The sequence below is a fragment of the Ranitomeya imitator genome, chromosome 9 (genome assembly GCF_032444005.1).
Source record: "Ranitomeya imitator isolate aRanImi1 chromosome 9, aRanImi1.pri, whole genome shotgun sequence".
In the NCBI taxonomy this organism is placed as follows: domain Eukaryota; kingdom Metazoa; phylum Chordata; class Amphibia; order Anura; family Dendrobatidae; genus Ranitomeya; species Ranitomeya imitator.
The window spans coordinates 79,113,015-79,185,103 of NC_091290.1; positions in this window are offsets into that span (position 1 = coordinate 79,113,015).

Below are 72,089 nucleotides of genomic sequence, written 5' to 3' on the forward strand. Positions count from 1 at the left end.
CTAGTTGTGTGAGATGGGCGGGACAAACTAGCCACACATCCACACTCCCACCCAGGGGTGTGGTTTCAGGGTATATAATGTGACCAGGGTGTGGGTCACATGTGTGGTCTGAAGGTCCTAAAGTATGTGTTGGATTTCCTGGGAGGAGGAATCCTGAATAGCACATGGTGGGACTTTGCTACTGGTGGCCTGGGTATTGGACGGTCCCAGCTGGGGATGGACGTCCTGAATAGTACCCAGACTGGCCACCTGTGTGATCCTGTGTAACCTGGGTGTTGGGAGGTCCTGGGAGTAGGACCGGATCCCTGAATAGCACGAGGTGAGGACCGGGATCTGCAGAGCCAGTGACAGCTACTGTGTGGGGAAGCTACAGTCCTTCGGTGGGTCTGGACTGACTAATGTGTGCCGGCCAGGCAAGTTGGTGATCCCTGTGAGGCAGCTTAACCAGAGGAGTGGACTGACAAGGAGTCAGCAGGTGGAGCAGGAGCTCCCATCAGGTACTATACAGACTGTTGGTGCTTGTGATGTTCTATGAACTGTGTAACACAATGGACTCTACGTTATGTGGTTTATGATGTGTAATAAACCAAATAAGACTGATATGTGTGAGATATCGTGCCTGAAGTGTTTATCCTGCTGCCAAGCGAGTGTTCCCCAACACACTCAGGTAGCGTAATCTTACAAGGCCCAAAGAATAAAGTGGGCTAAATTTAGTTCAAAATTGGTAACAGGACTAACCAGGGGGCATTGCTTTGTTCAGTGGAGGACAACTGTAATGAGAGGCTGACACAGTGAGTAGGCCCAAATCAGTAAGTAGGCTAAATGCAGTTCAAAATTGGAAACAGAAGTAAACAGGCGGCACTGGTTTGTTCAGTGGAGAACAGCAAGGAGCGGCAGACACCGTTAGTAGGGCCAACAAAACAAGTAGGCCAAATGCATTGTTATATTACAAAATTTAACGAGAGCCTCAAAATTGAAGCTAAAAAAAGGCAACCTGGAGAACACCTTGGAGGGGCAGACACCGTTTCTAGAACCCAACCAAACAAGTAGGCCCACTGCAGTTTTTAAATTAAAAAACTCTTCAACGAGAGCCTGAAAATTGAAGCTCAGGAAATGCTACCAGGAGAACACCTTGGAGCGGCAGACACCGTTAGTAGGCCCTACCGAAGTAGTAGCCCCAATGCAATTTTCTAATTCCTATAGGCTGAAAACCAGACAATTGACGCTCAGCTTTTTTCAGAGGAGGACAGCTGTATTGAGTGGCGCAGACAGACACAGGTAGTAGGCCTTAAACAAAAAATTTGGCTCAATGCAGTTTAAAAAAGGTTACAGGGGTACACAGGCAGCATTGGTGTAGTCAGTGGAGGACAATTTGAATTAGGGACTGCAGGCAGACTTAGTAGGCTGTCCCCTGTGGACCATGCATCCACCACATTAACCCAGTGCGCTGTAATGGACACGTAACCTTCCGTGGACATGCCTAATGGTCCATGCGTCTGTTGTCAGGTGCACCTTTCTACTCTTAGATTGCTTGAGTGCATGGACAATGCGGACTTTTTCATGCTGGTGGAGGGCTGGGATGGCTTTTCTCGCAAAAGAAGTGTCGACTGGGTAGCTCGTACCGTGGTACAGCGTAGTTCATCTGGGCTTTATAAATATAAAATAAAGAAAAAAAGTAGGCTCTATGCACTTTCAACTATGTTCCAGGGGTACACGGCCAGCATTGGTCTGGTCAGTGGAGGACTATTGGAAGGAGGGACCGCAGACAGGCTTAGTACACCTACAATTAAAAAAAGGATGCTCTATGCAATTTAAAATAGGTTCCAGGGGTACACAGCCAGCATTGGTCTGGTCAGTGGAGCTCTATTGGAAGGAGGGACCGCAGACAGGCTTAGTAGGCCTAACATAAGAAAAGTAGGCTGTAGGCACTTTAAAATAGGTTCCAGGGGTACACGGGCAGCAGTGGTGTGGTCAGTGAAGGACAATTTCTATTATGGACCGCAGACAGACTTAGTACGCCTACAATTAAAAAAAGGATGCTCTATGCAATTTAAAATAGGTTCCAGGGGTACACGGCCAACATTGGTCTGGTCAGTGGAGGACTATTGGAAGGAGGGACCGCAGACAGGCTTAGTAGGCCTAACATAAGAAAAGTAGGCTGTAGGCACTTTAAAATAGGTTCCAGGGGTACACGGGCAGCAGTGGTGTGGTCAGTGAAGGACAATTTCTATCATGGACCGCAGACAGACTTAGTAGGCCTAACATAACAAAAGTAGGCTCTATGCACTTGGAATTATCTTGCAGGGGTACACAGGCAGCATTGGTGTTGTCAGCGGAGGCCGATTGTAAGGAGTGTCTGACAGTTAGTACTCCCAAAAAATAAATAGATGTTAATGACTTGCAATACAAAAAAACCAAAAAACAAAAGGGTGGCATACTTAGGTACAGGGGTGGGCTCCTCTGCTGAGTTTCAGACCTAGTAATTTGGCGCTAAGTATCTACAGGTGTAAATATAGCACACTGCCCCTGACTATTTTAAGTAGCATCATACATGTCAACACATTGGTATTGTCAGTGCCAGGCATTGAAGGATGTCAGCGCATAGACTAAACATTGGTGGAGCTGTGAGAGATAATTTTGAAAATCGAAGAGCACTGTTTGAGCTGGGGGGGAACTGTCTTGTGGCCAGCAGTACAGGCCCAGGGCCCCTCATGTTACAACGGTGTGTCTGACGTTGGTTGCGCGCCACCACCACCAGAGACACTATATTGTACTATGAGGGACCCAGTGGCAGTGCCGTCAACCAAAAGCGTGCACACCCACCTCTTCAGACAAACGGCACTCTCACGGGTGCTTGCGCCAAGTGGCGAGACCACGGCCCCGTGGGGGGAGTTTGCCCATTTAGGGAGGTGTAAACATGTCGTATGCTGGACAAACAGCTGCTGCAAATTACGAGATTGGAAAACTCAGTCAGACCAGTCCACAAGCAAGGCCTTTTCATAGGAAAGCTAGGTGTCAGCCGGGAAAGGTGGGGCAAAATAATTCAAAATCCAGGAGTGGTTCATTTTAATGAAGGTTAGATCATCAACATTTTGGGTAGCCAGACGAGTCTTTCGGTTAATATTGAACCAGCAGCACTGAATACTCTTTCGATTGCACACTAGCTGCTGGGCAAGCAAGCTCCTGCAATGCATATTCTGCCAATTCTGGCCAGGTGTCTAATTTGGATGCCCAGTAATCAAATGGGAATGACGGTTGAGGGAAAACATCGATAAGGGATGAAAAATAGTTAGTAACCATACTGGACAAATGTTGTCTCCTGTCACTTTGAATTGATGCTGCAGTACCTGTCCTGTCTGCGGTCATAGCAAAATCACTCCACAACCTGGTCAGAAAACCCCTCTGTCCAACGCCACTTCTGATTTATGCACCTCTAACACCTCTGGTCTGCTGCCACCTGCAGCTCGTGTGAGAACGATCAACGGCGCTGTGTGCTGGGAATGCCTGAATCAAACGGTCAACAAGAGTTGATTGTTTGGTTGCTAATATTTGTTCCAGGTTCTCATGTGGCATTATATTTTGCAATTTGCCTTTATAGCGAGGATCAAGGAGGCAGGCCAACCAGTAATCGTCATCGGTCATCATTTTAATAATGCGTGGGTCCCTTTTGAGGATACGTAAGGCATAATCCGCCATGTGGGCCAAAGTTCCAGTTGTCAAATCTGCGGTTGTGCTGGGTTGAGGGGCAGTTACAGGCAAATCTACGTCACTTGTGTCCCTCAAAAAAACAGAACCCGGCCTTGCCACGCCACCAATTTCCATTGGCCCCGGAGGAGCTTCCTCATTAAAAAAATACTCATCCCCATCATCATCCTCGTCCTCCTCCTCCTGTTCGCCCGCTACCTCGTCCTGTACACTGCCCTGACCAGACAATGGCTGACTGTCATCAAGGCTTTCCTCTTCCTCTGCTGCAGACGCCTGCTCCTTTGGTGCATCAAACTTTGCATCAGCAGACGCATTAGGGGGATGCTCATGCTTATTATGGCATTGTCTGCACTAACCAGCCATGTGCATTCCTCAAAACACTGAAGGACTTGACACATGTCTTGTACCTTCGACCACTGCACACCTGACAACTCCATGTCTGCCATCCAACTGCCTGCCCGTGTATGTGTATCCTCCCACAAATACATAACAGCACGCCTCTGTTCGCACAGTCTCTGAAGCATGTGCAGTGTTGAGTTCCACCTTGTTGCAACATCGATGATTAGGCGATGCTGGGGAAGGTTCAAAGACCGCTGATAGTTCTGCATACGGCTGGAGTGTACGGGCGAACGGCGGATATGCGAGCAAAGTCTGCGCACTTTGAGGAGCAGGTCGGATAACCCCGGATAATTTTTCAGGAAGCACTGCACCACCAGGTTTAAGGTGTGAGCCAGGCAAGGAATGTGTTTCAGTTGGGAAAGGGCTATGGCAGCCATGAAATTCCTTCCGTTATCACTCACTACCTTGCCTGCCTCAAGATGTACAGTGCCCAGCCATGACTGCCTTTCTTTCTGCAAGAACTCGGACAGAACTTCCACTGTTATGATACGGTAGTTTAGGAGCAACATGGAATGAGCTCTGAAGGAAGTGGAAAGTGTACTGACCGCAGTCCCTAAGCTCAACACAACACTAGAAGTAGCCGTGGAATGCTCCTAACTCTCCCTAGGCATCTCGTCACAGCCTAAGAGCTAACTACCCCTAAAGAAAGAAGCAGGAAAGCTATCTTGCCTCAGAGAAAATCCCCAAAGGATAGATAAGCCCCCCCACAAATAATGACTGTGAGTGGAGAGGGAAAAGACATACACAGAATGAAACCAGGATGAGCACAGGAGGCCAGTCTAGCTAAATAGATAGGACAGGATGGAATACTGTGCGGTCAGTATAAAACACTACAAAAATCCACGCAGAGTTTACAAAAAATCTCCACACCTGACTAAAGGTGTGGAGGGCAAATCTGCCTCCCAGAGCTTCCAGCAAGACAGAATAATTCACACTGATAAGCTGGACAAACATAGAAAGCACAGAATGGATAAGTCCACAAACTATGGACAGAAAACAGCAAGCAAAAACTTAGCTTAGCTGAACTGGTCAGGATAACAGGGAACTCCAAAGAGATGTGAATCCAACCAGGAACCAATTACAAGGGGCACTGGTTGAAGGACAGAGCAGGCAAAAATAGCCGATAAGAAAAGACGATTAGTGGAAGCAGCTGAAGACAGCTAACTCCAAGGAGCAGCCATACCACTTGAAACCACAAGAGGGAGCCCAAGAGCAGAACTCACAAAAGTGCCACTTGCAACCACCGGAGGGAGCCCTAGAGCGGAATTCACAACATTCCACGGTGTGTCTGTTGTCGCCCAAACAATTCATTGCCAATACAGCCTGCTGACGCTTGCCAGTAGCTGCCCCATAATGGGACACCTGGTGTGCAACAGTGGCAGCTGCGGATGGAGTGGTTGTGCGACTGCGGTCTGTGGACAAGCTCTCGCTTCTTCAGGAGGACGAGGAGGAGGAGGAGGGGGGGCGAACAGCTACAGCCAATTGTTTCCTAGACCGTGGGCTAGGCAGAACTGTCCCAATAATGCTGTCCCCTGTGGACCCTGCATCTACCACATTCACCCAGTGTGCCATGATGGACACGTACCGTCCCTGCCCATGCCTACTGGTCCATGCATCTGTTGTCAGGTGCACCTTTGTACTCACAGATTGCCTGAGTGCATGGACGATGTGCTCTTTAACATGCTGTTGGAGGGCTGGGATGGCTTTTCTCGAAAAGAAGTGTCGACTGGGTAGCTCGTAGCGTGGTACAGCGTAGTCCATCAGGGCTTTGAAAGCTTCGCTTTCAACTAACCGGTAGGGCATCATCTCTAACGAGATTAGTCTAGCAATGTGGGCGTTCAAACCCTGTGTACGCGGATGCGAGGATGAGTACTTCCTTTTTCTAACGAGAGTCTCATGTAGGGTGAGCTGGACTGGAGAGCTGGAGATCGTGGAACTAGCGTGGGTGCCGGTGGACATGGCAGACTGAGAGACGGTTGGAGACGGTATTCTTGCCGGTGCCCTACATGCAGTGTTTCCTACTATGAAACTGGTGATTCCCTGACCCTGACTGCTTTGGCCTGGCAACGAAACCTGCACAGATACTGCAGGTGGTGCGGGAAATGGTGGCCTTACAGTGACGGAAGGGATGTAGCATTGCTGACTAGCTTCATTGGCCGAGGGTGCTACAACCTTAAGGCCCCTTCACATTAAGCGACGCTGCAGCGATACCGACAACGATCTGGATCGCTGCAGCGTCGCTGTTTGGTCGCTGGAGAGCTGTCACACAGACAGCTCTCCAGCGACCAACGATGCCGGTAACCAGGGTAAACATCGGGTTACTAAGTGCGGCCCTGCGCTTAGTTACCATCCTAAAAGTAAAAAAAACAAACAGTACATACTTACCTAACGCTGTCTGTCCTCCAGCGCTGTGCTCTGCACTCCTCCTGTACTGGCTGTGAGCACAGCGGCCGGAAAGCAGAGCGGTGACGTCACCGCTCTGCTTTCTGGCTGACCGACGCTCACAGCCAGAGCAGGAGGAGTGCAGAGCACAGCGCTGGAGGACAGACAGCATTAGATAAGTATGTACTGTTTGTTTTTTTTACTTTTAGGATGGTAACCAGGGTAAACTTCGGGTTACTAAGCGCGGCCCTGCGCTTAGTTACCCGATGTTTACCCTGGTTACCAGTGAAGACATCGCTGGATCGGTGTCACACACGCCGATCCAGCGATGTCCACAGGAGATCCAGCGACGAAATAAAGTTCTGGACTTTCTTCAGCGACCAACGATCTCCCAGCAGGGGCCTGATCATTGGTCGCTGTCACACATAACGATTTTATTAACGATATCGTTGCTACGTCACAAAAAGCAACGATATCGTTAACAATATCGTTATGTGTGAAGGTACCTTTAACCCCTTTCTGACCTTGGACGGGATAGTACGTCCAAGGTCAGATCCCCTGCTTTGATGCAGGGCTCCGCGGTGAGCCCGCACCAAAGCCGGGACATGTCAGCTGTTTTGAACAGCTGACATGTGCCCGTAATAGGCGCGGGCAGAATCGCGATCTGCCCGCACCTATTAACTAGTTAAATGCCGCTGTCAAACGCAGACAGCGGCATTTAACTACCGCTTCCGGCCGGGCGGCCGGAAATGACGTCATCGCCGACCCCCGTCACATGATCGGGGGTCGGCGATGCGTCTCCATTGTAACCATAGAGGTCCTTGAGACCTCTATGGTTGCTGATCGCTGGTGGCTGTGAGCGCCACCTTGTGGTCGGTGCTCACAGCACACCTGCATTTCTGCTACATAGCAGCGATCAGCAGATCGCTGCTATGTAGCAGAGGCGATCGAGTTGTGCCTGCTTATAGCTATTAGGCTATTGAAGCATGGCAAAAGTAAAAAAAAAAGTAAAAAAAAATGTTAAAAAAATAAAAAAATAGAAAAGTTTAAATCACCCCCCTTTCGCCCCAATCAAAATAAATCAATAAAAAAAATATCAAATCTACACATATTTGGTGTCGCCGCACTCAGAATCTCCCAATCTATCAACTAAGAAAGAGCATTAACCTGATCGCTAAACAGCGTAGCGGGAAAAAAATTTGAAACATCAGAATTACGTTTTTTTTGTCACCGCGACATTGCATTAAAATGCAATAACGGGCGATCAAAAGAACATATCTGCACCGAAATGCTATCATTAAAAACGTCATCTCGGAACGCAAAAAATAAGCCCTCAACTGACCCCAGATCACGAAAAATGGAGACGCTACGAGTATCGGAAAATGGCGCAATTTTTTTTTTTTTTTTTTAGCAAAGTTTGGAATTTTTTTTTCACCACGTAGATAAAAAATAACCTATTCATGTTAGGTGTCTACGAACTCATACTGACCTGGAGAATCATAAGTCAGTTTTAGCATTTAGTGAACCTAGCAAAAAAGCCAAACAAAAAACAAGTGTGGGACTGCACTTTTTTTGCAATTTCACCGCACTTGGAATTTTTTTCCCGTTTTCTAGTACACGACATGCTAAAACCAATGACGTCGTTCAAAAGTACAACTCGTCCCGCAAAAAATAAGCCCTCACATGGCCAAATTGACAGAAAAATAAAAAAGTTATGGCTCTGGGAAGGAGGGGAGTGAAAAACGAACACGGAAAAACGAAAAATCCCACGGTCATGAAGGGGTTAAGGGACGTTTGGTAGTTAGTCCAGGCTTGCAAATGCATGATGGTTAAATGTCTATGCATGCAACTTGTATTTAGACTTTTCAGATTCTGACCTCTGCTTAAGGTAGTTGAACATTTTTGACAGATGACTTTGCGTTGATCATTTGGATGTTGTTTAAAAAAAATGCCAGACTGCACTCTTTCTACCATCGGATACCTTTTCAGGTATTGCAGACTGAGCTTCTTTAACTGGATCGCCACGCTGTCCTCCAACTGGTTTTGGCTTTGCCACACGTTTTGGGCCAGATACGGGCCCTGCAGATGGAACCTGTTGCGATGTTGATGCCTGCTGCGGCCCCTCCTCCTCCGCTTCAGAACTACTGCCGCCTACACAATGTTTCCCCAATGGCTGCCAATCGGGGTCATCAACTGGGTCATCTATGACCTCCTCTTCTATCTCGTGTGCAACTTCGTCTGTGTCACCGTGTAAGCCGGTGGTATAGCGTTCGTGACGGGGCACCATAGTCTCATCAGGGTCTGATTCTGGATCAGTACACTGCGAGGGCAATGTTGTGGTCTGAGTCAAAGGAACAGCATAGTAATCTGGCTGTGGCTGTGCATCTGTGCACTCCATGTCCGATTCAACTTGTAATGGGCATGGCCTGTTAACTGTTTCACTTTCTAACCCAGGAACGATATGTGTAAAGAGCTTCATGGAGTAACCCGTTGTGCCGCCTGACGCATCCTTCTCTGTTGTTGTTTTTGCTGAAGAGGACAAGGAAGCGACTTGTCCCCGACCGTGAACATCCACTAACGACGCGCTGCTTTTACATTTACCAGTTTCAGAAGAGGAGGCAAAAGAGCTAGAGGCTGAGTCAGCAATGAAAAGCCAAAACTTGCTCTTGCTGCTCCGGCTTTAAAAGCGGTTTTCCTACTCCCAGAAAAGGGAGCGTTCGAGGCCTTGTGTAGCCAGACGACGAACCTGGCTCCACAACTCGAGACTTAGGTGCTATATTGCTTTTCCCACGACCACCTGATGCTCCACCACCACTACCATCATTACCAGCTGGCAATGACCGCCCACGGCCACGACCTCTTCCACCAGACTTCCTCATTGTTTGCAAAACGTAACCAAAGTAACGGTATTTGTTACTGTAAAACAACTTACAAGGTGAACTCTAACTTCTGTAGGATTTAGATATCCCTTTATAGGTGGGTGAGACTGCAAGGAAAATCAGGCACAATGTTACACACTAGGTTTTCTGTGGCACAAAATGAGAGAGATGCCACACACGCAGGACTGTCACTCAAGCACAAATGCCAATATTAATCTCCCACTATTTTTTTTTTCAGGGAGAATTAAAAAAAAACAAAAAAAAAAACAGTATTATAGACACTAGGCTTTCTGTGCCCCACAATTTGAGAGAGATGGCACACACGACTGGCACTCAAGCACAAATGCCAATATTAATCTCCCACTATTTATTTTTTTTCAGGGAAAATTAAAAAAAAAAAAAAAACAGTATTAGACACTAGGCTTTCTGTGCCCCACAATTTGAGAGAGATGGCACACACGACTGGCACTCAAGCACAAATGCCAATATTAATCTCGCACTATTTATTTTATTTCAGGGAGAATTAAAAAACAAACAAAAAAAAACAGTATTATAGACACTAGGCTTTCTGTGCCCCACAATTTGAGAGAGATGGCACACACGTCTGGCACTCAAGCACAAATGCCAATATTAATCTTCCACTATTTATTTTTTTTCAGGGAGAATTTAAAAAAAAAACAAAAAAAAAACAGTATTATACACTAGGCTTTCTGTGCCCCACAATTTGAGAGAGATGGCACACACGACTGGCACTCAAGCACAAATGCCAATATTAATCTTGCACTATTTATTTTATTTAAGGGAGAATTAAAAAACAAACAAAAAAAAAAACAGTATTATAGACACTAGGCTTTCTGTGCCCCACAATTTGAGAGAGATGGCACACACGTCTGGCACTCAAGCACAAATGCCAATATTAATCTCCCACTATTTATTTTTTTTCAGGGAGAATTTAAAAAAAAAAAAAAAAAAAAACAGTATTAGACACTAGGCTTTCTGTGCCCCAAAATTTGAGAGATGGCACACACGACTGGCACTCAAGCACAAATGCCAATATTAATCTCCCACTATTTTTTTTTTAAAGGGAGAATTAAAAAACAAAAAAAAACAGTATTATAGACACTAGGCTTTCTGTTCCCCACAATTTGAGAGAGATGGCACACACAGGACTGGCACTCAAGCAGAAATGCCAATCTTAATCTCCCACTATTTTTTTTTTTATTTCTGGGAGAATTGGCAAGAAATCAAGCCCACTGTTAGACTGTATGTTTTCTGTGCCAGAAAATGAGACACAGATGCCACACACAGGACTGCCACTGATGCAGATTTGCCAATTTTAATCTGCACCCTTTTTTTTTATTCAGGGAGACTAGTGAATAAATGTGGGCCACTGTATTAGAGTATATTTTCTGTGGCAGAAAGTGGCTTGAAGAGATGTAACGAAAAAAAAAAAAGGGACTGTCCTACAATTACTGTCTCCCTGCAGTAATCTCAGCAAGGTATGGCAGACAGCAATAACAAGGAGTGGACTGCTGCACAAATTAAATCAAAAGTGTGGACAAACAAACAAGATAGCTGTGCAGAAAGGAAGGAGCAACAGGATTTGTGCTTTGAAAAAAGCAGTTGGTTTGCACAGCGGTGTACACACAGCAATGCAGCTATCAGGGAGCCTTCTAGGGCAGCCCAATGAGCTACAGCGCTGAGGAAAAAAAAATGTTGCTTCCACTGTCCCTGCAAACAAAAGGTGGTGTTGGACAGTGGAAATCGCTACAGCACAAGCGGTTTCGGGGTTAATGTACCCTGCCTAACGCTATCCCTGCTTCTGACGAAGCGGCAGCAACCTCTCCCTATGCTCAGATCAGCAGCAGTAAGATGGCGGTCAGCGGGAACGCCCTTTTATAGCCCCTGTGACGCCGCAGACAGCAAGCCAATCACTACAATGCCCTTCTCTAAGATGGTGGGGACTGAGACCTATGTCATCACGCTGCCCACACTCTGCGTCCACCTTCATTGGCTGAGAAATGGCGCTTTTCGCGTCATTGAAACGCGACTTTGGCGCGAAAGTCACGTACCGCATGGTCGACCCCACACAGGGATCGGGTCGGGTTTCATGAAACCCGAATTTGCCAAAAGTCGGCGACTTATGAAAATGAACGATCCGTTTCGCTCAACCCTACTTAAAACCACATTCAAAAAGTTTACTAACCCTTCAGGAGCTTCATAGGAATGAATGGAATGTGGAAGGATAAAAATGTAACTTTTTTCACAAAAATTTTCCTTTAGACCCAAATTTGTTTACTTTCATAAGGGTAACAGGAGAAAATGGACCACACAATTTGTTGTGCAATTTCTACTGAGTATGCTGACACCCCATATGTGGTGGAAATTCACTGTTTCGGCATATGTCATGGCTCAGAAGAGAAGGAGCGCCATTTAACTTTTTGAATGTAAAATTTGCTGCCAGAATTAGGGATGCCATTTCGTGTGTTGAGAGCCCCTGATATGCACGTTAATGACCGGGCCAATTTTTAAAATTCTGACCACTGTCCCTTTATGAGGTTTGAACTCCCAAGTGTTTCACTACAGTTTATAACGCAGAGCCGTGAAAATAAAAATTCTTTTTTTTTTCACAAAAATGATATTTTAGCCCCCAGTTTTGTATTTTAACAAGGGTAAAAGGATAAATTGGACCCCAAAAGTTGTTGTACAATTTGTCCTGAGTATGCTGATACCCCATATGTGGGGGGAATCACTGTTTGGGCGCATGGCAGAGCTCGGAGAGGAAGGAACGCCATTTGGAATGCAGACTTAGATGGATTGGTCTGCAGGCGTCACGTTGCACTTGCAGAGCCCAAACAGTAGAAACCCCCCACAAGTGACCCCATATTTGAAACTAGACCTCCCAAGGAACTTATCTAGATGTGTTGTGAGAACTTTGAACCCCCAAGTGTTTCACTACAGTTTACAACGCAGAGCCGTGAAAATAAAAAATCTTTTTTTTCCACAAAAATTATTTTTAGCCCCCCAAATTTATATTTTCCCAAGGGTAACAAGAGCACTTGGACCACAAAAGTTGTTGTCCAATTTGTCCCGAGTACGCTAACACCCTATATGTTGGAGTAAACCCCTGTTTGGGCGCACGGGAGAGCTCGGAAGGGAAGGAGCACTGTTTTACTTTTTCAACGCAGAATTAGCTGGAATTGAGATTGGACGCCATGTTGAGTTTGGAGAGCCCCTTATGTGCATAAACAGTGGAAACCCTCAATTCTAACTGAAACCCTAATCCAAACATACCCCTAACCCTAATCCCAACAGTATCCCTAACCACACCCCTAACCCTGACACACCCCTAACTCTAATCCAAACCCTAATCTGTAAATGTAATCCAAACCCTAACTTTAGCCCCAACCCTAACCCTAACTTTAGCCCCAACCCTAACCCTAACTTTAGCCCCAACCCTAACCCTGACTTTAGCTCCAACCGTAGCTCTAACCCTAACCCTAACCCTAGCCCTAACCCTAGCCCTAACCCTAGCCCTAACCCTAGCCCTAGCCCTAACCCTAGCCCTAACCATAACCCTAACGGGAAAATGGAAATAAATACATTTTTTTTATTTTATTATTTTTCCCTAACTAAGGGGGTGATGAAGGGGGGTTTGATTTACTTTTGTAGCATTTTTTATAGCAGATTTTTATGATTGGCAGCTGTCACACACTAAAAGACGCTTTTTATAGCAAAAAAAGTTTTTACGTCTCCACATTTTGAGACCTATAATTTTTCCATATTTTGGTCCACAGAGTCATGTGAGGTCTTGTTTTTTGCGGGACGAGTTGACGTTTTTATTGGTAACATTTTCTGACACGTGACAGTTTTTGATCGCTTTTTATTCTGATTTTTGTGAGGCAGAATGACCAAAAACCAGCTATTCATGAATTTCTTTTGGGGGAGGCGTTTATACCGTTCCGCATTTGGTAAAATGGATAAAGCAGTTTTATTCTTCGGGTCAGTATGATTACAGCGATACCTCATTTATATCATTTTTTTATGTTTTGGCGCTTTTATACGATAACAACTTTTTTACAGAAAAAATAATTATTTTGGCATCGCTTTATTCTAAGGACTATAACTTTTTTATTTTGTTGCTGATGATGCTGTTTGGTGGCTCATTTTTTGCGGGTCAAGATGACATTTTCGGCGGTAACATGGTTATTTATATCTGTCTTTTTGATCGCGTGTTATTCCACTTTTTGTTCGGTGGTATGAAAATAAAGCGTTGTTTTTTGCCTCCTTTTTTTCTTTTTTTTTTTCTTATGGTGTTTACTGAAGGGGTTAACTAGTGGGACAGTTTTATTGGTTAGGTCGTTACAGACGCGGCGATACTAAATATGTGTACTTTTATTGTTTGTTTGTTTTTATTTAGATAAAGAAATGTATTTATGGGAATAATATATATTTTTTTCTTTATTTAGGAATTTTTTTTTTTTTTTTTTTTTTACACGTGTGGAATTTTTTTTTTTTTACTTTTTTACTTTGTCCCAGGGGGGGACATCACAGATCGCTGATCTGACAGTTTGCACAGCACTCTGTCAGATCACTGATCTGACTTACAGGGCTGCAGGCTTACCAAGCGCCTGCTCTGAGCATGCACTAGGTAAGCCACCTCCCTCCCTGCAGGACCCGGATGCCGCGGCCATTTTGGATCCGGGCCTTGCTGCAGGGAGGAAGGTAAGAGACCCTCGCAGCAAGAAGATTACATCGCGTTGCTGCGGGGGTCTCAGGGAAGTCTGCAGGGAGCCCCCTCCCTGCGAGATGCTACCCTGCACCGCTGGCACACCGCGATCATGTTTGATCGCGGTGTGCCGGGGGTTAATGAGCCGGGAGTGGTCTGTGACCACTCCTGGCACATAGTGCCGGATGTCAGCTGCGATAGGCAGCTGACACCTGGCCGCGATCGGCTGCGCTCCCCCCGTGAGCGTGGCCGATCGCATATAACGTATTATCCCGTCACTGGGAATTAAGTCCCAGGTCACCTTGACGGGATAGTACATCATATGGGATCAAGGGGTTAAACAGTGGAAACCCCCCATAATTGAAACTAGACCCCTCATGGAACTTATCTAGATTTGTATTGAGCACTTTGAAATCCCAGGTGCTTCACAGAAGTTTATAATGTTGAGCCATGAAAATAAAAATATAACATTTTTCCCACAAAAACTTTCTTAAGCTCCAAATTTTATATTTTCATAAGGAAGAAATTGAACCATACAGATAGTTGTGCAGTTTCTCCTGAGTAAGCCGATACCCACTATATGGAGGAAACTACTGTTTTGGTGCACAGCAGGGTTTGGAAGGGAAGGAGCACCATTTGAGTTTTTGAATGCAAAATTTACGGACGTCATGTTGCATTTAGAGAGCCCCCAATGTGCCTAAACAGTAGAAACCTCCCACACGTGGCACAATTTTGGAAACTAGACCTTTCAGTGAACTTAGGCTGGTTTCACAGTTGCGGTTGTGTCCGCAGCGTTTCTACCGCATATATCCGCATGCGTTGTGTATTCCTATATTTAACATTAGGGACGCATGCGTTTTTGATTGTTCGCGTTTTGCCGCGTTTGACGTCTAGTGTTGAGCATTCCGATACCGCAAGTATCGGGTATCGGCCGATACTTGCGGTATCGGAATTCCGATACCGAGATCCGATACTTTTGTGGTATCGGGTATCGGTATCGGATCAATAGGGATGTGTAAAATAAAGAATTAAAATAAAAAAATATTGATATGCTCACCTCTCCGGCGGCCCCTGGACATCACGCTGGTAACCGGCCGGCTTCTTTGTTTAAAATGAGCACGTTTAGGACCTGCGAATGACGTCGCGGCTTCTGATTGGTCGCGTGCCGCTCATGTGACCGCCACGCGACCAATCAGAAGCCGCGACGTCATTCTCATTCACTAAACTCCTAATTCTAGGAATTAAGGACCTGCGAATGACGTCACGGCTTCTGATTGGTCGCGTGGCGGTCACATGAGCGGCACGCGACCAATCAGAAGCCGCGACGTCATTCGCAGGTCCTAAACACGCTCATTTTAAACAAAGAAGCCGGCCGGTTACCAGCGTGATGTCCAGGGGCCGCCGGAGAGGTGAGCATATCAATATTTTTTATTTTAATTCTTTATTTTACACCTCACTATGGATCCCAGGGCCTGAAGGAGAGTTTCCTCTCGTTCAGACCCTGGGAACCATCAGGATACATTACGATACTTGATGTCCCATTGACTTGTATTGGTATCGGATATCGGTATCGGCGATATCCGATATTTTTCGGGTATCGGCCGATACTATCCGATACCGATACTTTCAAGTATCGGACGGTATCGCTCAACACTATTGACGACGCATGCGTCGTTTTGTCATTTGCAGCTTGGCGCAGAAATGCAACATGTAGTCTTTTTTAGAGGCGTCAATTTGCTGCCTGGAAACGCATGCGGTCGATTGCGCAAGGATTGCGACACAAAAACGCATTGCTGTCTATATGAACGCATGCGTTCACAAGCACATGCGTGTGCTTACGTTCGTGAACGCATGCGTTTTAAAAGAGAAAAACATGTCTAGACACTGATAAGCCACCCCCCAACTACTAGGTGATAAAGGGAGGTAGTGGACATTTGCAGGTCACTACTCAGCAGACACTGAAGCAGACGAGACACAGGCTACATCTTGGAGGAAAACAAGACACTGAACAATGTGAGTATATCCTAGCCAATGCCTTTATTTTCTATTTTCTGTCTCTACATGTCCTAATTTCTTGCATTTCTTTCTTTCTACATGCATCAGAATGTCTTCTTCTTCTTCTTCTTCTCATGAGGAGTTTCTTCCTACCTTGTCAGATTGGTAAGTATTCACTGTCACATCTACACATGTGACAATTTGAATTTTTCATTTTTTTAGAGCTCTTCTTCAACTGCGGCAGGGACTGGGCAGGAGCAGCGGACTGAAGGTCGGGTGGAAAGAAGGCAGCAGGTACGTATACAAGGCTGACTGTTTACTGTATCCTCAGTGTAATATTCTTGAATCTTCCTTTCTTTCCATTCCTATTTCTTTACTTTTTTCTTCTGGAATTCTTTTGTATGTTGACTTTCCTATTCATGCAATTTCTCAGCATCTTTTTTCTTTCTTTTCCTTATGTTAATTGACTAAACTTTAATGACTTTATTTAATTTTTAGGTTCCACAACGGGAGGATGACCTGATTGAAAATGACCTCCTCATCTCCCTGTTCCAGGAGCGAGTCCCATTGTGGACCCCCGGGATCTACTGCACTCAAACAATGTCACGATGCGGCGCTTATGGAATGAGGTGGCCAAAGAGATGTGGGATGGCTGGGACAACGCTCCGACTCGGGTCCGAAATGCATTTGGTAAGTATTGCACTGCAGTGTGAAGCAGCAGAGACCTTGGCTGTGCTCACTCAACTGTGTGTGATGAAAGAAACTCTCAGGAGTTTCTTTCATCACACACAGTTGTGTGTGCACGGCCAAAAGTCATTTTTCTGACCCTAATGGGTTTTTTTTAACAGTGGCCAAAGTCAAAACACATTGGCGTTCGATGAAGGACCGCTTCAACAAGGACCTGCGTCAAGAGAGCCGTGTTCCCAGTGGTTCAGGAGCAAGGATCCGAAGATATAAATACCATCGTGTTCTGGCATTTTTAAGACCGGTCCTTGCCCAGAGAACGTAAGTATTTATCACGTGCATTAGGTTGTATTTTATTGCCATAATCTGTATTTTTCTATTCCACAGGATTTTGCCTCTGGTTAATTTTTTGTATTAATTTTCTTTTTCCTTTTTTCACAGCACATGGAGCACTACTGTTTGCCCAGGTTCTGGAGCAGTCCTTCATCCGACAGCAACGGACCCGTCCCAGCCATCCAGCAGCGCAGCAGCAAGTGGGCCTTCCACACTAACTGGAGACCAGGGAGCTGGTCCATCAGGTCTTCCCCTTTCACATTCCTCTTCCACTGCCCATGTTTTGGGGGGCTCCTCCCAGCAGCACGAGGGCTTCGGACAGGTCACTCATGCCCAAGTTTTTGCACTTGAGCTCGGTTTTACACAAAGCAATCAAGGCTTTGGGTGACCGAATGGATGTTTCACATAGCCTCTTGAATGCACGTATCCTGGAGGTCACCAAAAGCCTTGACCAAGTGAAAGCTGACCTCCAGAGGCCAGCACATCATTTTTTTAACCAAATTGAGCAGGGCATGTCAGAACACCTTACTCCTGATCTCCATCTGAGTGTCATGCAGGCCTGCAATGCTGCTTACGTGCAGGCTATGCAGCAGAGTCGGTATTTCCAGCAGACAGTGTCGGTATATCCACCTGTGCCTTCACTGTCATGATTAACCTCAATGCCGACCTCTGCTGCACGGTCACCTCAATTCCTAGCACTTCCAGACACCACTACAGCACCACCATCATGCCGAGTGCAGTTGGACATCCCACCACCACCACCACCATGACAACCGCTGCTCCTGCTTGGACCTCCTCCACTGACACCACGATGCAGCAGGACCCTGGCATGGCCTTCCGTACCGCCTCCACCACGATGCAGCAGGACCCTGGCATGGCCTTACGCTCTACAAGCGCTATGGACTCTGGCATAGCTGCACGTTCTACGAGCACTATGGACTCTAGCATGGCTGCACACTCTACAAGCACTATGGACTCTGGCATGGCTGCACGCTCTACGGGCACTATGGACTTTGGCATGGCTGCACGCTCTACGAGCACTATGGACTCTGACACAGTGCAGCCGGATACTGACAGGTCACCCACCACCACGCCACGCCATATGAGCCCACCAAGGGCTCCAAGAACCCGGCAAACTACCCCCCCCCAAAAAAAAAAACAGAGGACTCTTAGTATTCCTCCCCCATCACCTCCTAATGTGTCTGTAATGTCAGGTTTGTCTCACCCTTCCAGTGCGTCTCAAGCCTCTCATGTGTCAAGCCCCATCCCTGAACTACCAGACCCCACTAGTTTCATTGCCCCTTTTCCTGTCACCTCTGCGTCGTCCACGGTTAGCCAGGCCTCAGTGCTTCACACCCCCGTTTGCATCACTCTACCCCAAGCTGGCGCAGTTAAATACATTTTTTTGGTTGTTAACCCCTTTCTGACATATGACGTACTATCCTGTCGAGGTGGGGTGGGCCCGTATGACCACCGATGGGATATTACATCATACGCGATCGGCCGCACTCACGTAGGGAGCGAGGCCGATCGTGGCTGGATGTCAGCTGCCTATCGCAGCTGACATCCGGCACTATGTGCCAGGAGCAGTCACGGACCGCCCCGGCACATTAACCCCTGGCACACCGCGAGTAAACATGATCGCGGTGTGCCTGAGGTATAGGGAAGCATCGTGCAGGGACGGGGCTCCCTGCGTGCTTCCCTGTGACCCCCGCAGCAATGTGATCACGTTGCTGCGAGGGTCTCTTACTAGGGTTGGGCGACTTTTTTTCATTTTTTGAGGTCAAGTCGGGTTTCGCAAAACCCGACTTTCTCAAAAGTCGGGTCGAGTGAAATCGGCCGATCTTATTGAAAAGTCGGGGTCGGGGATCGGCCGAAACACGAAACCCAATGCAAAGTCAATGGTAAATTTTTTTTTTTATATTTGCTTCAGCACGATATAGCAGAAAAGCCAGTAATTCAATTGCCGGCTTTTCATTTCTCCTGCCTAAACCCGACATGATATGAGATATGGTTTACATACAGTAAACCATAGGTCATTGTCCTACATTACCTTCATTCCCCAGGGTTTTACAGGCACGAGCAAAGCTGCATTATAGCAGAGCTCCTGCCTGTAAAATATTTTAACCCCTTCAGATTGATTTACATCGTGGGACGTGACAGATCATCGGAAGGTATGTATATTGTTGTTTTTTTATTTTTCCTTTGTTACAGAGTGAGGGTCTTCAGGTGGATTGAGAGTACAATAAAATATTACAACAACCTGTGTGTTTATTTCATTAAAATACTTTTAAATAATGTGTGTATGTTTTTTTTAACCCTTTCATACAATTGGATTAATAATGGATAGGTGTCAGAATTGTCGCCTCTCCATTATTAATCTGGCTTAATGTCACCTTACAATAGCAAGGTGACATTAACCCTTCATTACCCCATATCCCACCGCTACACTGGAGTGAGAAGAGAGTGGCCAAGTGCCAGAATAGGCGCATCTTCCAGATGTGCATTTTCTTGGGTGGCTGGGGGCAGATGTTTTTAGCCAGGGTGGGGCCAAAAACCGTGGACCCTCTCCAGGCTATTAATATCTGCCCTCAGTCACTGGCTTTACCACTCTGGCGGAAAAAATTGCGCGGGCGCCCACGCCAATTTTTTCCGCGATTTAACCCTTAAATTGCCTTTAACCTTTAAATTTAATAGCTATAGGCCATTTTAGGGTTAAATCGCGGAAAAAATATATATATAAAAAACGAAACCCGACTTTGGAGTAAAGATCGCTGACCGCCGACCCGATCCCACAGTGGGATCGGGTCGGGTTTCACGAAACCAGACTTTGCTAAAAGTCAGCGACTTTTGAAAATTGCCTATCTGTTTCGCTCAACCCTATCTCTTACCTCTCCTCCCTGCAGCAGGCCCGGATCCAAAATGGCTGCGGCATCCGGGTCCTGCAGGAAGGGAGGTGGCTTACCAAATGTCTGCTCAGAGCAGGCGCTTGCTAAGCCTGCTGTGCTGTAAGTCAGATTGCTGATTTGAGTGCTGTGCAAACTGTCAGATCAGCGATCTGTGATGTCCCCCCCGGGACAAAGTAAAAAAGATTAAAAAAAAATTTCCACATGTGTAAAAAAAATAAAAAAACAATAATTCCAAAATAAAGAAAACAAAATATTATTCCCATAAATACATTTCCTTATCTAAATTAAAAAACAAACAAACAATAAAAGTACACATATTTAGTACTAGATTGTGGCCCGATTCTAACGCATCGGGTATTCTAGAATATGCATGTCCCCGTAGTATATGGACAATGATGATTCCAGAATTCGCGGCAGACTGTGTCCGTCGCTGATTGATTGAGGCAACATTTATGACATCATCGTCGCCATGGCAACCATTATGACATCATTGTCGCTGTGCCCGCCGCTGATTGGTCGAGGCCTGGCGGCCTCGACCAATCAGAGACGCGGGATTTCTACGTCGATGCTGTGCCCGTCGCTGATTGGTCGAGGCCTGGCGGCCTCGACCAATCAGAGACGCGGGATTTCCTGGACAGACAGACAGACAGACAGAAAGACAGACAGACAGACGGAAAAACCCTTAGGCAATTATATATATAGAAAAAAAAGAGCATGAACCGCACATCCCAAAATCATACGTTGATCTAAAGCCACTAGGCAAAAATTTATATACTGAACATGAGGTTTTCAGTTTAACATTCTGATCAGACTGTATGAAGCCCACTGCCACTTCACGGCAAACCTCGTAGTGGGTCCTATCGCCCTAACGGAGCGGAGCCGTGCGGCGACCACCGCCACAGCGGCCATGCACCAGCAGGGCGGACGGCCTGTTGCCCCACAGCACCCATGCTGCGAGACTGAGCCCCCATGACTCCAGACCGCGCCGCCCCACCAGCACAAAGCCACAGCAATAATGGCCGCCACACAGCACCAGCACCAAAATGAAAGGAGCATTGAAACTCACCTTCCTCCAGCTCTTCAGTGAGAGCCAAAATGGGCTAGACCCCTTACTTTGCAGTCTCCTGCTAATTAAAATCACCTGTGCCAAATGGGAGGAGTGCTGGTACAAGAGAGACAAGAACATGCTTTGTACAAAAAGAAAAAAAAGAGCATGAACCGCACATCCCAAAATCATACGTTGATCTAAAGCCACTAGGCAAAAATTTATATACTGAACATGAGGTTTTCAGTTTAACATTCTGATCAGACTGTATGAAGCCCACTGCCCCTTCACGGCAAACCTCGTAGTGGGTCCTATCGCCCTAACGGAGCGGAGCCGTTCGGCGACCACCGCCACAGCGGCCATGCACCAGCAGGGCGGACGGCCTGTTGCCCCACAGCACCCATGCTGCGAGACTGAGCCCCCATGACTCCAGACCGCGCCGCCCCACCAGCACAAAGCCACAGCAACAATGGCCGCCACACAGCACCAGCACCAAAATGAAAGGAGCATTGAAACTCACCTTCCTCCAGCTCTTCAGTGAGAGCCAAAATGGGCTAGACCCCTTACTTTGCAGTCTCCTGCTAATTAAAATCACCTGTGCCAAATGGGAGGAGTGCTGGTCCAAGAGAGACAAGAACATGCTTTGTACAAAAAGAAAAAAAAGAGCATGAACCGCACATCCCAAAATCATACGTTGATCTAAAGCCACTAGGCAAAAATTTATATACTGAACATGAGGTTTTCAGTTTAACATTCTGATCAGACTGTATGAAGCCCACTGCCCCTTCACGGCAAACCTCGTAGTGGGTCCTATCGCCCTAACGGAGCGGAGCCGTGCGGCGACCACCGCCACAGCGGCCATGCACCAGCAGGGCGGACGGCCTGTTGCCCCACAGCACCCATGCTGCGAGACTGAGCCCCCATGACTCCAGACCGCGCCGCCCCACCAGCACAAAGCCACAGCAACAATGGCCGCCACACAGCACCAGCACCAAAATGAAAGGAGCATTGAAACTCACCTTCCTCCAGCTCTTCAGTGAGAGCCAAAATGGGCTAGACCCCTTACTTTGCAGTCTCCTGCTAATTAAAATCACTACGAGGTTTGCCGTGAAGGGGCAGTGGGCTTCATACAGTCTGATCAGAGTTTTAAATTGAAAACCTCATATTCAGTTATATTAATTCTTGCCTAGCGGCATTAGATCAACGTATGATTTTGAGATGTGCGGTTCATGCTCTTTTTTTTTTCTTTTTTGCAAAGCATGTTCTAGTCTTCTTCTTGGACCAGCACTCCTCCCATTTGGCTCAGGTGATTTTAATTAGCAGGAGACTGCAAAGTAAGGGGTCTGTTGTGAATTCTGTGGCTGAATTCACTCCTGTGGTCACAAGTGGTACTGCAGGTTCTGAGCTTCCTCCCTCAGGTGTTCTGGTGAGCTCGTTAACTGCTTCATTACTTAACTCCGCCTGATGCTGCTATCCTTGCTCCTTGTCAATGTTTCAGTGTTGGATCTGAGCTTCTCCTGATTGTTCCTGTGACCTGCTGCTCTGTATAGCTAAGTGCTTTTTGCTTTTTTGTTGCTTTTTTTCTGTCCAGCTTGTCTTTTGTTTTGCTGGAAGCTCTGAGACGCAAAGGGTGTACCGCCGTGCCGTTAGTTCGGCACGGTGGGTTTTTTTTGCCCCCTTTGCGTGGTTTTGCTTTAGGGTTTTTTGTAGACTGCAAAGTTCGCTTTACTGTCCTCGCTCTGTCCTAGAATATCGGGCCCCACTTTGCTGAATCTATTTCATCCCTACGTTTTGTCTTTTCATCTTACTCACAGTCATTATATGTGGGGGGCTGCCTTTTCCTTTGGGGAATTTCTCTGGGGCAAGTCAGGCCTATTTTTCTATCTTCAGGCTAGCTAGTTTCTTAGGCTGTGCCGAGTTGCCTAGGTAGTTGTTAGGCGCAATCCACAGCCGCTTTTAGTTGTGTTTAGGATAGGATCAGGTGTGCAGTCTACAGAGTTTCCACGTCTCAGAGCTCGTTCTTGTATTTTTGGGTATTTGTCAGATCACTGTGTGCGCTCTGATCGCTATGCACACTGTGTTTCTGGATTGCCTTCATAACACCTGTCATTAGCAAACATAACAGGGGTCTAGCCCATTTTGGCTCTCACTGAAGAGCTGGAAGAAGGTGAGTTTAAGTGCTCCTTTCATTTTGGTGTTGGTGCTGTGTGGCGGCCATTGTTGCTGTGGCTTTGTGCTGGTGGGGCGGCGCGGTCTGGAGTCTTGGGGACTCAGTCTTGCAGCATGGGTGCTGTGGGGCAACAGGCCGTCCGCCCTGCTGGTGCATGGCCGCTGTGGCGGTGGGCGCCGCATGGCTCCGCTCCGTTAGGGCGATTGGACCCACTACGAGGTTTGCCGTGAAGGGGCAGTGGGCTTCATACAGTCTGATCAGAATGTTAAACTGAAAACCTCATATTCAGTTATATTAATTTTTGCCTAGCGGCTTTAGATCAACGTATGATTTTGGGATGTGCGGTTCATGCTCTTTTTTTTCTTTTTTGCAAATTATATATATAGATTGCCGCGTCCGTAACGACCCAACGTATAAAACTAGTTAACCCCTTCAGTGAACACCATAAGAAAAAAAAAAAAGGAGGCAAAAAACAACGCTTTATTATCATACCGCCGAACAAAAAGTGGAATAACACGCGATCAAAACAACAGATATAAATAATCATGGTACTGCTGAAAATCTCATCTTGTCCCACAAAAAACGAGCCACCATACAGCATCATCAGCAAAAAAATTAAAAAATTATAGTCGTGAGAATAAAGCGATGCCAAAATAATGATTTTTTCTATAAAATAGTTTTTATCGTATAAAAGCGCCAAAACATAAAAAAATGTTATAAATGAGATATTGCTGTAATTGTACTGACCCGAAGAATAAAACTGCTTTATCAACTTTACCAAACTCGGAACGGTATAAACGCCTCCCCCAAAAGAAATTCATGAATAGCTGATTTTTGATCATTTTGCCTCACAAAAATCGGAATAAAAAGCGATCAAAAAATGTCACGTGCCCGAAAATGTTACCAATAAAAATGTCAACTTTGTCCCGCTAAAAACAAGACCTCATATGACTCTGTGGACTCAAATATGGAAAAATTATAGCTCTCAAAATGTGGTAACGCAAAAAATATTTTTTGCAATAAAAAGCGTCTTTCAGTGTGTGAAGGCTGCCAATCATAAAAATCTGCTAAATAACCCGCTATAAAAGTAAAACAAACCCGCTTTCATCACCCCCTTCGTTAAGGAAAAATTAAAAAATTAAAAAAATTTATTTATTTCCATTTTCCCATTAGGGTTAGGGTTAGGGTTAGGGCTTGGGTTAGGGTTAGGGCTAGGGCTAGGGTTAGGGCTAGGGTTAGGGTTAGGGCTAGGGTTAGGGCTAGGGTTAGGGTTAGGGTTAGGGCTAGGGCTAGGTTAGGGCTAGGGTTAGGGTTGGGGCTAGGGTTAAGGCTACAGTTAGGGTTGGGGCTAAAGTTAGGGTTAGGGTTTGGATTACATTTACGGTTGGGAATAGGGTTGGGATTAGGGTTAGGGGTGTGTCTGGGTTAGAGGTGTGGTTAGGGTTACCATTGAGATTAGGGTTAGGGGTGTGTTTGGATTAGGTTTTCAGTTATAATTTGGGGGTTTCCACTGTTTAGGCACATCAGGGGCTCTCCAAATGCGACATGGCGTCCGATCTCAATTCCAGCCAATTCTGCGTTGAAAAAGTAAAACAGTGCTCCTTCCCTTCCGAGCTCTCCCGTGCGCCCAAACAGGGGTTTACCCCAACATATGGGGTATCAGCGAACTCAGGACAAATTGGACAACAACTTTGTGGTCGAATTTCTCCTGTTACCCTTGGGAAAATACAAAACTGGGGGCTAAAATATAATTTTTGTGGGAAAAAAAGATTTTTTATTTTCACGGCTCTGCATTATAAACTGTAGTGAAATGCTTGGGGGTTCAAAGTTCTCACAACACATCTAGATATGTTCCTTGGGGGGTCTAGTTTCCAATATGGGGTCACTTGTGGGGGGTTTCTACTGTTTAGGTACATCAGAGGTTCTGCAAATGCAACGTGACGCCTGCAGACCAATCCATCTAAGTCTGCATTCCAAACGGCGCTCCTTCCCTTCCGAGTTCTGCCATGCACCAAAACATTTGTTCCTCCCTACGTATTGGGTATCAGCGTAGTCAAGACAAATTGGACAACAACTTTTGTGGTCCAATTTCTCCTGTTACCCTTGGGAAAATACAAAACTGGGGGCTAAAAAATAATTTTTGTGGGAAAAAAAATATCTTTTATTTTCACGGCTCTGCGTTATAAACTGTAGTGAAACACTTGGGGGCTCAAAGTTCTCACAACACATCTAGATAAGTTCCTTGGGGGGTCTATTTTCCAATATGGGGTCACTTGTGGGGGTTTCTACTGTTTAGGTACATTAGGGGCTCTGCAAATGCAATGTGATGCCTGCAGACCATTCCATCTAAGTCTGCATTCCAAATGGCGCTCCTTCCCTTCCGAGCCCTCCCATGCGCCCAAACGGTGGTTCCCCCCCACATATGGGGTAACAGCGTACTCAGGACAAATTGGCCAACAACTTTTGTGGTCCAATTTCTCCTGTTACCCTTGGGAAAATAGAAAACTGCGGGCTAAAAAATAATTTTGGGGGAAAATTATTTTTTTTATTTTCACGGCTCTGCGTTATAAACTAGTGAAACACTTGGGAGTTCAAAGTTCTCACAACACATCTAGATAAGTTCCTTGGGGGGTCTAGTTTCCAATATGGGGTCACTTGTGGGGGGTTTCTACTGTTTAGGTACATTAGGGGCTCTGCAAGCACAATGTGATGCCTGCAGACCAATCCATCTAAGTCTGCATTCCAAATGATGCTCCTTCCCTTCCGAGCTCTGCCATGCACTCAAATGGTGGTTTCCCCCCCATATGGCGTATCTGCGTACTCAGGACAAATTGGACAACAACTTTTGAGGTCCAATTTCTCCTGTCACCCTCAGGAAAATACAAAACTGGGGGCTAAAAAATAATTTTTGTGGGAAAAAAAATTTTTGTTTTATTTTTTATTTTTACGGCTCTGCATTATAAAATTCCTGTCAATTTTGCATTGAAAAGTCAAACGGTGCTCCTTCCCTCCCGAGCTCTCCCATGCGCCAAAACAGTGGTTTACCCCCACATATGGGGTATCAGCGTACTCAGGACAAATTGTACAACAACTTTTGTGGTCCAATTTCTTCTCTTATCCTTGGGAAAATAAAAAATTGGGGGCGAAAAAATAATTTTTGTGAAAACATATTTTATATTTTTACGGCTCTGCATTATAAACTTCTGTGAAGCACTTGGTGGGTCAAAGTGCTCACCACACCTCTAGATAGGTTCCTTATGGGGTCTACTTTCCAAAATCGTGTCACTTGTGGGGGGTTTCAATGTTTAGGCACATCAGTGGCTCTCCAAACGCAACATGGCGACCCATCTCAATTCCTTTCAATTTTGCATTGAAAAGTCAAATGGCGCTCCTTCGCTTCCGAGCTCTATCATGCGCCCAAACAGTGGTTTACCCTCACATATGGGGTATCGGCGTACTCAGGACAAATTGTAAAACAAATTTTGTTGTCCATTTTCTCCTGTTACCCTGGGTAAAATAAAACAAATTAGAGCTGAAGTAAATTTTTTGTGAAAAAAAGTTAAATGTTCATTTTTATTTAAACATTCCAAAAATTCCTGTGAAACACCTGAAGGGTTAATAAACTTCTTGAATGTGGTTTTGAGCACCTTGAGGGGTGCAGTTTTTAGAATGGTGTCACACTTGGGTATTTTCTATCATATAGACCCCTCAAAATGACTTCAAATGAGATGTGGTCCCTAAAAAAATGGTGTTGTAAAAATGAGAAATTGCTGGTCAACTTTTAACCCTTATAACTCCCTAACAAAAAAAAATTTGGTTCCAAAATTGTGCTGATGTAAAGTAGACATGTGGGAAATGTTACTTATTAAATATTTTGTGTGACATATCTCTGTGATTTAATTGCATAAAAATTCAAATTTTGAAAATTGTGAAATTTTCAAAATTTTTGCCAAATTTTCATTTTTTTCACAAATAAACACAGGCAATATCAAAGAAATGTTACCACTATCATGAAGTACAATATGTCCTGAGAAAACAATGTCAGAATTACCAGGATCTGTTGAAGCGTTCCAGAGTTATAACCTCATAAAGGGACAGTGGTCAGAATTGTAAAAATTGGCCCGGTCATTAACGTGCAAACCACCCTTGGGGGTAAAGGGGTTAAAAAATAAAAAAAAATTGATTTGCCCAAATTATGCTTGGTTTATTGTGTCTATAGCCGCCGGCAACACACACCGTGCGCCAAATAAGAAACTTCGCCACACACTTAATTTTTGGGCCACATCATATCTCCAGTAGTTGTAAAAAAAGACTGCAGCTTTGTGTGTCTTTAGTATACAGATATGAGGTGGGCCAAAAAATGTATACTTGTATTATCTCCATAATCTCTTCTTTCTGCTTAGTCTGTGAATAGTGTAGAAGTCTGAAGAGAAAATGGCGGAAATACAATGCAGAACTCTACTGAACAGGTCAGGTGTCAAAAAACTCATTAGTTAGGACACCTGACCTGGTGAGTAGAGAACTGCCTTGTATAACCACCATGTTATCTTCTGTGTACATAATCTATTACACACAAATTGAAGGGACGATGGTTGTCACACACAACATATGAATGCTCACCTGCACAGGTGTCAGAAATAGTTAATTCATGAGGCTGTTATATGTGCATCATGAATTTATTATTTCTGACACCTGACTTGATGAGTATAGGTCTCTTTAATGTGACAGTCATTCTCTCTTCAGTCTGTGTCCAATGGATACTGCTGAACAGAATCAGGACGCAATGACGTCACCAAGTGTAAAGCAACATGGCTGCCATAACACAAGCAGTATGTGGTCAGTGTTTTATATCAGTATTTGTAAGCCAAAACAAGGAGTGGAACAAATAGAGGAAAATTATGATATTAACATAGTAACTAGCACCTCAGCCTTTATCACCCACTCCTGGTTTTGGATTACAAATACTGATATTAAATACAGACCAAATACTGATAGTTTTAGGACAGCCTTGGTTTGTACAGGAAAAACATAGGAGACACGATTAACATAACCAAAACTAAAGTTTATTAATGAGAAATATTATTATCATTTCAGAAAATTACTTGTACAGATATAATTACAACAGGACATTTACACAACATTGTCCTGCCATGACACATGTCCAATATCTGAATCAAAAAAGGCAGCAAATTGGTCCCGCATGTGACCAACGGCTGCAGTTGACCACAGCGGGTGATGTTGGAAATCGGGCAGTGGGTGTGCAACTGGTTCATCCAGTTCAATGTTGGGCCGCTCCTTAGCCATAATGGAATTGTGCAGAACCACACAGGCTTTGACCACCTCGTCGACTGTTTCCACTTTTAGATTTATGGCTGATGCAAGAATGCGCCGTTTAGCGACCAGAATGCCAAAGGTACACTCTACAGTTCTTTGTGCCCTGGTCAGTGTGTAGTTAAAGATCCTTTTAGTGTGGTTCAAGTCACGACTGGAATATGGCTTCAGTAGGTTTTCGCACATCTGAAAGGCCTCATCCCCAACCATAACAAATGGCAGCGGTGGACCTTGAGTGTTGGGGAGAGGTTGTGGCCGTGGAAAATTGAAATTTTTGCCATACACACGCCGGCCCATATCTGAGTTCTTGAAGTCTGGGAATCGTTGCCACGGCCAAAAGCTCCAATGTCCACGGCGATGAAGTGACAGTTCGCATCAGCTATTGCCATGAGCACAACAGAAAAATATTTTTTATAGTTGAAATACTCCGATCCTGTTCTGGCAGGTTTGATAATGCGGATGTGCTTTCCATCCACCGCTCCTAAACAGTTGGGGAAATCACACACACTCCAGAATTTTTCCGCAATGTCAAGCCACATGTCCGCGGTGGGTAGGGGTATAAACTCATCCCGAAGTACATTCCACAAAGCCCGACAGGGCGTTACCGCATGCGTCTAAAAAACTCCACGTTTGTACACGGTTATATGCGTTTTTTCCATCACTTGTGGATGCGGATTAAACGCTGCGGATTTAAACGCAAATGTGAAACTAGCCTTATTTGGCGCAAGCAGCCACAGACCCCCACAATAGACAATGAACCATGATAAAATCAGTAATGTTTATTAATGATATAAATAACACAAACAATAATCGTGAGACAGAGAAAACCTCCAATGCAAAAAGAGCGGACTATACATATAACATCAGAATAATATACCTCAGAGTATAAAATGGCAAATGCCAAGACAAAATATACAACCTGCCTACTGCAACGAATAGTCTACTTCATGCTACTTCATCTCATCCCCCATCGGTAATAAGGGGAATACCGATGGGACAATTCTTGAGAATTAAACGGATTTGCTCTAATGAGCTATCGTTTGAACGGCAGGCAAGAGAATTAAGTACCAGATTTAAAAATAGAGGGTACAGTTGCAGAAATATCAAAAGAGGATATCACAATGCTAAATATAAATCAAGGAATGAATTGCTATATAAAAATGAGAACAGCAATGTAAATACATCTCAGGAGAACTTTTGTCCACGTCTAATTGCAACGTACAATAACAAATGGCCTCAATTTTGCCAAATTGTACGGAAACATTGGCCAATTTTGCTAACAGACCCCATTCTTAAAAAATATTTGCCATCTTCTCCCCTCATCACAGCTAGAAGGGCAAAAAACTTGAAAGACATCTTAGTGCGCAGTCACTATGAGCCGACTAAGAAAAAAACTTGGCTAGATACTACGGGGTTTTTTCTTTGTGGGCACTGCAAGGCGTGTGACAATATGGTTAAAAGTAAGACATTTACTGACGCCAGAGGTAGCAGAACTTATTCCATTAGACATCTTATTTCTTGTGCCACGAAAGGTGTAATTTATTGTGCCCAGTGCCCCTGTGGTAAGATTTATATTGGACTAACGAAAAGAGAGCTTCGAATTCGCACCAGAGAACATGTCAGGGACATTGAGAGGAGTAAAAATATAGAAGATCTTTCCCAATTAAAAACTATACCCAGGCATTTTCTCGAACATCATAACGGTGATTCGAGTTTATTGAAAGTTAAAGGCATTGACATTGTGCAAATGGGATCACGAGGTGGTAATGTGGCAAAAAGTCTGGCAAGGCTAGAGAGCAAATGGATCTATAGACTTGGTAGCATAGCCCCTATTGGGCTGAATGAGAACCTTGGTTTTTCAGCTTTTCTAGATTAATCTAGTCGATGGCGTAGTAGTGTATTTTTAGTTTTTTAGGGGTTTAGGGATGTATATAATTTATGTTAGTGTTTTCATGTTTTTAATTGTTTTTTCTCTTTTTATTATTAATAGATTTTCCTCTTCATTGTATTCGGATGTTTTGTAACCCTCTTTCCATCCTAAAGCTATAATTGGACGCTGAGGAATAGTGGAGGAATTTCCCCTTTTTAGAACACAGCCTTCTGAAGACACATAAAGCTTTTTTGTTTTTGTTTTTATGACACAAGAATGTTTACCCCTGATGGCCTCCCGTACATGTTTTTGAGTTTGGGGGCTATGGAGTGAAGATCAGAGTTGTATATGGTCTTTCAAAAAACACTTGATTAATGTACACATATATATTAAAATATTTTTATAATCCACAATTGTATATCAAACACTTAAAAATATACTATGTCTTATATATTGGTAGCACATGTACTGCATTAGGTTTATTAGTATGTTGTATAAATCACTATTGTATTTATGTATAAATATTATTATCTTCATTTTTACACTATATGTATGTATTTATAGTAAGGTGTCTTCAGGGCGTTTTATAATTATTTATTATTCTTACTATAATTAGAAGTGATATCGTGTTATCCTTCCTTGAGCCGGCCTTGTCTGGGAATGTGTGCTGTTGGTTGTTCGGTCCGCGCACAGACTTCACTGTCCTCCGGCATTTCGGACTTAGCTGACACGCAGAGCGCTCATTATTGAGCGCCTGCTTTGTTTGCGGTCCACAGTCCGGAGGGAGTGAGGTCATTTCCGGTGCGCGCCTGACTACGTCAGCGCCGTCTTGGTTCCCTAGACAAAGCTGACTCCAGCGTTCTTTGTGGCGGTCTCTGATTGGTTGAGGTGATGTATAAAGCGTCTGACGTCCCTCTACCCCGACACGCCCCCTGAGGAAGTGTAGACTTTTGGCTTGCCTCTCCTTCTGCCACAGATCTTTTGTATTGGCAACAGCATTATTTCGGTGGATAGCGCTACATCATATATATGCCATATTGCAGTAAACAAGTAGCTTAGTTTACCCTATTGTGCTTTACCCTATTACACTGAGCCATCCTGTTTGTAGGATGATTTCACCGTTTGGCCAGTGTTATTTTTGGTATCAGTAGGCAGGTTGTATATTTTGTCTTGGCATTTGCCATTTTATACTCTGAGGTATATTATTCTGATGTTATGTGTATAGTCCGCTCTTTTTGCATTGGAGGTTTTCTCTGTCTCATGATTATTGTTTGTGTTATATATAGTGTTGAGCGATACCGTCCGATACTTGAAAGTATCGGTATCGGATAGTATCGGCCGATACCCGAAAAATATCGGATATCGCCGATACCGATATCCGATACCAATACAAGTCAATGGGACATCAAGTATCGGAATGTATCCTCATGGATCCCAGGGTCTGAAGGAGAGGAAACTCTCCTTCAGGCCCTGGGATCCATATTAAAGTGTAAAATAAAGAATTAAAATAAAAAATATTGTTATATTCACCTCTCCGGCGGCCCCTGGACATCAGCGGGAGGATCCGGCGTCCGACACGGCTTCTTTCTTCAAAATGCGCGCCTTTAGGACCTGTGGAATGACGTCCCGGCTTCTGATTGGTCGCGTGCCGCCCATGTGACCGCCACGCGACCAATCAGAAGCCGCGATGTCATTCCTCAGGTCCTAAAAGGCGCTCATTCTAGGACTTTAGCTGAGGAATGACGTCGCGGCTTCTGATTGGTCGCGTGGCGGTCACATGGGCGGCACGCGACCAATCAGAAGCCGGGACGTCATACCACAGGTCCTAAAGGCGCGCATTTTGAAGAAAGAAGCCGTGCCGGACGCCGGTTCCTCGCGCAGATGTCCAGGGGCCGCCGGAGAGGTGAATATAACAATATTTTTTATTTTAATTCTTTATTTTACACTTCCGATACCGATACCCGATATCACAAAAATATCGGATCTTGGTATCGGAATTCTGATACCGCAAGTATCGGCCGATACCCGATACTTGCGGTATCGGAATGCTCAACACTAGTTATATATATAATTAATAAACATTACTGATTTTATCATGGTTCATTGTGTATTGTGGGGGTCTGTGGCTGCTTGCGGCATATTAGACTTCTAAGTGGGTTTTGAGTATTATAGGTTACACACAATGATAATATAGTGACCTTTTGATTGATTCTATTAGCCTTATTTGGGCCTACTAACTGTGTTTCCTTCTCATCCTGCCCATTGCCCAGCCAGTGATAGATGAGTCTGCTGGTACATTGACCCAGACCACTACATTCCCCGTGCACTCTACACAGCCAGATTCTGACACTGCTGAAAGTCAGGTTCCCCTTCCCGCATACTATACCACCTTACACGGGGACAAAGAGGAAGGTGCAGATGAAGGTGCAGGTTCCTTCATCAGGTGGGGGGGCATACTCGTTGGCGACGTCACTGGCACAGGGCCCCTCATAGTACGCAAAAGTGTCGCTGCCGGTGGGAGGCGCCCCCGCCGTGCAAACACACTGCCGTACTTTGAGGGGCCCTGTGCCAGTGCCAATGCCAACAAGTGGGCCCCCCTGCTTGCTCAGGATCACAGCACTTGCAAAGTTTAAATACTTACCCCCCCTGCTTGCTCAGGATCACAGCACTTGCAAAGTTTAAATACTTACCTCTCCCTGCTCCACCGCCGTGACGTATTCTGCGTTTCCTGGGTCCACAAAAAACATGAACCAGCCCTACCCCCCCACAACTTTAGCCAAATGACCCCCAATTTTCAATGCCTAACTATTATTATAAGGTAAATTAAGATTGACAAGCTTCAGTAACAAGAATTGATGTTTTTGGCATTAAAATGGGCAGTGTTTTCCTGGCCTCCACTCACTGCCGACTTTGATTCCCCATTGACTTGCATTGGGTTTCGTGTTTCGGCCGATCCCCGACTTTTGACAATAATCGGCCGATTTCACTCGACCCGACTTTTGACAAAGTCGGGTTTCGCGAAACCCGACTCGATCCGAAAAAAGTAAAAGTCGCTCAACTCTACTGCAGATATCATTCTGAAAAAGCTGCATTGAAGCCTCACAATTCACCCATTGGATTTCAAAGCTTACATCCGTAACCTAAATTTACACGCTGCTGATGTTCAACCCACAGCTCGTGCCAATTTACACTGCAGATATGTTTCACTCTGTCTGCAAAAAATTTATCAAAATGTCACCGGCTTTCCGCATGCAAATAAGCATCTTAAAATCTGCTGTGTTCTCAGTATGTGGGAACTTTCCCTTAACAAGGCTATTTATCTCATAAGTTTGTATAAACAAATGGTGGCATGTTTCAATGCTTGCTGAATTACAGTGACATTCATAACTCAAAGCAGTGCTTCTAGGGGAAAATACAGTGCCTCATCAAAGCAATGTATAGCATCACTCAGATCGTCTTTTGGTCCCAATTATGAAATGTTAAGGTTTTCTTTTTTTACACATGCATTTGTTATATGCATGAGGTCCAAACAGTAAAATTTTTCTGTAACAAAAAAATCGATTTATTAGTATAATCGGAATTCAGATTGAATTATACATGAAGCAGGGTAGATGTCTACATTCTCTAAGATGACCACTAGATGGAGACAACACATCACACAACTAAATGAAGAGGTTTTAAATTAATCGTATATGCTTTATTATAACATGTACTAGTTTATTATTTTGTGCATGTCCAGCAGTCCCAAAGACCCCCACTGATCTGCAGGTTACCATCTATCCTTTGGAAAGAGTCTATCATTTAGGGAATAATCCTTTAACTAAGAAAATATTATCTATTTATCAATTTTGCAGCCCCCAAATTAATGTCATATACTCACAAAATTAATTTACAGCCATGAACGTCTTAAACATAAAGCATAAATCCATTGTTGACACTGTACCAAACATTAATTAATAAATGCCTATCATTAGGCCTTAAAGGGACCCTGTCAGCAGGATTGTGCTCAGTAACCTACAGACAGTGTGGGTCGGCGCATTTATTCTGATTACACTGATACCTGGTGATGAAATCTGTCTTGTGGTCACTGATCCCTTTATGACCTGCTCCCTATTTTACATACTGAATATTATATGTATTGAAAAAAAACACATCATAGTATGTATAATGTGCATTTAATTCTTTTTTTGCTTGTATAAATAAATTAATTAAATTCATAAAAAAAATCTATCTCAAAATTGCACCGGCTGTGCCTGCGCAGTAGCAGCTATTGGCAATCTGATAGATGCTGCTGGGTAGGCACCGGCAACAACATCTTGCTAGAGAAAAAAAATTGCCTCCTCCGAATCACCAATAAATGTTATTGTGCAGGCACGGGTGTCGCCATCTTAGTGGAGACAATTTTTATTTTTTCTCTTGCAAGATGGTGTCACCGGCACCTACGCAGTAGCATCCATCGAATCGCCGATAGCTGCTACTGCGCATGCGCAGCCGGCCCCATTTTGAGATAGATTATTTTTCATGAATTTATGTATACTTGCAAATAAAACAATTAAATGCACTTTATACATCTGATCATGCTGCACCACAGGCGCCACCACCAGGGCCTGCCTGCTGAAGGTGTTTTTTTTCCCAATATCTATCTATATAATCGTCTAAGGGTCACTTCCGTCGGTTTGTCTGTCACGGAAATCCCGAGTCGCTGATTGGTCTACTCTCCTTTAGTGCAGCCTCCATACTCCCCTCCAGTCAGTGCTCACACAGGGTTAATGGCTGCGTTACACCGTGTTATGCCACGGAGTAACGCACTCCATTAACGCTGCTATTAACCCTGTGTGACCAACTTTTTACTACTGGTGCTGCCTATGCAGCATCAATAGTAAAAAGATCTAATGTTAAAAATAATAATAAAAAAAAAATCATTATATTCTCACCTTCCGGCGCCTTTCCTGCTCCTCGCGATGCTCCGGTCCCAAAAATGCATTGCGGTCTCGCAAGATGATGGCGTAGCGGTCTCGCGTGACCGCTATGTCATCATCTCGCGAGACTGAAATGCATTCTTGGGACCGGAGCGTCACGAGGAGCATTGCTAAATGCCTGGCATGGATTCAGGGGCTGACGGAAGGTGAGTATATAACTATTTTTTATTTTAATTCTTTTTTTAACAGGGATATGGTGCCCATATTGCTGTATATTATGTGGGCTGTGCTATATACTACGTGGGCTGTGTAATACATTGCGTGGGCTGTGCTATATACTACGTGGGATGTGCGATATACTATGTTGGCTGTACTATAAACTATGTGGATGTGCAATATACTACGTGGCTGTGCTATATACTACGTGGCTGTGCTATATACTACGTGGCTGTGCTATATACTACGTGGCTGTGCTATATACTATGTGGGCTATGTTATATGCTATGCGGGCTGTTATGTCAACGTGGCTGTTTTATATGCTATGTGGGCTGTGCTATATACTACATGTTATATACTACGTGGCCTGTGCTATATGCTACGTGGCTGTGCTATATTTCTCTGCTGTATCTGTGCATCATGAATCTTGGTATGTGTTAAAGAGGGGGGCCCACTGAGACTCTTTTGCCCGGGGCCCTCAAAAACCTGGAGCAGGCTCTGGCTTCACTGATTGGTCACGCCCGGCCGGCCATGAACAATCAGCGACAGACACAGTCCGGCTGCGAATTGGTGCAGAATTTGAACCACGCTTCACTAATTGGTCAAGGCCGGCCGAATCCTTTGTATAAATTGCATTATTCTGAAATCTTCATAAATAAACTACATACAGTACAGACCAAAAGTTTGGACACACCTTCTCATTTAAAGATTTTTCTGTATTTTCATGACTATTAAAATTGTACATTCACACTGAAGGCATCAAAACTATGAATTAACACATGTGGAATTATATACTTTACAAAAAAAGTGTGAAACAACTGAAATTATGTCTTATATTCTAGGTTCTTCAAAGTAGCCACTTTTTGCTTTGCTGACTGCTTTGCACACTCTTGGCATTCTCTTGATGAGCTGCCTGTGGGGTGCTACCTTATACTTAAGGGTCTGCCTATGGAGTGCTGCCTTATACAACAGAGTCTGACTATGGGCAGTGCGTTATACAATATAGAGTAGGCCTATGAGGAGTGCATTATACTATATTGAAGACTATCTGGTACATTATACTATATTGAGGATTATCTGGTGCATTATACTATAAAGAGGCTATCTAGAGGCATCATACAGTGTGGTGATTACAGTGTTGGAACCATAAAACAGTTTGGAGGCTACTAAGGGGTCAGTATACTGTGTATAAGAGAGTATCATACTGTGTATAGGGGAACTGTACAGAGGGAGACTCGGGACATTATTAAATGTAAAGTGGGCACTTCTTGTTATAGGCGAACTCAGGTTACTGTGACTGTCAAAGGAGCACACATGGCAATATTACTTTCTAGGGGACAAAATATGGGCACTGTTTTCTAGGGCACTTGTGCCCAGCATTACTATATTATAGAGGGGTGCTTTAGAATTTAGAGGGCACACAGAACCACACAGCAGGTGCAGTAATAGGGACACATACGGCAGCAGCGGCTCAGTATCGGGGTATCAGGTGGAGTAATAGGAACACATACGGCAGCAGCGGCTCAGTATTGTGGTATCAGGGGCAGTAATAGGGACATACGGCAGCAGCGGCTCAGTATTGGGGTATCAGGTGGAGTAATATGGACATATACGGCAGCAGCGGCTCAGTATTGGCGTATCTGGATCGCCCCCAGACACAGGGCCACAGGTTACTCTGTACGGGTCCTTTCTGTCTCAGTTCTGGGGTTGTCACGGTGGCTGGACCCGGTCCGTGACCCTGCTAAGGGGCGCCCAATAAAAGGTGATAGGAGTCTGTCAAGGTTTCGTGACGCCACCTGTGGTGTTTGGTCAGGGTGACCGACGCTGCTATGGGGTCCGCTGGGGTGATGGAATGGCAGCTAGATGGTATACCTTCCCACAGGTGAAGTATGTCCCCAGGGCTTCCCAGTAGGGTGGATGGAGATGGTGTGAGGTACAGACAATAACGAGGACACAGATTTGCAGTCTCTTTACCTCTTTACTGAATTCTTCAGGATCCTCAATCCAGAGCACAGTTAACAGGGCTGTCTGAGACTGGCCAGTCCGATGGCACATCCAGAGTTCCCTTTGCAGGTGGAAATCAGTGCCTGCCAGTAGCGCCTGTGTGTTGTAGTGCTACCCTGCTGAGCATTCGGTATAGTCCTCACAACTTCTGTTCTAGTTCGTTCGTTCATTCGTTATTTCTAGTTCTTTCTCTTTCTTTCTATTTCGTTCCAGATGTTACTAGTTTCTCATCCCCCAGGTATGTTATGGCTAGGACGCAACCGTATGACGGGAAGGCTCAGAGCTCTTCCGGGACCCTAGAGATGCCCCTCTCCACGTGTTGCCCCCTATGTCTTCGTAGGAAATTTAAGGTAGACAGCCAACCTATAATTAACTGTCCTGCGGAGTTTGAAGTAAGGCATAGAGTCAGTTACTTCCTCGGTGTTCCGGCCACCAGCTAGGCGCCTCAGTAGGATGTTGCCATTCTCGGGGCACGACTCCTACTGGATCTCCTTTGTGCTGATCTCGTTTCTCACTGTTCCACAATATCCTTCGCTTCGTGTCTCTTTCTTAGGATACCGCCGCAAGGTAGTGCAGGCGCCGTTCTGTAACGTTCTGTTCTGTTCGCTAGGTACCTGCCAGGTTCCCACGCCTGACAGGCACCCCCCTGAGTCTTCTCCCTGCAACACCCCCTGCCACGAGATGTTGCCTGAATCCAACCCAGTCAGCTTCTCACTAACTTCCTATCCAACCCCTAGTTTTACCAGTGTGAGGAGTGGCCCAATAAATAAAGCCTTTTTCTCCCCCTAGTGGCCGGAGTGTGAAGTGTAATGTGTGCTGGTGATACCTGGTCAGTAGAATTCCTTCAGTGCCATCAGACGTACCATCACTCCCCTTAGCGGCAGAGTGTCATACTGCAACGACCAGATCTCTGGGGCACTGCATATCAGGGGCAGTAATAGGGACATACGGCAGCAGCTCAATATTGGGGTATCAGGTGGAGTAATAGGGACACATATGGCAGCAGCGGCTCAGTATTGGGGTATCAGGGGCAGTAATAGGGACACATATGGCAGCAGCGTGTTATGGCTGGCAATCAGGCAACACAGCGTGCAGTAATCAGCGCACATACAGAGATCTGGCAATTACCAAAAACAATAGGACGAGCTCTGAGACGTGGAATCTCTGTAGACTGCAGTACCTGATCTATCCTCACACAACTATAAGCAGCAGTGGATTGCGCCTATCACTACCTATGCAACTCGGCACTGCCTGAGGAGCTGACTAGCCTGAAGATAGAAATACAAGCCTGACTTACCTCAGAGAAATACCCCAAAGGAATAGGCAGCCCCCCACATATAATGACTGTTAGCAAGATGAAAAGACAAACGTAGGAATGAAATAGATTCAGCAAAGTGAGGCCCGATATTCTAGACAGAGCGAGGATAGCAAAGAGAACTATGCAGTCTACAAAAAACCCTAAAACGAAAACCACGCAAAGGGGCAAAAAGACCCACCGTGCCGAACTAACAGCACGGCGGTGCACCCCTTTGCTTCTCAGAGCTTCCAGCAAAAGTTAATAGCAAGCTGGACAGAAAAAACAGAAAACAAACTAGAAGCACTTATCTAGCAGAGCAGCAGGCCCAAGAAAAGATGCAGTAGCTCAGATCCAACACTGGAACATTGACAAGGAGCAAGGAAGACAGACTCAGGTGGAGCTAAATATCAAGGCAGCCAACGAGCTCACCAAAACACCTGAGGGAGGAAGCCCAGAGACTGCAATACCACTTGTGACCACAGAAGTGAACTCAGCCACAAAATTCACAACAGTACCCCCCCCTTGAGGAGGGGTCACCGAACCCTCACCAGAACCCCCAGGCCGACCAGGATGAGCCACATGAAAGGCACGAACAAGATCTGGGGCATGGACATCAGAGGCAAAAACCCAGGAATTATCTTCCTGAGCATAACCCTTCCATTTGACCAGATACTGGAGTTTCCGTCTAGAGACACGAGAATCCAAAATCTTCTCCACAATATACTCCAATTCCCCCTCCACCAAAACAGGGGCAGGAGGCTCTACAGATGGAACCATAGGTGCCACGTATCTCCTCAACAACGACCTATGGAATACATTATGTATGGAAAAGGAGTCTGGGAGGGTCAGACGAAAAGACACCGGATTGAGAATCTCAGAAATCCTATACGGACCAATAAAACGAGGTTTAAATTTAGGAGAGGAAACCTTCATAGGAATATGACGAGAAGACAACCAAACCAGATCCCCAACACGAAGTCGGGGTCCCACACGGCGTCTGCGATTAGCGAAAAGCTGAGCCTTCTCCTGGGACAAGGTCAAATTGTCCACTACCTGAGTCCAGATCTGCTGCAACCTGTCCACCACAGAATCCACACCAGGACAGTCCGAAGACTCAACCTGTCCTGAAGAGAAACGAGGATGGAACCCAGAATTGCAGAAAAATGGAGAGACCAAGGTAGCCGAGCTGGCCCGATTATTAAGGGCGAACTCAGCCAACGGCAAAAATGACACCCAATCATCCTGGTCAGCGGAAACAAAACATCTCAGATATGTTTCCAAGGTCTGATTGGTTCGTTCGGTCTGGCCATTAGTCTGAGGATGGAAGGCCGAGGAGAAAGATAGGTCAATGCCCATCCTACCACAAAAGGCTCGCCAGAACCTCGAGACAAACTGGGAACCTCTGTCAGAAACAATATTCTCAGGAATGCCATGTAAACGAACCACATGCTGGAAGAACAAAGGCACCAAATCAGAGGAGGAAGGCAATTTAACCAAGGGCACCAGATGGACCATTTTAGAAAAGCGATCACAGACCACCCAAATGACCGACATTTTTTGAGAAACGGGAAGGTCAGAAATGAAATCCATCGAAATATGTGTCCAAGGCCTCTTCGGGACCGGCAAGGGCAAAAGCAACCCACTGGCACGTGAACAGCAGGGCTTAGCCCTAGCACAAATTCCACAGGACTGCACAAAAGCACGCACATCCCGTGACAGAGATGGCCACCAGAAGGATCTAGCAACCAACTCCCTGGTACCAAAGATTCCTGGATGACCGGCCAGCACCGAACAATGAAGTTCAGAGATAACTTTACTAGTCCACCTATCAGGGACGAACAGTTTCTCGACCGGACAACGATCAGGTTTATTAGCCTGAAATTTCTGCAACACTCTCCGCAAATCAGGGGAGATGGCAGACACAATGACTCCTTCCTTGAGGATACTCGCCGGCTCAGATAGCCCCGGAGAGTCGGGCACAAAACTCCTAGACAGAGCATCCGCCTTCACATTTTTAGAGCCCGGAAGGTATGAAATCACAAAATCAAAACGAGCAAAAAACAACGACCAACGGGCCTGTCTAGGATTCAAGCGCTTGGCAGACTCAAGATAAGTAAGGTTCTTATGATCAGTCAAAACCACCACGCGATGCTTAGCACCCTCAAGCCAATGACGCCACTCCTCGAATGCCCACTTCATGGCCAGCAACTCTCGGTTGCCCACATCATAATTACGCTCAGCAGCAGAAAATTTCCTGGAAAAGAAAGCACATGGTTTGAACACTGAGCAACCAGAACCTCTCTGTGACAAAACCGCCCCTGCACCAATCTCAGAAGCATCAACCTCAACCTGGAACGGAAGAGAAACATCAGGTTGACACAACACAGGGGCACAGCAAAAACGACGCTTCAACTCCTGAAAAGCTTCCACGGCAGCAGAAGACCAATTAACCAAATCAGCACCCTTCTTGGTCAAATCGGTCAATGGTCTGGCAATGCTAGAAAAATTACAGATGAAGCGACGATAAAAATTAGCAAAGCCCAGGAATTTCTGCAGACTTTTTAGAGATGTCGGCTGAGTCCAATCCTGGATGGCCTGAACCTTAACCGGATCCATCTCGATAGTAGAAGGGGAAAAAATGAACCCCAAAAATGAAACTTTCTGCACACCGAAGAGACACTTTGATCCCTTCACGAACAAGGAATTAGCACGCAGTACCTGGAAAACCATTCTGACTTGCTTCACATGAGACTCCCAATCATCTGAGAAGATCAAAATGTCATCCAAGTAAACAATCAAGAATTTATCCAGATACTCACGGAAAATGTCATGCATAAAAGACTGAAAAACAGATGGAGCATTGGCAAGTCCGAACGGCATCACCAGATACTCAAAATGACCCTCGGGCGTATTAAATGCCGTTTTCCATTCATCTCCCTGCCTGATTCTCACCAGATTATACGCACCACGAAGATCAATCTTAGTAAACCAACTAGCCCCCTTAATCCGAGCAAACAAGTCAGAAATCAATGGCAAGGGATACTGAAACTTAACAGTGATCTTATTAAGAAGGCGGTAATCAATACACGGTCTTAGCGAACCATCCTTCTTGGCTACAAAAAAGAACCCTGCTCCCAATGGTGACGACGATGGGCGAATATGTCCCTTCTCCAGGGACTCCTTCACATAACTGCGCATAGCGGTGTGTTCAGGTACGGACAAATTAAATAAACGACCCTTAGGGAATTTACTACCAGGAATCAAATCGATAGCACAATCACAATTCCTATGCGGAGGTAGGGCATCAGACTTGGACTCTTCAAATACATCCTGAAAGTCCGACAAGAACTCTGGGATGTCAGAAGGAATGGATGACGAAATAGACAAAAATGGAACATCACCATGTACTCCCTGACAACCCCAGCTGGTTACCGACATAGAGTTCCAATCCAATACTGGATTAAGGGGTTTGTAGCCATGGCAACCCCAACACGACCACATCATGCAAATTATGCAGTACCAGAAAGCGAATAACTTCCTGATGTGCAGGAGCCATGCACATGGTCAGCTGGGCCCAGTACTGAGGCTTATTCTTGGCCAAAGGTGTAGCATCAATTCCTCTCAACGGAATAGGACACCGCAAAGGCTCCAAGAAAAATCCACAGCTGTGTCCTGAAGCACTCCAATGTCTAGGGGAAAAAAAAGACCGAAGACAGAGCTAAGAAAAAAAAATGATGTCAGGATTTCTTTTTTCCCTCTATTGGGAATCATTGGTGGGGCTCCTTGTACTGTTATGGCTTTCAATCAGGCAACACAGCGTGAAGTAATCAGCGCACATACAGAGATCTGGCAATTACCAAAAACAATAGGACGAGCTCTGAGACGTGGAATCTCTGTAGACTGCAGTACCTGATCTATCCTCACACAACTATAAGCAGCAGTGGATTGCGCCTATCACTACCTATGCAACTCGGCACTGCCTGAGGAGCTGACTAGCCTGAAGATAGAAATACAAGCCTGACTTACCTCAGAGAAATACCCCAAAGGAATAGGCAGCCCCCCACATATAATGACTGTTAGCAAGATGAAAAGACAAACGTAGGAATGAAATAGATTCAGCAAAGTGAGGCCCGATATTCTAGACAGAGCGAGGATAGCAAAGAGAACTATGCAGTCTACAAAAAACCCTAAAACGAAAACCACGCAAAGGGGCAAAAAGACCCACCGTGCCGAACTAACAGCACGGCGGTGCACCCCTTTGCTTCTCAGAGCTTCCAGCAAAAGTTAATAGCAAGCTGGACAGAAAAAACAGAAAACAAACTAGAAGCACTTATCTAGCAGAGCAGCAGGCCCAAGAAAAGATGCAGTAGCTCAGATCCAACACTGGAACATTGACAAGGAGCAAGGAAGACAGACTCAGGTGGAGCTAAATAGCAAGGCAGCCAACGAGCTCACCAAAACACCTGAGGGAGGAAGCCCAGAGACTGCAATACCACTTGTGACCACAGAAGTGAACTCAGCCACAGAATTCACAACAGCAGCGGCTCTGTATTGGGGTATCAGGTGGAGTAATAGGGACACATACAGCAGCAGCGGCTCAGTATTGGGGTATTAGTTGCAGTAATAGGGACACATATGGCAGCAGCGGCTCAGTATTTGGGTATCAGGTGGAGTAATACGGACACATACAGCAGCAGCGGCTCAGTATTGGGGTATCAGGGGCAGTAATAGGGACACATATGGCAGCAGCGGCTCAGTATTGGGGTATCAGGTGGAGTAATAAGGACACATACAGCAGCAGCGGCTCAGTATTGGGGTATCAGGTGCAGTAATAGGGACACATGGCACCAGCGGCTCAGTATTGGGGCATCAGGTGGAGTAATAGGGACACATATGGCAGCAGCGGCTCAGTATTGGGGTATCAGGTGCAGTAGTAGGGACACATACGGCAGCAGCGGCTCAGTATTTGGGTATCAGGTGGAGTAATACGGACACATACGGCAGCAGCGGCTCAGTATTGGGGTATCAGGGGCAGTAATAGGGACACATATGGCAGCAGCGGCTCAGTATCGGGGTATCAGGTGGAGTAATATGGACACATACGGCAGCAGCGGCTCAGTATTGGGGTATCAGGTGCAGTAATAGGGACACATGACAGCAGCGGCTCAGTATTGGGGTATCAGGTGAAGTAATAGGGACACATACGGCAGCAGCGGCTCAGTATTAGGTTATCAGCAGGATGAGGAGTTTGTGCAGGTTGGGAATAGATAGTGATGGGGCTGGAATGTGAGAAGTGAAATGTGTCTTTGTTGTTTTCTCTGCAGCCGAGTCCTGGCTGGAGAAGCTGTCATGTCGTTCTGGGCCAGAAGGGAAAAGTGAATGACTCCATCATAAAGAACGTAAGCGGTAAGACATTATCTGTAACTGTGCTGTGATCTCATATGTTCTGCAGGGCTGGTACATACCACTGACCATATGGCAGTAATATCCATGTTGGTCTTTGTATAGAGATTATCTTCAGTAACAGAGCGGTCATCTGCTGAGGTTCTCCTCCACTATTAGGGCGCATCACCCCGCTGTAAGCAAGATTATCTGGTTAGGGGCCCACTCAGAAGCTTCGCCCCCCTGAGCCAAAACCCCAGCTACGCCTCTGATTGGCACCCTTGAAATTGTTCCAGAAAATTATTGCAATTACACATTTTGCTATATACATTTTATTTCCTTTGTGTGTATTGGAACAACACAAAAAAGGAGAAATAAAGACAAATTTGACATAATTTCACACAAACACCCCAAAATGAGCATGGCCAAATTGTTGGCACCTTTCCAAAATTATGGGTTAACAACTTTATTTCAAGGATGAGATGCTCATTCAAACTCAATGTGGCAATAAAAGGTGTGGGCAATATGAAAATCACACCTGAAACCAGATAAAAAGGGCAGATTGTGTGTCTGTGTGCACCACTAAGCATGTGGACTAGAAGACGGAGAAAAGAACTGTCTGAGTGTTACACCCGGTCCAGCTTCTGTACCTTCCCGGGGTCCCCGTCGGGACTCCCACTCTGTGCAGGCTGAACATTGTCTGGATACAGCCTCTGCTCCTCCTCCCTCAGCTGCTTCCTGGCATGCAGCTAGCAGGTTCCCGAGCAGAGTACTTAGGTCGTACGCGCTCACTCCCTGTTTCTTAAAGAGACAGCATGCACTTTTTAAAAAGTTCTTCTGACCAATGGTGTGTTAGTGATCACTATTTCTAGCCCCTCCGCCATAGAGAGGGTGCCGGAGCAACAAGTATCCACTGTTGCTTACTTCCGGTTCCTGTCTGCATGTGCTCCTGTTTCTGAAGTTCTTTTGCTAGTTCTCCGCTTATACTGACTGTTTCCACAGATCACCAGCTACCTGTTACCCGGCTATCCTGGATGACGACTGTTCAATCTACGCAATCCCGTCTCGTCCCGTCAGTCAGCCATCTACCTCTTTGGACAACGCCTGTCTTGCCGGTACCAGCTCTTACCCGTATACCCGGTATCTTCTGGTTAGCTCTACATTTTCTGCTAACCCTACTTGTCCATCTGTTCTGCTGGAACAGCTGCCACAAGTCCAGGGTCTAACTGGAGGTAACACCCATGTCCCCCAGGCATTCCAATCTGACCCTGTTTGAGGGGACATACTACGGGTGTCTGGGGCTCATGTAGTCACGCCCCCTTCGGAGCCCCCGGACCATGGTCCCGAGGTTCCACATTAAACTTTAATAAAAACGAATGTGAACTTCATCTTCTGTGCCTCCGTTTCTATTCGTTACACTGAGGACTTCAGAACCAAAATTGTTGAACAATATCAACAAACTCAAGTTCAATTCAAGCTGTACTGCAGGTCCAGTGTACATCGTCAGCACGAATTATCCATCAACTTTTGAATGAAATGAAATTCTATGGCAGGAGACCCACTGCTGACACTAAGACATAAAAAGCTAGACTGCAGTTTGCCAAAATCCTCCTGGGAAAGCATCTTGTGGACAGATGAGACCAAGGTAGAACTTTTTGTTAATTCTACTGTTTACCGAAAACTTAATGAGAAAAAAATACAGTACCTACAGTCATATATGGTGGAGTTCAAATATGGGGTTGTTTTGCTGCCTCTGCCACTGGATACCTTGACTGTGTGCAAGGAACCATGAAATCTGAAGATTACCTAAGGATTTTGCATCGCAATGTAGTGCCAGTGTCAGAAAGCTGGGTTTGCGTCCAAGGTCATGGATCTTCTACCAGGACAATGACCTCAAACATACTTCAAGAAGCATCTAGAAATGGAAGGAAGCAAAATGCTGGAGAATTCTGAAATATCCAGCAATGAGTCCAGATATGAATCCCATTGAACACCTGGGAAGAAATCTTAAAATTGCTGTGGGGAGAAGGCACCCACTATGAGAGACCTGGAGCAGTTTGCAAATGAAGAGTGGTCCAAAATTCCAGTTGACGGGTGTAAAAGCTTGTTGATGGCTATAGGAAGCGATTGATTGCAGTTATTTATTCAAATTGGTGTGCAACCAAATATTAAGTTCAGGGTGCCAACAATTTTGCACAGCCCATTTATGTTTTTTTTTTTGTGAAATTATACCCACTTTGCCTTTTTTTTCCTCTGTTTTTTTTTTGTATTGTTCCAGTACACACAAAAGAAATATACATGTGTATAACAAAATATGTGTAATTGCAATAATTTTCTGGAAGTAATACTTAATTTTCTGGGCCAATTTCAAGAGTGCCAACACTTTTGGCTATGGGTGTAGGTACCAAGAGTATAATTTATACAGGACTTTAAATAATGAAAAAAGTGGTTGTAGATAATTTTATACAACAATGCATGTGCAGTACTTATTCAATATTCATGTGTAAATAGCCTGAATAATTTCACCCATAATGAAGTGCACCATACAAAGTTACAACATATTTCCCATTTTATTAAAAATAAATCTACCCATCACATTGGGTTGTTTGACGGTCTTTTATAAAATATGTGAGATGATCCACCAGTGAAGTGTAGATTGTGGTATGGCATAAGTTCATGCTATCAGACTGGCAGAAATTCTGAGAATGGTTCACCTTGCCGGCTTTCAGCACCATGAGAGCTTGTCCATCCATATCATGGTTGTTCTGGTGACTGTTCCTCCTTAACTGAGTCTTCCATAAGCTGTCGAAACATTGATTTCTGTGGGACTGGCTGGATCATGGGGGCAACAGTGCAGGAGCAGCAGAGGTTTGAACGTATAAATAATATGTTTTTTTGGTTAACATCCCATACTTCTGTCTAACTTAAAATCCAGAAAAACAACTTTATCAGGTCAATATCTTAATGGTTTATGAATGATGTATCCTGTATCACTATACAATATCCATGGTAAAATAACCCCATAAAAAAGTGCCATGTGGAGCATCATATGGTGGCGTATGGTTTGTCTACAGTTGTGTCCAAACATTTTGAGACTGACATAATTTTTATTTTTCATAAAATTTATTGCTTCAGTATTTTTTGGGGGGGTATTTTTTAGATCCTTCACTTGGATGTTTCTATGGTTACAATTACAGCATTTCATAAGTTTTTGACCTTTTCTTGAGAAATACATAAAGATTATTTAAATATTATTTAAAGACTCAATATTTACAGTGTTGACCCTTATTCGTCAACACTTCTGCCCTTTGTCCTGGCAGTTGTATATCAGCTTTTGGGCCAAATCCTGACTGATGTCAACCCATTCTTGTCTAATCAGTGCTTAGAATTTATTAAAATTTCTGTGTTTTCTTTGTTTACTGCTTGTTGAGGTTTGACTACAAATTCTCAATAGGATGGAAATCTGGGGAGAATACTGGTCAGGTACCCAAAATGTTAATGTTTTGATTATGAGCCACTTAGTTATGACTAGTGATAATAATCTTTATTTTTATAATAATCTTTATTTTTATATAGCGCTTTACAGTTTGCACACATTATCATCACTGTCCCCGACGGGGCTCACAATCTAAATTCCCTTTTAGTATGTCGTTGGAATGTGGGAGGAAACCGGAGTACCCAGAGGAAACCCACGCAAACACGGAGAGAACATACAAACTCTTTGCAGATGTTGTCCTTGGTGGGGTTTGAACCCAGGACTCCAGCGCTGCAAGGCTGCAGTGCTATCCACTGCGCCACCGTGCTGAGCGAAAGTGCACGCCACTACCTACTCAGTACTCGCCGAAGTATCACTGTGCTCGGTGTACTCGGTGAGCACCGAGCATTTCTGGGATTATTTGGCGGGAGCTCGGATCTCCTCCTTTTAATTTTGGATCTTTTTAATGGGCCAATGAACATGCAGTGATTGTCTGCCATTCACTGTAATACCGCAGCAACTTTGTTGTGGTATTACAGTGATTGGCTGGCCGCACAGCATCATCAGGTCTATAAGAGACCTGGTGCCTGCATTCTGCTCTGGACTCAGCTAGTGTAGGGAGAGCTGCTGCTGAGATAGGGTCAGATTAATTCTTTTATTAGTTAGTGTGGGTCTACTAGTGTTCAATACACAAATCCTGATAAACCAGCAGTTCTTTTTAGGGCTAATTCGGGGGTACATAGATTGCAGCACTAGGTCGACAGGGGAGTCTATGTGCACATATCCACATCAGTGCAAGGCCTGCAGGCACCGTATGTGAGTATATAGATCTCACTGCATACCTCAAACAGCTTCATTACTGTCTGCTGCTGCATATTTTATATATACGTGGGCGGCACGGTGGCGCAGTGGTTAGCACAGCAGCCTTGCAGCGCTGGGGTCCTGGGTTCTAATCCCATCCAGGACAACATCTGCAAAGAGTTTGTATGTTCTCTCTGTGTTTGCGTGGGTTTCCTCCGGGCACTCCGGTTTCCTCCCACATTCCAAAGACATACTGATAGGGATTCTAGATTGTGAGCCCCATCGGGGACAGTGATGATAATGTGTGCAAAACTGTAAAGCGCTGCGGAATATGTTAGCGCTATATAAAAATAAAGATTATTATTATTTATTATTATACGTAGCTGCAGGTATCCCAGGCTATAATTTTTTTTTGCACCTTATACCATCTAATTTTATTACAAAGCAATCCATAGCCCCCTTTTTTCTACATTTATTTGCTTGGTCACGCTGCAGACTACAGCTAGGTCATTTCAATGCAAGAGCGTGAATATCTAACAATTTTAACCTGTTGTTCTGTTGTTTTTGTCCCAGGCATCAGATGTGAATGCACAGAAAATTCTGGCCTTTTTTTGTACTATAGTATTTTTTGGAGTGTCTTCCAACATTTTTGGACACTATTTTGCTGAACAAAAAATCTTTAGCTGGCCCTAAAGTATTTAGTTACAGTTCTTATATTTATCACTGTGATTTGAACGCCACACGCATTGAATATAATTGCGCTAAATATTTTACAATTTTAGTACTCCAAATTTTTTTTAGTGTCATTGCCTACTTATTGACACAATTTTGTTGGGCCCAAAAAAATCGAGGCCACATTTTGATCAGTCTGTTATCTTCATCAGATACCTGGTCTATCTGTGGTCTCCAAATACTTGCTTTTCAGGCACACATTCCAGTTTTTTGTCTGTCTGCTATCCTTGTTCTACACAGTAATTTGTGGTTAAAAATATTTTTAAAAATCCAGGCTTCATATTGAAACAGTCTGTTTTCTTAGTCAGACGCCCTGTCTATCTGTGGTCTCTAAATACTTGCTTTTCAGGCCTACATTCCACTTTTTTGTCTGTCTGCTACCTTTGTTCTATACAGTATTTTGTGGTTAAAAAAAATTTTAAAAATCAAGGCCACATATTGAAACAGTCTGTTATCTCAATCAGATGCCTGGTCTATCTGTCGTCTCCAAATACTTGCTTTTCAGGCCTACATTCCACGTTTTACTGTCTGCTACCCTAGGTCTATACACTATTTTGGGGTAAAAAATAAAAAATACAGGCCACATATTTAAGAGTGTGGTATCTCTGTCAGACTCTTGGTCTATCTGGGCTCTAAAAATAGTTGATTTTCAGGCCTACATTCCATTTTTTTCCTGTCCTCTACCCTATGTCTAGCACACACTATTTTGGGTTAAAGACCCCCCCAAAAAAAAAAAAACAGTCTTATATTGAACAGTCTGGCATCTGTGTGACACACCTCATCTATCTGTGGGCTACAAAGTGTGCTTTTGAGGCTTCCATTCACCTTTTTTTGCTGTGTGTTACCCTAGCTTAAAACACTATTTTGGGGCAAAAATTTAAAAATACAGGTCACGTATTGAACAGTCTTGTTATCGCTGTCAGACAACTGATCTCTTTGTGGCCTTCAAATTGTGGCAATTCAGGCCTACATTTCACTGTCTTTGCTTACTGTTAACCTAGTTCTGTACACTATTTTGGGGTATAAAATAAAAAAATACATGCCACATATTGAAGGGTGTGGTATCTCTGTCAGACTCCTGGTCTATCTGTGCTCTACAAATAGTTGCTTTTCAGGCCTACATTCCACTTTTTTGCTGTCTGCTACCGTAGGTCTATACACTATTTTGGGGGAAAAAATTAAAATTACAGGCCACATACAGTACAGTCCAAAAGTTTGGACATACCTTCTCATTTAAAGATTTTTCTATATTTTCATGACTATGAAAGTTATACATTCACACTGAAGGCATCAAAACTATGAATTAACACATGTGGAATTAAATACTTAACAAAAAAGTGTGAAACAACTGAAATTATGTCTTATATTCTAGGTTCTTCAAAGTAGACACCTTTTGCTTTGATGACTGCTTTGCACACTCATCGCATTCTCTTGATGAGCTTCAAGAGGTAGTCACCGGGAATGTTCTTCCAACAATCTTGAAGGAGTTCCTTAAGATGCTTAGCACTTGTTGGCCCTTTTGCCTTCACTCTGCGGTCCAGCTCACCCCAAACCATCTCGATTGGGTTCAGGTCTGGTGACTGTGGAGGCCAGGTCATCTGGCGTAGCACCCCATCACTCTCCTTCTTGGTCAAATAGCCCTTACACAGCCTGGAGGTGTGTTTGGGGTCATTGTTCTGTTGAAAAATAATTGATGGTCCAACTAAACGCAACAGGATGGAATAGCATGCTGCTGCAAGCTGCAGTGGTAGCCATGCTGGTTCAGTATGCCTTCAATTTTGAATAAATTCCCAACAGTGTCACCAGCAAAGGACCACCACACCATCACACCTCCTCCTCCATGCGTCACGGTGGGAAACAGACATGTAGAGTCCATCTGTTCACCTTTTCTGCGTCGCACAAAGACACGGTGGTTGGAACCAAAGATCTCAAATTTGGACTCATCAGACCAAAGCACAGATTTTCACTGGTCTAATGTCCATTCCTTGTGTTCTTTAGCCCAAACAAGTCTCTTCTGCTTGTTGCCTGTCCTTAGCAGTGGTTTCCTAGCACAAAGTCTCCTCTTAACAGTTGTTGTAGAGATGTATCTGCTGCTCGAACTCTGTGTGGCATTGACCTGCTCTCTAATCTGAGCTGCTGTTAACCTGCAATTTCTGAGGCTGGTAACTCAGATAAACTTATCCTCAGAAGCAGAGGTGACTCTTGGTCTTCCTTTCCTGGGGCAGTCCTCATGTGAGCCAGTTTCTTTGTAGCTCTTGATGGTTTTTGTCACTGCACTTGGGGACACTTTCAAAGTTTTCCCAATTTTTCGGACAGACTGACCTTCATTTCTTAAAGTAATGATGGCCACTCGTTTTTCTTTACTTAGCTGCTTTTTTCTTGCCATAATACAAATTCTAACAGTCTATTCAATAGGCCTATCAGCTGTGTATCCACCAGACTTCTGCACAACACAACCCCATTTATAAGGCAAGAAATCCCACTTATGAAACCTGACAGGGCACATCTGTGAAGTGAAAACCATTCCCAGTGACTACCTCTTGAAGCTCATCAAAAGAATGCCAAGAGTGTGCAAAGCAGTCATCAAAGCAAAAGGTGTCTACTTTGAAGAACCTAGAATATAAGACAAAATTTCTGTTGTTTCACACTTTTTTTGCTAAGTATATAATTCCACATGTGTTAATTCATAGTTTTGATGCCTTCAGTGTGAAGGTACAATTTTCAGAGTCTTGAAAATACAGAAAAATCTTTAAATGAGAAGGTATGTTCAAACTTTTGGTCTGTACTGTACTTAAGAGTTTGGTACCTCCGTCAGACTCCTGGTCTATCAGTGCTCTACAAATAGTTGATTTTCAGTCATACATTCCACTTTTTTGTTTGTCTGCTACCCTTGGTCTATACAGTATTTTGTGGTTAAAATTTAAAAAAAAAACTCCAGGCCACATATTGAAACAGTCTGTTATCTCAGTCATACACCCGGTCTATCTATGGTCTCCATATACTTGTTTTTCAGGCATACATTCCACTTTTTCTGCTGTCCGCCACCCTAGGTCTATACACTATTTTTGGGTAAAAAATAAAAAGATACAGGCCACATATTTAAGAGTGTGGTATCTCCGTCAGACTTGTGGTCTATCTGTGCTCTACAAATAGTTGCTTTCCAGGCCTACATTCCATTTTTTGCTGTCTTCTACCCTAGGTCTAGTATACACTATTTTGGGTTAAATAATGATAAAAAACGGCCATATATTGAACAGTCTGGTATCTGTCATGCCTTCAGCCGCAGGCCCGGTCTCCGCAGTGCAGGGAGATCGGCACCTATCACACAGCCTGTCCGTGGTAACAGAAGATCAGCGGCTCCTTTCTCTGCTAAGAACCTGCTTCCTCTTGGCAGGTCTCCTGGAAATGCTCTTAGGAGCCGCGCCCCATTTCCTGCAGCAGGGCACCTATTCTCTATTAGGGCTGTCTGTGCTATGATGCTCTGTGCATAAAAAGCAGCCTCTCCTTAAGGGCCGTGCCTGTGCAACATGTTCATTCTCTGGGATTGTTGCCTCAGCTTCAGGCCACGCTCTCCTGTGCTCTGCACTATACTTACATCTCTATTTTCACAGAGTCCTCTTCTGGTGATTCCTGTCCTGGATCCATCTGGTCTCTCTGGTTCCCACTCCAAGTTGACTTAGCCTCTCCTCACAGAACCCTCCAGATTCTGCTACCGGCGGGATCAACCTTTCTGGGATTTCATGGACCTTCCGGGATTCTCTCCACCAGCAGAGCCAAGTATTCCACAGTGTTTCTAGTCTGTCAATATGGGTTGTCCTCTGGTCCTGGATTCGCAGCAAACAGGCCACCACCTGGTGTTGTGACAGGGAAATCCCTGTATAGGGGTACACCTTGCCCGCTGCTCCACTATGTGGTACTGTAAGAGCAGTGAGACTATGGAACTCTCTTCCATATAATATGGTAATGACTAATGACAATGAGTGATTAATTACTTAAGTTTAAGAGGGGATTGGATACCTTTCTTGAAAAGTATAATGTTGCAGGGTATATACACTAGATTCCTTGATAGGGCGTTGATCCAGGGAACTAATCTGATTGCCATATGTGGAGTCGGGAAGGAATTTTTTTCCCCAAAGTGGAGCTTACTATTTGCCACATGAGTTTTTTTTGCCTTCCTCTGGATCAACATGTTAGGGCATGTTAGGTTAGGCTATGGGTTGAACTAGATGGACTTAAAATCTTCCTTCAACCTTAATAACTATGTTACTATGTTATAGGGTTGAGCGACCTTGACCTTTTTAGAGTCGAGTCGGGTTTCGCGAAACCCGACTATCTCAAAAGTCGAGTCGAGTGGAATCGGCCGATTATCGCGAAAAGTCGGGGATCGACCGAAACACGAAACCCAATGCAAGTCAATGGGGGAGCATAGTCGGCAGTGAGTAGAGGCCAGGAAAACATGTACAGAGCCCATTTTAATGGCAAAAACATCCATTCTTGTTACTGAAGCTTGTCAATGTTAATTTAGCTTATAATAATTGTAAGGCATTTGAAATTGGGGGTCATTTGGCTAAAGTTGTGGGGGGTAGGGCTGGTTCAAGTAATTAGTGGGCCCAGTAAATCTGGACCACGTCACGGCAGTGGAGCAGGGAGAGATAAGTATTTCAACTTTGCAAGTGCTGTGATCCTGAGCAAGCAGGGGGGGCCCACTCGTTGGCATTGGCACTGGCACAGGGCCCCTCAAAGTACAGCGGTGTGTTTGCGCGGCGGGGGCGCCTCCCACCGGCAGCAACACTTTTGCGTACTATGAGGGGCCTTGTGCCAGTGACGTCGCCAACGAGTATTCCTCCCCCCACCTGATGAAGGAACCTGCACCTTCATCTGCACCTTCCTCTTTGTCCCCGTGTAAGGTGGTATGGTATGCGGGAAGGGGGACCTGACTTTCAGCAGGGTCACAATCTTGCAGTGTAGCGTGCATGGGGAATGTTGCGTTATGGGTCAATGTACCAGCAGACTCATCTATCACTGGCTGGGCAATGGGCAGGATGAGGAGGAAACACAGATATAGGCCCAAAGAATAAAGTGGGCTAAATGCAGTTCAAAATTGGTAACAGGACTAACCAGGGGGCATTGCAGTGGAGGACAACTGGAATGAGAGGCTGACACAGAGAGTAGGCCCAAATCAGTAAGTAGTCTAAATGCAGTTCAAAATTGGCAAGAGTAGTAAACAGGCGGCACAGCTTTGTTCACTGTAGAAGAACAGCAAGGAGCGGCAGACACAGATAGAAGGCCCCAACCCAACTAGTAGGCCCACTGCAGTTTTAAAATTCCGATAGGCTGAAAACCAGATAATTGTAGGTCATTTTTTGTAAAGAGGACAGCTGTATTGAGTGGCGCAGCCAGACACTACAAGTAGGCCTTAAACCACAAAGTTGGCTCGACGCTGGTTTAAAAAAGGTTACATGGGTACACGTTCTGCATTTGTAGGTGTAAAATTACAAAATAGGCTCTATGCAGCTTCGATTATGTGGCAACCTGGAGAACACCTTGGAGCGGCAGACACCGTCTCTACGACCCAGACCCAACTTGTAGGCCTAATGTTGTTTTGTTTCAACAACTACTTAAGACGAGCATGAAGATTGAAGCAATGGAGAGGCAACCTGGGGAACACCTTGGAGTGGAACACACCGTCTCTACACCACAGACCCAACTTGTAGGCCGAATGCAGTGTTGTTTTCAACAACTACTAAACGAGAGCCAGAAGATTGAAGCAATGGAGAGGCAACCTGGGGAAGACCTTGGAGTGGAACACACCGTCTCTACACCCCAGACCCAACTTGTAGGCCGAATGCAGTGTTGTTTTCAACAACTACTAAACAAGAGCTTTAAGATTGAAGCAATGGAGAGGCAACCTGGGGAACACCTTGGAGTGGAACACACCGTCTCTACACCCCAGACCCAACTTGTAGGCCGAATGCAGTGTTGTTTTCAACAACTACTAAACAAGAGCTTTAAGATTGAAGCAATGGAGAGGCAACCTGGGGAAGACCTTGGAGTGTAACACACCGTCTCTACACCCCATACCCAACTAGTAGGCCTAATGCAGTGTTGTTTTCAACAACTACTAAACGAGAGCCAGAAGATCGAAGCAATGGAGACGAAACCTGGGGAACACCTTAGAGTGGAACACACCGTCTCTACACCCCTGACCCAACTTGTAGGCCGAATGCAGTGTTGTTTTCAACAACTACTTAAGAAGAGCCAGAAGATCGAAGCAATGGAGAGGCAACCTGGGGAACACCTTGGAGTGGAACACACCGTCTCTACACCCCAGTCCCAACTTGTAGGCCGAATGCAGTGTTGTTTTCAACAACTACTAAACAATAGCTTTAAGATTGAAGCAATGGAGAGGCAACCTGGGGAACACCTTGGAGTGTAACACACCGTCTCTACACCCCATACCCAACTAGTAGGCCTAATGCAGTGTTGTTTTCAACAACTACTAAACGAGAGCCAGAAGATCGAAGCAATGGAGACGAAACCTGGGGAACCCCTTAGAGTGGAACACACCGTCTCTACACCATAGACCCAACTTGTAGGCCGAATGCAGTGTTGTTTTCAACAACTACTAAACAAGAGCTTTAAGATTGAAGCAATTGGAGAGGCAACCTGGGGAGCACCTTGGAGTGGAACACACCGTCTCTACACCCCATACTCAACAAGTAGGCCGAATGCAGTGTTGATTTCAACAACTACTTAAGAAGAGCCAGAAGATCGAAGCAATGGAGAGGAAACCTGGAGAACACCTTGGAGCGGAAGACACCGTCTCTACAACCTAGACCCAACTTGTAGGCCTAATGCAGTGTTGTTTTCAACAACTACTAAACGAGAGCTAGAAGCTCGAAGCAATGGAGAGGAAACCTGGGGAACATCTTGGAGCGGCAGACACCTTTAGTAGGCCCTACCGAAGTAGTAGTAGTAGCCCCAATGCAGTTTTCAAATTCCTATAGGCTGAAAACCAGACTATTGACGCTCAGCTATTTTAAAAGGAGGACAGCTGTATTGAGTGGCGCAGACAGACACAGGTAGTAGGCCTTAAACACAACATTTGGCTCAATGCAGTTTAAAAAAGGTTACAGGGGTACACAGGCAGCATTGGTCTGTTCAGTGGAGGACAATTTCAATTATGGACCACAGACAGAGTTTGTATGCCTACTATTAAAAAAAGGATGCTCTATGCAATTTAAAATAGGTTCCAGGGGTACACGGGCAGCAGTAAACAGGTCACTGGAGGACTAGTGGAAGGAGGGACCTCAGACAGGCGTAATAGGCCTAACATAACAAAATTTGGCTGTAGGCACTTTAAAATTGGTTCCAGGGGTACACGGGCAGCAGTGGTCTGGTCAGTGGAGGACTAGTGGATGGAGGGACCGCAGACAGGCGTAGTAGGCCTAACATAACAAAATTTGGCTGTAGGCACTTTAAAATTGGTTCCAGGGGTACACGGGCAGCAGTGGTCTGGTCAGTGGAGGACTAGTGGAAGGAGGGACCGCAGACAGGCGTAGTAGGCCTAACATAACAAAATTTGGCTGTAGGCACTTTTAAATTGGTTCCAGGGGTACACGGGCAGCAGTGGTCTGGTCAGTGGAGAACTAGTGGAAGGAGGGACCGCAGACAGGCGTAGTAGGCCTAACATAACAAAATTTGGCTGTAGGCACTTTTAAATTGTTTCCAGGGGTAAACGGGCAGCAGTGGTCTGGTCAGTGGAGGACTAGTGGAAGGAGGGACTGAAGACAGGCGTAGTAGGCCTAACATAACAAAATTTGGCTGTAGGCACTTTTAAATTGGTTCCAGGGGTACACGGGCAGCACGGTGGCGCAGTGGTTAGCACAGCAGCCTTGCAGCGCTGGGGTCCTGGGTTCTAATCCCACCCAGGACAACATCTGCAAAAGAGTTTGTATGTTCTCTCCGTGTTTGCGTGGGTTTCCTCCGGGCACTCCGGTTTCCTCCCACATTCCAAAGACATACTGATAGGAATTTTAGATTGTGAGCCCAATCGGGGACAGTGATGATAATGTGTGCAAACTGTAAAGCGCTGCGGAATATGTTAGCGCTATATAAAAAAAAAAAAATAAAGAAAAGTGGTCTAGTCAGTGGAGGACTAGTGGAAGGAGGGACCGCAGACAGGCGTAGTAGGCCTAACATGACAAAATTTGGCTGCAGGCACTTTTAAATAGGTTCTAGGGGTACACGGGCAGCAGTGGTCTGGTCAGTGGAGGACTAGTGGAAGGAGGGACCGCAGACAGGCGTAGTAGGCCTAACATAACAAAAATTCGGCTGTAGGCACTTGCAATTCTCATGCAGGGGTACACAGGCAGCATTGGTGTTGTCAGTGGAGGCCGATTGTAATGAGTGTCTGCCAGTTAGTACTCCAAAAAAATAAATAGATGTTAATGTCTCGCATTACAACAAAACCAAAACACAAAAGGGTGGAATATTTAGGTACATGGGTGGGCTACTCTACTGAGTTTTAGACCTAGTAATTTGGCGCTAATTATTTACTGGTGTAAATATAGGACACTGCCCCTGACTATGTTAAGTACCATCATACATGTCAACACAATGGTATTGTCAGTGCCAGGCATTGAATGATGTCAGCGCATAGACTAAACATTGGTGGAACTGTGAGAGATAATTGTGCAAGTGGTAGAGCAATGTTTGAGCTGGGGGGAACTCTCTTGTGGCCAGCGGTACAGGCCCAGGGCCCCTCATGTTACAACAGTGTGTCTGATGTTGGGTGCGCACCACCACCGCCAGAGACACTTTATTGTACTATGAGGGACCCAGTGGCAGTGCCGTCGACCAAAAGCGGGCACACCCACCTCTTCAGACAAACAGCACTCTCACTGGTGCTTGCGCCAAGTGGCGAGACCACGGCCCCTTGGGGGGAGTTTGGCCATTTAGGGAGCTGTAAACATGTCGTATGCTGGACAATCAGCTGCTGCAAATTACGCGATTGGAAAAGTCAGTCAGAGTAGTCCACAAGCAAGACCTTTTCATAGGAAAGCTAGGTGTCAGCCGGGCAAGGTGGGGCAAAAGAATTCGAAATCCAGTTGTGGTTCATTTTAATGAAGATTAGATCATCCACATTTTGGGTAGCCAGACGAGTCCTTTTTTCGGTTAATATTGAACCTGCAGCACTGAATACTCTTTCTGATAGGACACTAGCTGCCGGGCAAGGAAGCTCCTGCAATGCATATTCTGCCAATTCTGGCCAGGTGTCTAATTTGGATGCCCAGTAATTAAATGGGAATGACGGTTGAGGGAGAACATCGATAAGGGATGAAAAATAGTTAGTAACCATACTGGACAAATGTTGTCTCCTGTCTCTTTGAATTGATGCTGCAGTACCTGTCCTGTCTGCGGTCATAGCAAAATCACTCCACAACCTGGTCAGAAAACCCCTCTGTCCAATGCCACTTCTGATTTCTGCACCTCTAACACCTCTGGTGTGCTGCCCCCTGCAGCTCGTGTGAGAACGATCACGGGCGCTGTGTGATGGGAATGCCTGAAGCAAACGGTCAACAAGAGTTGATTGTTTGGTTGCTAATATTAGTTCCAAGTTCTCATGTGGCATAATATTTTAAAATTTGCCTTTATAGCGAGGATCAAGGAGGCAGGCCAACCAGTAATTGTCATCGTTCATCATTTTAGTAATGCGTGTGTCCCTTTTTAGGTTACGTAAGGCATAATCCGCCATGTGGGCCAAAGTTCCAGTTGTCAAATCTGCGGTTGTGCTGGGTTGAGGGGCTGTTTCAGGCAAATCTACGTCACTTGTGTCCCTCAAAAAACCAGAACCCGGCCTTGCCACGCCACCAATTTCCAGTGGCCCCGGAAAAGCTTCCTCATTAAAAAAAATACTCATCCCCATCATCCTCCTCATCCTCCTCCTCCTGTTCGCCCGCTACCTCGTCCTGTACACTGCCCTGACCAGACAATGGCTGACTGTCATCAAGGCTTTCCTCTTCCTCTGCTGCAGACGCCTGATCCTTTATGTGCGTCAAACTTTGCATCAGCAGACGCATTAGGGGGATGCTCATGCTTATTATGGCGTTGTGTGCACTAACCAGCCGTGTGCATTCCTCAAAACACTGAAGGACTTGACACATGTCTTGTATCTTCGACCACTGCACACCTGACAACTCCATGTCTGCCATCATACTGCCTGCCCGTGTATGTGTATCCTCCCACAAAAACATAACAGCCCGCCTCTGTTCGCACAGTCTCTGAAGCATGTGCAGTGTTGAGTTCCACCTTGTTGCAACGTCTATGATTAGGCGATGCTGGGGAAGGTTCAAAGACTGCTGATAGGTCTGCATACGGCTGGAGTGTACCGGCGAACGGCGGATATGCGAGCAAAGTCCGCGCACTTTGAGGAGCAGGTCGGATAACCCCGGATAACTTTTCAGGAAGCACTGCACCACCAGGTTTAAGGTGTGAGCCAGGCAAGGAATGTGTTTCAGTTGAGAAAGGGAGATGGCAGCCATGAAATTCCTTCCGTTATCACTCACTACGTTGCCTGCCTCAAGATCTACAGTGCCCAGCCACGACTGCGTTTCTTTCTGCAAGAACTCGGACAGAACTTCCGCGGTGTGTCTGTTGTCGCCCAAAAGCTTCATAGCGAATACAGCCTGCTGACGCTTGCCAGTAGCTGCCCCATAATGGGACAACTGGTGTGCAACAGTGGCAGCTGCGGATGGAGTGGTTGGGCGACTGCGGTCTGTGGACGAGCTCTCGCTTTTGCAGGAGGACGAGGAGGAGGAGGAGGGGATGCGAACGGCTACAGCCAACTGTTTCCTAGACCGTGGGCTAGGCAGAACTGTCCCAAAATTGCTGTCCCCTGTGGACCCTGCATCCACCACATTCACCCAGTGTGCCGTGATGGACACGTAACCTTTCCTGGCCATGCCTACTGGTCCATGCATCTGTAGTCAGGTGCACCTTTGTACTCGCAGATTGCCTGAGTGCATGGACGATGCGCTGTTTAACATGCTGGTGCAGGGCTGGGATGGCTTTTCTGGAAAAAAAGTGTCGACTGGGTAGCTCGTAGCGTGGTTCAGCGTACTCCATCAGGGCTTTGAAAGCTTCGCTTTCAACTAACCGGTAGGGCATCATCTCTAACGAGATTAGTCTAGCTATGTGGGCGTTCAAACCCTGTGAACGCGGATGCGAGGCTAAGTACTTCCTTTTTCTAACCAGAGTCTCATGTACGGTGAGCTGGACTGGAGAGCTGGAGATCGTGGAACTAGCGGGGTGTTGTGAATTCTGTTGTCGGGCTCCCTCCTGTGGTCATGAATGGTACTTCGGCTGGTTCTGTCCATGGACTTCCTCTGGTGGGTGTTTCTGAGTTTCACAGGTGACGAGGTTAATTCGTTAGCTGCTGCTCTATTTAACTCCACTTAGATCTTTGCTCCATGCCACCAGTCAATGTTCCAGTATTGGTCTGTTCACTCCTGGATCGTTCTTGTGACCTGTCTTCCCATCAAAAGCTAAGTTCCAGCTTGTATTTCTTTGGTTTGCTATTTTTCTGTCCAGCTTGCTATTTAATTTGTTGTCTTGCTTGCTGGAAGCTCTGGGACGCAGAGGGAGCGCCTCCGCACCGTGAGTCGGTGCGGAGGGTCTTTTTGCGCCCTCTGCGTGGTCTTTTTGTAGGTTTTTGTGCTGACCGCAAAGTAACCTTCCCTATCCTCGGTCTGTTCAGTAAGTCGGGCCTCACTTTGCTAAATCAATTTCATCTCTGTGTTTGTATTTTCATCTTTACTCACAGTCATTATATGTGGGGGGCTGCCTTTTCCTTTGGGGAATTTTTCTGAGGCAAGGTAGGCTTTATTTTTCTATCTTCAGGGCTAGCTAGTTTCTTAGGCTGTGCCGAGTTGTTAGGCGCAATCCACGGCTATTTCTAGTGTGTTTGATTGGTCTAGGGATTGCGGTCAGCAGAGTTCCCACGTCCCAGAGCTCGTCCTTATTATCAGTAACTATCAGGTCATTCCGTGTGCTCTTAACCACCAGGTCCATTATTGTCCTGACCACCAGGTCATAACAGTACAGGTGGCCCAAAGTACTAATGCATCTCAATGGAGGGATAAGAGAAGTTCTGAGACCATTTTTTTTTCTTTGCAGTGTGTTTTGTCTCTATTTTCCCCTTTACCTCTGGGTCGTTCAGGACACTGGTGTAAACATGGACATTCAAGGTCTGTCCTCTTGGATGGATAATCTCACTACAAGGATACAAAACATTCAAGATTTTGTGGTTCAGAATCCGATGTCAGAGGCTAGGATTCCAATTCCTGATTTGTTTTTTGGTGATAGATGTAAGTTCTTGAATTTCAAAAATAATTGTAAATTGTTTCTTGCCTTGAAACCTCGCTCCTCAGGTGACCCTGTTCAACAAGTAAAGATCATTATTTCTTTGTTACATGGTGACCCTCAAGACTGGGCATTTTCCCTTGCGCCAGGAGATCCAGCATTGCGTGATGTTGATGCGTTTTTCCTGGTGCTTGGATTGCTTTATGACGAACCTAATTCAGTGGATCGGGCAGAGAAAATCTTGCTGGCTCTGTTTCAGGGTCAGGATGAAGCGGAGATATATTGTCAGAAGTTTAGAAAGTGGTCTGTGCTCACTCAGTGGAATGAATGTGCCCTGGCAGCAATCTTCAGAAAGGGTCTCTCTGAAGCCCTTAAGGATGTCATGGTGGGGTTTCCCATGCCTGCTGGTCTGAATGAGTCTATGTCCTTGGCCATTCAGATCGATCGACACTTGCGTGAGCGTAAAGCTGTGCAGCATTTGGCGGTACTATCTGAGCATGGGCCTGAGCCTATGCAATGTGATAGGACTTTGACCAGAGCTGAACGGCAAGAACACAGACGTCGGAATGGGCTATGTTTTTGCTGTGGTGATTCCACTCATGCTATCTCCGATTGTCCTAAGCGCACTAAGCGGTTCGCTAGGTCGGCCACCATTGGTACGGAACAGTCTAAATTTTTATTGTCTGTTACTCTGATTTGCTCTTTGTCATCCTATTCTGTTATGGCATTTGTGGATTCAGGCGCTGCCCTGAATTTGATGGACTTGGAGTATGCTAGGCGCTGTGGTTTTTTCTTGGAGCCCTTGCAGTATCCTATTCCATTGAGAGGAATTGATGCTATGCCTTTGGCCAAGAATAAGCCTCAGTATTGGACCCAATTGACCATGTGCATGGCTCCTGCACATCAGGAGGATATCCGCGTTCTGGTGTTGCATAATCTGCATGATGTGGTCGTTTTGGGGTTGCCATGGCTACAGGTTTATAATCTAGTATTGGACTGGAAATCTATGTCTGTGTCCAGCTGGGGTTGCCAGGGGGTACATGGTGATGTTCCATTTTTGTCTATTTCGTCTTCCACTCCTTCTGAAGTTCCAGAGTTTTTGTCGGATTATCGGGATGTATTTGATGAGCCCAAAGCCAGTGCCCTACCTCCTCATAGGGATTGCGATTGTGCAATTAATTTGATTCCTGGTAGTAAGTTTCCTAAGGGCCGATTGTTCAATTTATCTGTGCCAGAACACGCCGCTATGCGGAGTTATATAAAGGAATCCTTGGAGAAAGGCCATATTCGCCCGTCGTCATCACCGTTAGGAGCAGGGTTCTTTTTTGTGGCCAAGAAGGATGGTTCTTTGAGACCTTGTATTGATTACCGCCTTCTTAATAAAATTACAGTCAAAATTCAGTATCCTTTGCCGTTGCTGTCTGATTTGTTTGCTCGTATTAAAGGGGCTAGTTGGTTCACCAAGATAGATCTTCGAGGGGCGTATAATCTTGTGCGTATTAAACAAGGCGATGAATGGAAAACAGCATTTAATACGCCCGAGGGCCATTTTGAGTACCTGGTTATGCCATTCGGGCTTTCAAATGCTCCATCAGCATTTCAGTCCTTTATGCATGACATCTTCCGAGAGTACCTGGATAAATTCCTGATTGTGTATTTGGATGATATTTTGGTCTTTTCGGATGATTGGGAGTCTCATGTGAAGCAGGTCAGAATGGTGTTCCAGGTCCTTCGTGCGAATTCCTTGTTTGTGAAGGGGTCAAAGTGTCTCTTTGGAGTTCAGAAGGTTTCATTTTTGGGGTTCATTTTTTCCCCTTCTACTATCGAGATGGACCCTGTTAAAGTCCAGGCCATTTACGATTGGACTCAGCTGACATCTGTGAAGAGCCTGCAAAAGTTCCTGGGCTGTGCTCATTTTTATCGGCGCTTCATCGCTAATTTTTCTACAATTGCTAAACCGTTGACTGATTTGACCAAGAAGGGTGCTGATGTGGTCAATTTGGTCTTCTGCGGCTGTAGAGGCTTTTCAGGAGTTGAAGCGTCGTTTTTCTTCTGCCCATGTGTTGTGCCAGCCAGATGTTTCGCTTCCGTTTCAGGTTGAGGTTGATGCTTCTGAGATTGGAGCAGGGGCTGTTTTGTCACAAAGAAGTTCTGAGGGCTCGGTGATGAAGCCATGTGCTTTCTTTTCTAGAAAGTTTTCGCCTGCTGAGCGTAACTATGATGTTGGTAATCGTGAATTGTTGGCCATGAATTGTGCATTCGAGGAGTGGCGTCATTGGCTGAAAGGAGCCAAGCATCGCGTGGTGGTCTTGACAGATCACAAGAATTTGACTTATCTTGAGTCTGCCAAACGGTTGAATCCGAGACAGGGTCGATGGTCATTATTTTTCTCCCGTTTTGATTTTGTGGCTTCGTACCTTCCGGGCTCTAAGAATGTGAAGGCTGATGCCCTGTCAAGGAGTTTTGTGCCTGACTCTCCGGGTGTTCCTGAGCCGGCGGGTATTCTCAAGGAGGGGGTAATTTTGTCTGCCATCTCCCCTGATTTGCGGCGGGTGCTGTAAAAATTTCAGGCTGATAGACCTGACCGTTGCCCAGCGGAGAAACTGTTTGTCCCTGATAGATGGACTAGTAGAGTTATCTCTGAGATTCATTGTTCAGTGTTGGCTGGGCATCCTGGAATCTTTGGTACCAGAGATTTGGTGGCTAGATCCTTCTGGTGGCCGTCTTTGTCGCGGGATGTGCGTTCTTTTGTGCAGTCCTGTGGGACTTGTGCTCGGGCTAAGCCCTGTTGTTCTCGTGCCAGTGGGTTGCTTTTGCCCTTGCCGGTCCCGAAGAGGCCCTGGACGCATATTTCTTTGGATTTTATTTTGGATCTTCCCGTCTCTCAAAAGATGTCGGTCATTTGGGTGGTTTGTGGTCGCTTTTCTAAGATGGTCCATTTGGTACCTTTGTCTAAATTGCCTTCCTCCTCTGATTTGGTGCCATTATTTTTCCAGCATGTGGTTCGTTTACATGGTATCCCGGAGAACATCGTTTCTGACAGAGGTTCCCAGTTTGTTTCAAGGTTTTGGCGATCCTTTTGTGCTAGGATGGGCATTGATTTGTCTATTTCCTCGGCTTTCCATCCTCAGACAAATGGCCAAACCGAACGTACTAATCAAACTTTGGAAACATATCTGAGATGCTTTGTTTCTGCTGATCAGGATGATTGGGTGTCCTTTTTGCCGTTGGCTGAGTTCGCCCTTAATAATCGGGCCAGCTCGGCTACTTTGGTTTCGCCGTTTTTCTGCAATTCTGGTTTCCATCCTCGTTTCTCTTTAGGGCAGGTTGAGTCTTCAGACTGTCCTGGTGTAGATACTGTGGTGGATAGGTTGCAGCAAATTTGGACTCATGTGGTGGACAATTTGACATTGTCCCAGGAGAAGGCTCAACGTTTCGCTAACCGCCGGCGCTGTGTGGGTCCCCGACTTCGTGTTGGGGATTTGGTTTGGTTGTCGTCTCGTTATGTTCCTATGAAGTTTTCCTCTCCTAAGTTTAAGCCTCGTTTCATTGGTCCGTATAAGATTTCTGAGGTTATCAATCCTGTGTCATTTCTTTTGGCCCTTCCTGCTTCTTTTGCCATCCATAATGTGTTCCATAGGTCGTTATTGCGGAGATACGTGGCGCCTGTGATTCCATCCGTTGATCCTCCTGCCCCGGTGTTAGTTGAGGGGGAGTTGGAGTATGTGGTGGAGAAGATTTTGGATTCTCGTGTTTCGAGACGGAAACTCCAGTACCTGGTCAAGTGGAAGGGTTATGGTCAGGAAGATAATTCCTGGGTTTTTGCCTCTGATGTTCATGCTGCCGATCTGGTTCGTGCCTTTCATTTGGCTCATCCTGGTCGGCCTGGGGGCTCTGGTGAGGGTTTGGTGACCCCTCCTCAAGGGGGGTACTGTTGTGAATTCTGTTGTAGGGCTCCCTCCTGTGGTCATGAATGGTACTTCGGCTGGTTCTGTCCATGGACTTCCTCTGGTGGGTGTTTCTGAGTTTCACAGGTGACGAGGTTAATTCGTTAGCTGCTGCTCTATTTAACTCCACTTAGATCTTTGCTCCATGCCATCTGTCAATGTTCCAGTATTGGTCTGTTCACTCCTGGATCGTTCTTGTGACCTGTCTTCCCATCAGAAGCTAAGTTCCAGCTTGTATTTCTCTGGTTTGCTATTTTTCTGTCCAGCTTGCTATTTTGATTGTTGTCTTGCTTGCTGGAAGCTCTGGGACGCAGAGGGAGCGCCTCCGCACCGTGAGTCGGTGCGGAGGGTCATTTTGCGCCCTCTGCGTGGTCTTTTTGTAGGTTGTTGTGCTGACCGCAAAGTAACCTTTCCTATCCTCGGTCTGTTCAGTAAGTCGGGCCTCACTTTGCTAAATCTATTTCATCTCTGTGTTTGTATTTTCATCTTTACTCACAGTCATTATATGTGGGGGGCTGCCTTTTCCTTTGGGGAATTTCTCTGAGGCAAGGTAGGCTTTATTTTTCTATCTTCAGGGCTAGCTAGTTTCTTAGGCTGTGCCGAGTTGCATAGGGAGCGTTAGGCGCAATCCACGGCTATTTCTAGTGTGTTTGATAGGTTTAGGGATTGCGGTCAGCAGAGTTGTCCTGACCACCAGGTCATAACAGCGGGGGTGCCGGTGGACATGGATGACTGAGAGACGGTTGGAGACGGCATTGTTGCTGCCGGTGCCCTAGATGCAGTGTTTCTTACTACGAAACTGGTGATTCCCTGACCCTGACTGCTTTGGCCTGGCAAAGAAACCTGCACAGATACTGCAGGTGGTGCGGAAAATGATGGCTTTACAGTGACGGAAGGGATGTAGCGTTGCTGACTAGCTTCATTGGCCGAGGGTGCTACAACCTTTGGTAGTTAGTCCAGGCTTGCAAATGCATGGTGGTTAAATGTCTATGCATGCAACTTGTATTTAGACTTTTCAGATTCTGACCTCTGCTTAAGGTAGTTGAACATTTTTGACAGATGACTTTGCGCTGATCAATTGGATGTTGTTTAAAAAAATGCCAGACTGCACTCTTTCTAGCATCGGATCCCTTTTCAGGCATCGCAGACTGAGCTTTAACCGGATGGCCACGCTGTCCTCCAACTGGTTTTGGCTTTGCCACGCGTTTTGGGCCAGATACGGGCCCGGCAGATGGAACCTGTTGCGATGTTGATGCCTGCTGTGGCCCCTCCTCCTCCGCTTCAGAACTACTGCCGCCTGCACCCTGTTCCCCCAATGGCTGCCAATTGGGGTCAATAACTGGGTCATCTATAACCTCCTCTTCTAGCTCGTGTGCAACTTCGTCTGTGTCACCGTGTAAGTTGGTGGTATAGCGTTCGTGACGGGGCACCATAGTTTCATCAGGGTCTGATTCTGGATCAGTACCCTGCGAGGGCAATGTTGTGGTCTGAGTCAAAGGACCAGCATAGTAATCTGGCTGTGGCTGTGCATCAGTGCACTCCATGTCAGATTCAACTTGTAATGGGCATGGCCTGTTAACTGTTTTACTTTCTAAGCCAGGGACGGTATGTGTAAAGAGCTCCATGGAGTAACCCGTTGTGTCGCCTGCTGCATCCTTCTCTGTTGCTGTTTTTGCTGAAGAGGACAAGGAAGCGACTTGTCCCTGACCGTGAACATCCACTAACGACGCGCTGCTTTTACATTTAGCAGTTTCAGAAGAGGAGGCAAAAGAGCTAGAGGCTGAGTCAGCAAGGTAAGCCAAAACTTGCTCTTGCTGCTCCGGCTTTAAAAGCGGTTTTCCTACTCCCAGAAAAGGGAGCGTTCGAGGCCTTGTGTAGCCAGATGACGAACCTGGCTCCACAGCTCGAGACTTAGGTGCTATATTGTTTTTCCCACGACCACCCGATGCTCCACCCCCACTACCATCATTACCAGCTGGCAATGAACGCCCATGGCCACGACCTCTTCCACCAGACTTCCTCATTGTTTTAAAAACGTCACCAAACTAACGGTATTTGTTACTGTCAAACAACTTACAAGGTGAACTCTAACTTCTGTATGATTTAGATATCCCTTAATACGTGGGTGAGACCGCAAGGAAAATCAGGCACGATGTTACACACTCTGTTTTCTGTGGCACCAAATGAGAGAGATGCCACACACGCAGGACTGTCACTCAAGCACAAAGGCCAATATTATTCTCCCACTGTTTTTTTATTTTTTCAGGGAGAAGTTAGAAACCAAATTAAAAAAAAAAAAAAACACGGGGCTTTCTATGGCCCACTATTTAAGAGAGATGGCACACTCAGGACTGGCACACAAGCAGAAAGGCCAATATTAATCTCCCACGGTTTTTTTATTTTTCCAGGGAGAATTTAGAAACCAAATTAAAAAAAAAAAACACTAGGCTTTCTATGGCCCACTATTTAAGAGAGATGGCACACTCAGGACTGGCACACAAGCAGAAAGGCCAATATTAATCACCCACATTTTTTTTTATTTTTTCAGGGAGAAGTTAGAAACTAAATTAAAAAAAAAAAAAAACACGGGGCTTTCTATGGCCCACTATTTAAGAGAGATGGCACACTCAGGACTGGCACACAAGCAGAAAGGCCAATATTAATCTCCCACGGTTTTTTTATTTTTCCAGGGAGAATTTAGAAACCAAATTAAAAAAAAAAAACACTAGGCTTTCTATGGCCCACTATTTAAGAGAGATGGCACACTCAGGACTGGCACACAAGCAGAAAGGCCAATATTAATCACCCACATTTTTTTTTATTTTTCCAGGGAGAATTTAGAAACCAACTTTAAAAAAAAAAACACTAGGCTTTCTATGGGCCACTATTTAAGAGAGATGGCACACTCAGGACTGGCACACAAGCAGAAAGGCCAATATTAATCTCCCACTGTTTTTTTCATTTTTTCAGGGAGAATTTAGATACCAAATTAAAAAAAAAACACTAGGCTTTCTATGGCCCACTATTTAAGAGAGATGGCACACTCAGGACTGGCACACAAGCAGAAAGGCCAATATTAATCTCCCACGGTTTTTTTTATTTTTCCAGGGAGAATTTAGAAACCAAATTTAAAAAAAAAAACACTAGGCTTTCTATGGCCCACTATTTAAGAGAGATGGCACACTCAGGACTGGCACACAAGCAGATAGGCCAATATTAATCTCCCACTGTTTTTTTTATTTTTTCAGGGAGAATTTAGATACCAAATTTAAAAAAAACCACTAGGCTTTCTATGGCCCACTATTTAAGAGAGATGGCACACTCAGGACAGGCACACAAGCAGAAAGGCCATTATTAATCTCCCACTGTTTTTTTTTTCAGGGAGAATTTAGATACCAAATTTAAAAAAAAAATAGGCTTTCTATGGCCCACTATTTAAGAGAGATGGCACACTCAGGACTGGCACACAAGCAGAAAGGCCAATATTAATCTCCCACATTTTTTTTTATTTTTCCGGGGAGAATTTAGAAACCAACTTTAAAAAAAAACACTAGGCTTTCTATGGCCCACTATTTAAGAGAGATGGCACACTCAGGACTGGCACACAAGCAGAAAGGCCAATATTAATCTCCCACTGTTTTTTTTATTTTTTCAGGGAGAATTTAGATACCAAATTTAAAAAAAACCACTAGGCTTTCTATGGCCCACTATTTAAGAGAGATGGCACACTCAGGACAGGCACACAAGCAGAAAGGCCATTATTAATCTCCCACTGTTTTTTTTTTTCAGGGAGAATTTAGATACCAAATTTAAAAAAAAAAACTAGGCTTTCTATGGCCCACTATTTAAGAGAGATGGCACACTCAGGACTGGCACACAAGCAGAAAGGCCAATATTAATCTCCCACTGTTTTTTTTTATTTTCAGGGAGAATTTAGAAACCAAATTAAAAAAAAAACACTAGGCTTTCTATGGCCCACTATTTAAGAGAGATGGCACACTCAGGACTGGCACACAAGCAGAAAGGCCAATATTAATCTCCCACTGTTTTTTTTTTTCAGGGAGAATTTAGATACCAAATTTAAAAAAAAAACACTAGGCTTTCTATGGCCCACTATTTAAGAGAGATGGCACACTCAGGACTGGCACACAAGCAGAAAGGCCAATATTAATCTCCCACTGTTTTTTTTTTCAGGGAGAATTTAGATACCAAATTTAAAAAAAAACACTAGGCTTTCTATGGCCCACTGTTTAAGAGAGATGGCACACTCAGGACTGGCACACAAGCAGAAAGGCCAATATTAATCTCCCACTGTTTTTTTTTTTCAGGGAGAAGTTAGAAACCAAATGAAAAAAAAAAACACGGGGCTTTCTATGGCCCACTATTTAAGAGAGATGGCACACTCAGGACTTCCACACAAGCACAAAGGCCAATCTTAGTATTTTAATAAAATTTTAATAAAAAAGGGACTGTCCTACAATTACTATCTCCCTGCAGTAATCTCAGCCAGGTATGGCAGGCAGCAATAAGAAGGAGTGGACTGCTGCACAAATTAAATAAAAAGTGTGGACAAACAAAAAAGATAGCTGTGCAGAAAGGAAGGAACAACAGGATTTGTGCTTTGAAAAAAGCAGTTGGTTTGCACAGCGGCGTACACACAGCAATGCAGCTATCAGGGAGCCTTCTAGGGCAGCCCAATGAGCTACAGCGCTGAGGAAAAAAAATGTAGCTTCCACTGTCCATGCAAACAAAAGGTGGTGTTGGACAGTGGAAATCGCTACAGCACAAGCGGTTTGGTGGTTAATGGACCCTGCCTAACGCTATCCCTGCTTCTGACGAAGCGGCAGCAACCTCTCCCTATGCTCAGATCAGCAGCAGTAAGATGGCGGTCGGCGGGAACGCCTCTTTATAGCCCCTGTGATGCCGCAGACAGCAAGCCAATCACTGCAATGCCCTTCTCTAAGATAGTGGAGACCAGGACCTATGACATCACGCTGCCCACACTCTGCGTCCACCTTCATTAGCTGAGAAATGGCGCTTTTAGCGTCATTGAAACGCGACTTTGGCGCGAAAGTCGCGTACCACATGGCCACACAGGGGTCGAGTTGGGTTTCGTGAAACCCGACTGTGCCAAAAGTCGGCGACTTTTGAAAATGAACGATTCGTTTTGCTCAACCCTACTATGTTACAGTGTCGTGTTCCAGAGGTTTTTTCCCTCTGACACCTTTTCCCTTTTTGTTTAACCTTGTTAATAAATATCTTTTGGTTTATGAGATCCACTCTCCTTTCTTTTGAGTATCGGGTATACAGCCGCCACTGCACCATCAGTGGTCTAGTGAGTCCACTACACTTTGTCACGCCCTGTGGGCATAACAGTATCTCTGTGACACGCCTCATCTATCTGTGGGCTACAAAGTGTGCTTTTGAGGCTTCCATTCACTTTTTTTGCTGTGTGTTACCCTAGATCAAAACATTACTTTGGGGTAAAAAATTAAAAAATACAGGCCACGTATTGAGCAGTCTGGTATAGCTGTCAGATGGCTGAGCTATTTGTGGCCTACAAATTGCGGCAATTCAGGCCTACATTCCACTGTTTTTGCAGTCCGTGACCCTATTTCTATACACTATTTTTGAGGACTAAATAAAAACACATGTGACATATTTTACAGTGTGGTATCTCGGTAAAAATACTTCTGTTTCAAGTTGTTATGGCTGCTTCAGAACTGTGTCTTAAATGCACCAACTACTACCACCATCATCATCTTCTGCATAGAGGCAGTTACTACGCAGATAGAGAGTCTGAGGAGCAGAGCATGAATGCTTGGGCGGTGATGTACTCTGTCTCTGGATTACGAAGGCGAAATCTTCTAGATTAAATCATGACTGGAAGAGCCAGAGCAAGAGCACGTGGAATAGCACAGGCCCAGGACTCGCAACTACTGAAGCCTTGCATTCCTGGGCCAGATTCTGACAATCCATCACCTACTAATTTTGAACTTTTTGGATGAGGACGTAACAAAGGAGCCCTTGCGGTTTCTAGAACAGAAGCTAAAATTTTTTACATTTCGGCTGTATTTCAAGAGGTGTCAATTAGAGAGCGTGGTGGTCGTAGATGTGACTTACACTATATGGGTGTTTCCACTAAGCAATCCATCCAACATGTTATTGAATCAAATTTTTTTCTCGCAACTCTGTTCAGTTGTGCACAAACTATGTCAAATTGGTAGCTAGACCCCAGTGGGTCTTGTCACAGTGTCATGTTGACTACAGTCCACAGATGCTATGTTGATCCCTAATCTCACCTCTACTTTACCAGCATGATGAATTAATTGGAAAAGCATGTGGTATTGATGGAGCTGTTGTTTTCTTACCAAAGAAACAAAATAAGATCAATGAAGTGATTAGCCGCACATGCAATGGAGAAATAGTAAAGATGACAATTACTTTCACATTTCAGTTAACACACACTTCACCTACTTGCTTTCACTTTTACAACATTATATTCTGAAGCCTTGAAGAAGA